This window comes from Herpailurus yagouaroundi, unplaced genomic scaffold (genome assembly GCF_014898765.1).
Source record: "Herpailurus yagouaroundi ecotype Mexico unplaced genomic scaffold, PumYag 29, whole genome shotgun sequence".
In the NCBI taxonomy this organism is placed as follows: Eukaryota; Metazoa; Chordata; class Mammalia; order Carnivora; family Felidae; genus Herpailurus; species Herpailurus yagouaroundi.
In genome coordinates this window covers 113,984,501-114,056,589 of record NW_024412377.1, presented here as the reverse complement: position 1 = coordinate 114,056,589, position 72,089 = coordinate 113,984,501, and positions in this window count along the sequence as shown.

The window sequence follows — 72,089 nt, the reverse complement described above, 5'->3', positions numbered from 1 at the left end:
ACTTCATGCTTACACTTCACACCAAGGTGTATTAGTACATTACACATGTGTCATCTCATATAATCATTTCATCATCCCTGTGGTGTTGGTATTTTATTCTCCATATTTCACAGATAAAGAAACTGTATAATTTGCCCAAGGTCATGTAGCTAGGACATACAAATCAAGAACTTGGGTTGAAATCTGTCAGGAAATTACTAATTGTCCTCAATATTGAGACACAGACTCAGGACTGAGTAAACCATGTGACCAGCACGAGGGTGCCTTGGCTGGTTAAGCAGCTGACTCTTGGTTTTGGCTCAGGTCATGATCTCACGGTTTTATGAGTTCAAGACTTGCATCGAGCTCCATGCTGACAGTGCAGAGCTTACTTGGGATTCTGTTCCCTTCTCTCTCTGCCTCTCCCCACTTGTGCTGTCTCTGTCTCTTTCCAAATATATAAATAAACTTGAAAAAAAACCCAGCCATGTGAATTGCCAGACCAGTCAAATAAATGAAATAAAGTAATACATTTGGCTGAAATTGGACTGTGGGGTAGTGTATTATCTTGGGCAAAGGGAACTGCAACTCCAAAATCAAATCAAAAGGAGCTTTAAGCACCACAGAGTCTATAGCATACAGAAGGCTTCTTGTCTTCTACCTAAATATTCCACAATTTTGAAGGCAAGTCTAACTTTACCACATATTTTTAATAATTAGATTTGCAAAGAGAAGCCCCTTTCATTGCCTTTCCTTTGAAATGTGTCTTTATAAGTATCTCCACTCTTTTTCTTCATGGATGAAGTGACAGCTTACCTATAGAAAATACAAATAAATTTGGTTGTAACCCCCCAGAACACTGGTTCCACTTCTCTGGAGTAGGTAAAGCCAGTATATACTGTGTACTTGGAAGAAAAATGACCACTGTGAATAAAAATTAAACAATGGCTTACCACAGTTCCCATTCAGAAATACCCTCCTGCATATCAAGAGACATTTTGCTTCATGCTTACCTCCTGCTACATTTGCAGCAATTATTAGCCTTTGTGACTACAAGTCTTCTCAGAGTGATGCATCCTCCACTTTTTTGAAACCCAGCTTCTGTTCTGTACTAGGGGAAAGCAGTGGTCTTGACTCCATTTGCGGAAAGGAGAACAGAAGAATCTCCCATTCCGTGGCATTTCCCATCCACTGATGTCAGAACCCCAGTGCCTGAAGCCAGTGTACTACTTCTCACTTCTTCAGGAGTGGGCAGGGTAACTGAATTGTGCCTGAAGTTACTCTCATTACCTACTGGCAAGCCAAACGGCCAGATGGTGTAACTGACAGATCACCCTGGGTTCTCAATGACAGGTTCTCACTGGTGGTCACAGAGCCCCCCCCCCTGCCCCCAAGGTGAAGCCTTGCCCAAAGATGATTCAAAATCATTTTCACTCTTAGAATTCTTAGAAAGTTCCAAGAAAGGGAGAAGTCAGACCCCAAGGCATTTGGTAAGTACATTGAGTTTTGAGCAGAAACACACATACATGTGTATCCATAAATTTAAAACAAAATGTGAGTATAACTTGAAGATGAGAAAGAGGAGACTCACTAATAGCTGAAGTGTGGACCCTGAAGAACAGAAGTGAGAGGTTTTACAGAAGTATGAGGGTGGACTCTCTGTCCTTCTGGCCTCATGTTTCCCATGGACAGCCTTTCACTGGAGTATCTCCCCCACTCCATTGGATTTCCTTCTCCAAATACTTACTCATGCCTTCCCAGGGGGAGGGTGGGTGATTTATCTGATTCACCGTCACGCTTTAGAATCATTGAACTTTACTACTGATGAGAAAATTAATCTGGTGAGCAAAGGATCAGAGTAAAAAAAAAAAATTCATATTTTAATTAGATCAAACCTACAAGGCATCTGGTATTGCCTAAGAAAGATGTGTCAATGGTGACATATTTCAGCCCTATTGCAGAAATTCAGTAGGAGAGCGCCCACAATCCACACACCACTGTGGTTGCCACACCTACCTCATGCTGGGCATCAGAAAATCTAGAGTGACTGAGTCTGAGAAATTAAAGAGAAAGACAAGAATTTCTACTGTTTTCCTTTCTTTTTTTTACAATATTTTTTTCTACTGTTTTCTTATAGAATTCCCCTATTCATAGTTATAAGTGTCCTGAAGGAAAGGTGAATGTGTTTAGTTTGATGACTGTGATAGACATTGCTGCTGAGAGGACAGGGTGGTGATTGCTCACAAAGCAATGCAAATTAAATGCCAATAAGTTGAGTGATAGGGCAAATAGATTAATAAAAATCTATGCGTTTTTGGGGCATCTGGCTGACTTATTCAGTGGAGCATGCGATTCTTGATCTTGGGGACATGAGTTAAAGCCTCATGTTGGGTGTCGAGATTACTTAAATAAAATTTTTTTAACTTTATTTTTTATTTTTTAAAATTTACACCCAAATTAGCTAGTATATAGTGAAGCAATGATTTCAGTAGATTCCTTAATGTCCCTTACCCATTTAGCCCATCCCCCCCTCCCACAACCCCTCCAGCAACCCTCAGTTTGTTTTCCATATTTATGAGTCTCTTGTTTCACCCCCTCCCTGTTTTTATATTATTTTTGTTTCCCTTCCTTTATGTTCATCTGTTTTGTCTCTTAAAGTCCTCATATGAGTGAAGTCATATGATGTTTGTCTTTCTCTGACTAATTTCACTTAGCATAACACCCTCCAGTTCCATCCATGTAGTTGCAAATGGCAAGATTCATTCTTTTTGATTGCTGAGTAATACTCCATTGTGTATGTATGTATATATATACACACACACACACCACATTCTCTTTATCCATTCATCCATTGATGGACATTTGGGCTCTTTCCATACTTTGGCTACTGTTGATAGTTCTGTTATAAACATGGGTTGCATGTGTCCCTTCAAAACAGCACACCTGTATCCCTTGGATAAATACCTAGTAGTGCAATTGCTGGGTTAGAACTAGGGTAGTTCTGGTTTTAATTTTTTTGGGAAACTCCATACTGTTTTCCAGAGTGGCTGCACCAGTTTCCATTCCCACCAGCTGTGCAAAAGAGATCCTCTTTCTCCACATCCTCGCCAACATCTGTTGTTGCCTGAGTTGTTAATGTTAGCCATTCTGACAGGTGTGAGGTGGTATTTCATGGTGGTTTTGATTTGTATTTCCCTGATGATGAGTGATGTTGAGCATTTTCTCATGTGTTGGTTGGCCATCTGGATATCTTCTTTGGAGAAGTATATATTCATGTCTTTTGCCCATTTCTTCACTGGATTTTTTGGTTTTTGGGTGTTGAGTTTGCTAAGTTCTTTATAGATTTTGGATACTAACCCTTTGTCTGATATATCATTTGCAAATATCTTCTCCCATTCTGTCAGTTGCCTTTTAGTTTTGCTAATTGTTTCCTTTGCTGTGCAGAAGATTTTTATTTTGATGAGGCCTCCAATAGTTCATTTTTACTTTTGTTTTCCTTGCCTCCAGAGACGTGTTAAGTAAGAAGTTGCTGTGGCCAAGGTCAAAGAAGTTTTTTCCTGCTATCTCCTCGAGGATTTTGATGGTTACCTGTCTTACATTGAGGTCTTTCATCCACTTTGAGTTTATTTTTGTGTATGGTGTAAAAAAGTGGTCCAGGTTCATTCTTCTGCATGTCGCTGTTCAGTTTTCCCAGCACCACCTGCTGAAGAGACTGTCTTTATTCCATTGTATATTCTTTCCTGCTTTGTCAAAGATTCGTTGCCCATACGTTTGTGGGTCCATTTCTGGGTTCTCTATTCCATTGATCTGAGTGTCTGTTCTTGTGCCAGTACCATACTGTCTTGATGATTACAGCTTTGTAGTATAGCTTGAAGTCTGGGATTGTGATGCTTCCTGCTTTGGTTTTCTTTTTCAAGATTGCTTTAGCTATTCGGGGTATTTCCTGGTTTCATACAAATTTTAGGATTATTTGTTCTAGCTCTGTGAAGAATGCTGGTTACTTTGATAGGGATAGCGTTGAATATGTAGATTGCTTTGGGTAGTGATGACATTTTAACAATATTTGTTCTTCCTATCCAGAAGCATGGAATCTTTTTCCATTTCTTTGCATCTTCTTCAATTTCTTTCATCTGCTTTCTATAGTTTTCAGTGTATTGATTTTTTACCTCTTTGGTTAGATTTATTCCTAGGTATTTTATGGTTTTTTGTGCAACTGTAAATGGGATCGATTCCTTGATTTCTCTTTCTGTTGTTTCATTGTTGGTGTATAGGAATGCAACCGATTTCTGTGCATTGATTTTATATCCTGAAACTTTGCTGAATTCATGGATCAGTTCTAGCAGTTTTTTTGTGGAATCTTTTGGGTTTTCCATATAGAGTATCATGTCGTCTGTGAAGAGTGGAAATTTGACCTCCTCCTGGCCAATTTGGATGTCTTTTATTTCTTTGTGTTGTCTGATTGCAGGGGCTAAGACTTCCCATACTATGTTGAATAACAGTGGCGAGAGTAGACATCCCTGTCTTGTTCCTGACCTTAGGGGGAAAGCTGTTTTTTCCCCATTGAGGATGATATTAGCATTGGGTCGCTCATATATGGCTTTTATCATCTTGAGGTATGATCCTTCTATCCCTATTTTCTTGAGGGTTTTTATCAAGAAAGGATGCTGTATTTTGTCAAATGCTTTCTCTGCATCTATTGAGTGGATCATATGGTTCTTGTCCTTTCTTTTATTGATGTGATGAATCATGTTAATTGTTTTGCGGATGTTGAACCAGCCCTGCATCCCAAGTATAAATCCCACTTGGTCGTGGTGAATAAATTTTTTAATGTATTGTTGATCTGGCTGGTTAATATCTTGTTGAGGATTTTTGCATCCGTGTTCATCAGGGAAATCAGTCTATAGTTCTCCTTTTTAGTGGGGTCTCTGGTTTTGGAATCAGGGTGATGCTGTCTTCATAGAAAGAGTTTGGAAGTTTTCCTTCCATTTCTATTTTTTGGAACAGTTTCAAGAGAATAGGTGTTAACTCTTCCTTAAATGTTTGGTAGAATTCCCCTGGAAAGCCATCTGGCCCTAGATTCTTGTTTTTTTTTGGCAGATTTTTTATTACTAATTCGATTTCCTGACTGGTTATGGGTCTGTTCAAATTTTCTATTTCTTCCTGTTTCAGTTTTGGTAGTGTATATGTTTCTAGGAATTTGCCCATTTCTTCCAGATTACCCATTTTGTTGGTATATAATTGGTCATAATATTCTCTTATTGTTTTTATTTCTGTTGTGTTGGTTGTGATTTCTCCTCTTTCATTCTTAATTTTATTTATTTGGGTCCTTGCCTTTTTCTTTTTGATCAAACTGGCTAATGGTTTATCAATTTTGTTAATTCTTTCAAAGAACCAGCTTCTGGTTTTATTGATTTGTTCTACTGTTTTGTTTTGTTTTTGTTTTTTGTTTTGGTTTTGATAGCATTAATTTCTGCTCTAATCTTTATTATTTCCTGTCTTCTGCTGGTTTTGGGTTTTATTTGCTGTTCTTTTTCCAGCTCCTTAAGGCATAAGTTTAGGTTGTGTATCTGAGATCTTTCTTCCTTCTTTAGGAAGTACTGGATTGCTATATACTTTCCTCTTATGACCGCCTTTGCTGTATCCCAGAGGTTTTGGGCTGTGGTGCTATCATTTCCATTGACTTCCATATACTTTTTAATTTTTTCTTTAACTTCTTGGTTAGCCCATTAATTCTTTAGTAGGATGTTCATCAGTCTCCAAGTATTTGTTACCTCTCCAAATTTTTTCTTGTGGTTGATTTCGAGTTTCATAGCATTGTGGTCTGAAAATATGCACGGTATGATCTCAAACTTTTTGTACTTACTTAGGAATGATTTGTGTCCCAGTATATGGTCTATTCTGGAGAACATTCCATGTGCACTGGAGAAGAATGCATATTCTGGTGCTTTAGGATGAAATGTTCTGAATATATCTGTTAAGTCCATCTGGTCCAATGTGTCATTCAAAGCCATTGTTTCCTTGTTGATTTTTTTGGTTAGATGATCTGTCCATTGCTGTGAGTGGGGTGTTGAAGTCTCCTACTATTTTGGTATTACTATAGATGAGTTTCTTGATGTTTGTGATTAATTGATTTATATATTTGGGTTCTCCCACATTTGGCGCATAAATGTTTACAATTGTTAGGTCTTCTTGGTCTATACACCCCTTGATTATGATCTAATGCCCTTCTGCATCTCTTGATACAGTCTTTATTTTAAGTCTAGATTGTCTGATATCAGTATGGTTACTCCAGCTTTCTTTTGTTGACCATTAGCATGATAGATGGTTCTCCATCCCCTTATTTTCAATCTGTAGGTGTCTTTAGGTCTAAAGTGGGTCTCATGTAAACAGCATATAGATGGATGTTGTTTTCTTATCCATTCTGTTACCCTGTGTCTTTTGATTGGAGCATTGAGTCCATTGACGTTTAGAGTAGGTACTGAAAGATATGAATTTACTGCCATTATGATGCTTGTAGAGTTGGAGTTTCTGGTGGTGTTCTCTGGTCCTTTCTAATTTTTTGTTGCTTTTGGTATATGTTTTTTTTTCTTTTTTTTTTCATCCTTTGTCTCCTCAGAGAGTCCTCCTTAAAATTTCTTGCAGGGCTGGTTTAGTGGTCACAAACTCCTTTAATTTTTGTTTGTCTGGGAAACTTTTTATCTCTCCTTCTATTTTGAATGACAGCCTTGCTGGATAAAGAATTCTTGGCTGCCTATTTTTCTGATTCAGCGCACTGAATATATCCCGCCACTCCTGTCTGGCCTGCCAGGTTTCTATGGATAAGTCTGCTGCAAACCTGATCTGTCTTCCCTTGTAGGTTAGGGACTTTTTTTTCCCTTGTTGCTTTCATGATTCTCTCCTTGCCTGAGTATTTTCTGAATTTGACTATGGTATGCCTTGTTGATGGTTGGTTTTTGTTGAATCTAGTGGGAGTCCTCTGTGCTTCCTGGATTTTGATGTCTGTGTTTTTCTCCAGGGTAGGAAAGTTTTCTTCTATGATTTGCTCACATAACCCTTCTACCCCTATTTCTCTCTCTTCCTCCTCTGGGACCCCTATGATTCTGATGTTGTTCCTTTTTAATGAGTCACTGATTTCTCTAATTCTTAAATCGTGCTCTTTTGCCTTAATCTCCCTCTTTTTCTCTGCTTTGTTACTCTCTATAAAGAGTTTGTCCTCTATATGGCTGATACTCTGTTCTGCCTTGTCCATCCTTGCCGCCACTGCATCCATCCGTGATTGCAGCTCAGTTGTAGCATTTTTAATTTCATTCTGGCTATTTTTTACTTCTTTTATCTCTGCAGAAAGGGATTCTAATCTATTTTCAACTCCAGCTAGTATTCTTGTTATCGTGATTCTAAATTCTTGTTCAGACATCTTGCTTGTATCTGTGTTGGTTAAATCTTGGCTGTCGTTTCTTTGTGCTCTTTCTTTTGGTGTGAATTCCTTCGTTTTTTCATTTTGAAGGGAGAAAAGGAATTAATGAGGTAGAAAAATTGAAATTAAAAAAATTAAAATTAAAAAATATTAAAATTAAAAATAAAAACATACCCACACAAAAATCGAATAGATGATGCTAGATCCTAGGTGTGTTTTGGTCTGGGTGTAGAAAGTGGTTTGACAGATTAGAGAAACAAATGAAAAAAACAAAAGGGGGGTTGGGGGGAGACCAAAAAAAAAGGAAATAATTTGAGAATTTGAAAAAATGAATACACTAAAGTAAATAAAATACAGAAAAGTAGAGAATATAGTAGAAAAAATTATAGAAAAATACCTTTAATAAAAATTAAAAATAAATATGAATTTTTTCATTTTATGTATTTGAGAAAAAAGAAAAGAAATGAAAAATGGAAAAAAGGTCAAAAAAGAAAAAAGGAAAAGACAAAAAAAATCGTTTGAAAATTTGAAAAAGTGAATACACTGTAGTAGACTGAAATAAAATGATGGTAAGATAGAATTTGAAAAAATTTACATAAAAACAAAAAATATAGTAAGAAAAATTAAATAAAAATATTTTTAAAATACATTGAAAGTAAAAATGAAGTTTTTCTTTCTGCATTCAAGAAAAATAAATGAAAAAGAGAAAAAAGAAAAAGAAAAAAAGATTATTTGAAAATTTGAAAAGATGAGTACACTGAAGTAGACTAAAATAAAATGATGGAAGTAAAGTAGAATTTGAAAAAATTTACACAAAAGTAAAAAAATATAGTAATAAAAATTAAAGATAGATATTTTTAATAAAAATTGATAATAAAAATGAGTTTTTTCTCTTTCTGTATTCAAGAAAAAGAAAAGAATTGTAAATGAGAAAAAGGAGAAAGAGAAAGAAAAAAATTGAATAGATGAACCTGCTAACAGATTGAAGTAGGACTGAAATTGCTTTGTTTTCCCCTAGAAGTCAGTCCATGTAGTTCTTTATAGTTCATAGATTAAGCTGGTGGTGAGGTTTGTGTTCTTGAAGAGAGAAGTTGGCCCAGTTGGGCAGGGCTTGGTGTAACAGCTCCACTCTCCCCTAGATGGCGCTGCTAGCCTACTGGGGTTGATTGTTACAGTGGTCATCGGTGCGCATGCGCATGCGCGGGAGTGGTGAAAAATGGCGTCATCCAGCCACTCAGTCTGTTCTCCGGGTTAGCAGTTGCACACCGGTCCTCCATCTTCAGCGCTCATCCACTCCCCGATTTTCCACTTTGTGTGACCAGGCCCCAGGCAGTACCTCTCTCCCAATTTTTGTCTCAGATGCGGCTATTTTTCCAGCCCCTTACTTCTGAAGGACTGCGGCTTTGACCCGCTCCGCTCCTCTGCTGGAGGGTCTCACCGAGCGATGGCCGAATGAGCAATGGCCGAATGTTGGCTGCACCCAGGAATGCCCGCTGGATCCTGCTGTTGCCGGTGCCCTGAGACTGCAGCCATGTGCCAGCCCACCCCCTAAAAAAATTGCAAGACAGTGTAGCCTCAGCGTTTCAGGGAACATGGAAAATTGCAACACACATCTGACACCAGGCTTCACCCTCAACGACCAGAGAATGTGGCTGCCTTCCAGGGTCTGCTGGGACCAGGTGGCTTCAACAGTCTCTACCAAATGTCCTTCCAGCAGTGGAACCGCTTTTCCCCGGGTGGCCGGAGAACCTCCCAGACCCCACTCTGTTCCTGGGGATTCACCTTTCCCACCAGAGCACCGCCAGGTATTGAGCTGCAGAGTTGCAACCTTTGCGCTCTCCTTGTTTACAGTCTTAATGGAATTTAAACTCTCTCCTTTCTCCTTTTCCCTTTTTAGTTTAGTCCCTGCGGCTGTTTCCAATTTTCCGCTTTCTCTCCAGCTGCTTTTGGGGAGGGGTGCTTTTCCCATACGCTCCCCCCTCCGCAGTCTTCGTCCTCTCTCCGCCCACAAAAGCGGTTCCCCACCTTTCGGGGTTTCTTGCTCCCCAAGTTCAGCATATCGTGTCAGGTACCTGCTGAATTCTGTGGTTCAGGCTGTGCAGATTATTGTGTTAATCTTCCAATCGGTTTTCTAGGTGTGTGGGATGGTTTAGTGTTGGTCTGGCTGTATTTCACACAAAAAGCTTCCATGCTGTTCTGCCATCTTGGCTCCTCCCCCTACTTCAATAAAATTTTAAAAATCTATACATTTTTATGGTTCTTATTAGGTATTTGCAGTTAGGTGTATATATGAATATATAAATATTTAGGACATGAATCAAAAGTGTATATTCATATTTATAACACATATACTTATTATATAAACATATATAACAAATACAGTATATATAGAAAATATACAGTGAAAAATTTCAAACATATACAAAAGCTGAGATGATGGTATAAGGAATTCTCCATGTACTCGTAAACTAGTTCACCAGTTATCTATTCATGATCAATTTGTTTCTTTTAGAGCGCCATTCATTTCCCCTTCTCCCTTCCTATTTTGAAACAAATCCCAGATACTATTTCATCTGTAAATATTTCAGTGTTTGTCTCTAAAAGGCAAGACCCCCTCTTTTCAGTATAACCACAATACCATCATCACACTGTGTCCAGTTTGTTAACCATGGGAGGATTTTTATTTAACCTTAATCTTATTTTGTATTACCTTTCTCCCAGGCCACAATCCTGGTTTTCATTAACACCAACATAATCACTTGATTTCTTTCTTTTATATATATATATGATACATATAACAGGCTTAATACTACCACCAACAATGTGATTGCTGAAAACTGGTTTCAGGTTTTTGTTTTTTTGTGTTTTTTTCTCATGGTTCTCTTTGTACTAAGGGTTGTACTTTCCAAGTAATGTGTTTTATAGTCATTTGGAATAGTTCCTGTATCATTTCCACCAACTGCAAACAGATTCATTTTATTTCATTTTGCTTTTGATGTTTAGAGTTTGCTTTTTAAATTTTAATTTTGTTTTGTAATTACATAAAATATTTACATGGTCCTAAAATCAAATCCACAAAACAACTGATATCCATGGATATTTAACTTCTATTTCTGTCTTTTTCATATTCTCTCTCTATTTAGGTAGTTCTATTATTATTATTATTATTATTATTATTATTTTATAACATAATAACATAAGCATATCCTGGCATGGTTCAATAGTAGTATACTATCTATGCTTTTCTTCACTTTGCTTTTTTTTCTTAATAATTTATTCTAGAGAGCATTCTATATTAGTATATAGATATATTTATAATTCCTGTAAAGGGTGCATAGATTTCCATTGTTTTGATGTACCATATTTTATTCAATCCATCCACTATTGTTGAGTTGAATTGTGTCCTCACACACACAAAAAAGATGTGTTCAAGTCCTAACCTCTGCTACCTGTGAACGTGACCTTACTTAGCAAGAGGGCCTCTTCTGATGCAACCAAGTAAGATGAAGTTATGTTCATTTACTGTGTGGACCCTAATCCAATATGGCTGGTATCATTATAGAAGGGGAGAGAGACACACAGGGAGAAGATGGCCATGTGACAACAGAGGCAGGGACTGGAGTGATGTGTCTACAAGCCAGAGAATTATTGGCAAACACCAGAAGCTAGAAGAGGCAAGGAAGAATTCCTTTCTACGGTTTTCAAATTGAGCATGGCCCTGCTAACACCTTGATTTTAGACTTTTGACCTTCAGAAATGTGATGCAGTGAATTTCTGTTGTTTTAAGCCACCCACTTTGTGGTAATTTGTTGCAGTAACCCTAGGAAATGAAGACATCCACTGGCAGATATTCGGGTAATTGCTGATCTTTTGCAATTGCAAACAAAGCTACCATGAAAAGCTTTGTAAATACATCATTTTTTATTTTTGCCATAGTAGTTTGAAAGGATTCTTAAAAATGAGATTGTTGATGAAAAGGGTAAATGAAGGTGTAGTTTTCGAAAACCCTGTCAAATTCCCTTCCATGGTGGTTTTATAATTTTGTATTGCCAGCAGTGATTTTTAAAAGTTCTATTTCTCCACGCTTAAAATTTTGCCAACTGATAGGTAAAAATGGTTTCTCAGTGTTTTAATTTTAATTGTGTCTTATTAGTAAGGTTGACCTTATTCTCATATAGTTAACAGCCATTTGTCTCTTCCTTCCTTCCTTCCTTCCTTCACTATCTGTTCCTTTATCTAGCCCATTTTTCTCCTTTCCCATATCCCGAAGTTATTTTTATATTAGAATTGTTAATCATTTGAGTTATGTGGCAAATGTTTTCTCCAGTTTTCTTTCTTTCTTTCTTTCTTTCTTTCTTTCTTTCTTTCTTTCTTTCTTTCTTTCACTTATTAGGGGTTAATTATTTAATGTCATCCTTAAAGCATTTTAAGGTCTTTGTATCTTGACTTGAACAGTTTTGATCTATAATCATTCCATGGAGAATATAGATAACTTTATGAAGAATAAAAACTAATGCAGAGGACTTTTTAGATTAATATTTTAAAACTTGTACATTATTGGTTCTAGGCATATAATTGATTTTGAGAATGCCTGGCACAGTTCTAAGTTGTATGACTATAGAATTCAAGTTAGTGAAGGGATCTTTGCTTGAATTAAAGCTGTCTCAACAGTGTCTTCTGTATGGATAGAAAGTACTAGATTACCTAATTAGTAAGGAATGAATCCATAGTTAGAGTTTTAAAAGATACATTCAGTTTTTAAAATGCATTCAGTTGACAGTTAAACGTGCCATTCATATACTTAAATAATTTAACTTTTATAAAACATGAAAAATTTATTAAGCCTGGGACATATAAATATATATCTTCTTCCAAGTAAATTTGTCACCTAAAATTTATTCCTTTATCCAGAACCTACAAGTAATTATAACCTTGAGCAAATGTACTTCATTTCCTGTCTCTGTAAGATGGGGTGGTTGGAATAAAATATTTGTTAAGCCCATTCCAACTCTAAAATGTATTAATTGGCTTCTGTGATAAGGATCTGATATGTTTCTTAGAAAACACTTGAACCTATTTTATTTTTTTCTTAGTACCTTCAATTTGTACAGAAATTCAGTTCAGTACCTCTTAATAGTTAAAAAAATGAATTTCACATTGTTCTGTCTCCTCCTATACTGCAGGGTGAATGGGCTGAGTCCTCATTTATAATACAGTGATGTTTCCAGAGTGCAAGTGGTTTCCCAAGTGCAATTTCAGAGGCTTTATGTGTGTGTGTGTATATAGATAGATTTATCGATATCTATAGTAAATCTATATATGTATCTGTTATCTATATCTACATATTTATCTATTCATACATGTATGTATCTTTCTCTGGCAAAAGTTCTTCAGCAGAAGCTATGGAGTGCTTCTTTCCTCTCTCAAAGTAACAAGGAAGAGAGGTAAGAGTGAGAGCAGATTCTCCAGAAGCTTCTCGAGTTAACGTTTTTATTGATAACTTCCTGTGCTCAATTTGGACTCAAAATTTCAGTTACTGCTGACACCCAGGATTAAAGTGTCTGGCCCTATTATTCTCCTTCATGCCTTTTCTTTTTTTAAATTTTTTTAATGTTTACTTATTTTTGGCACAGAGAGAGAGACAGAGCATGAGCAGGGGAGGGACAGACAGAGAGGGAGACCAAGAATCTGAAGCAGGCTCCAGGCTCCGAGCTGTCAGCACAGAGCCTGGCGGGACGCGGACTCACAGACCACAAGATCATGACCTGCTGCCCAAGTCCGACGCCCAACCGACTGAGCCACCCAGGCACCTCATTCATGCCTTATTCTTTTCCTTCAGAGAGTTTCTATTTGAAAATAATATACTTTATGTTTGTTTGTTTACTGTTTACCTTTGGGTCTGGATTGGAAGGCTGTAAGGATAGGAATCAGATTTTGGTTTATTTTAAACTACTGAATATTTAATGAGTTTTTAAATTTTATTTGTATTATATTTTGAATTTGAATATATTATTTGATATAATAATTACAGTAAATTTGGAGGTGCCTGGGTGGCTCAGTCAGTTAAGCATCCCACTTGAGCTCAGGTCATGATCTCATGGTTTGTTGAGTTCCAGCCCTATGCCGGACTGTTGGCTGTCAGCGCGGAGCCCCCTTCGGATCCTCCATGTCTTCTCTCAGTCCCTCCCCTGCTTGCACTCTCTCTCTCTCTCAAAACGAAATAAACATTTAAAAAATAATAATTATAGTAAATTTAATTAGTGGTTAATTACAGTTACTACTCATTATTCATGGGTCCTACATTTGTGAATTTTCCCATTCACACTCCTTACTTGTAACCACCAACCTGGTAGTCCAGGCACCTCGGTAGTCATTTGTGGGGGTGCACATGCGCAGAGCAGTGAAAAAGTTGTGCCACCTGAGGCACATGTTCCCAGCTGTGATCAAACAAGGCAACAGCTTCCTATTTCAGCCCTCATGCTACTAATAAGTGACTTTTTCAGGACCTATTTAATACCATGCATTTTGAGTTTTTCTTCTTTGTGTTAATAGTTTTCCTTTAAAATGATTTGTGGGTGTGGTGCTAAAGTTCTGCCCTATGTTCCTAAGTGCAAGAAGGCTGGGATGTACCTTGCAGAGAAAATACATGTGTTAGATAAAGTTCTTTCAGGTATGACTTATGACGTTGTTGGCTGAGTTCGGTGATAATGAATCAACATTATATATGTTAATAAGGTGTCTTTAAACAGAAACACACATGAGCAAAGCTATGTATTGATTGGTTGATGAAAATGTGAGCAGAGGCTCACAGGTACCTACCTTTATTGCCCCTACAGTACCATGATTCAGTATTTGTTAATTCATTGCTTGTGGAGATTTTTTGGATATAACCACAATAAATAGTTAACCTCAACTGTATTTAAATTTAGCTTACTTTTAAAAAAATGAATATCTAAAAAAATGAATATCTAATGAATATCTATACCTGGCATATATAGTTGGTCAATAATAAATGTTTGTTGAATGAATGACCGAATGACTGAGGATGATTGTGATCACAATCAAGATCCTGATAAAAGGATTAATCAGGTTACTTAGTGATTAAGCCAACAGCTACAAGTTGGTGGATTGTGCTGTGTGGAAAGAACGCATGTCCTAGCTCATCTCTACCATTTACTGGCTGCATGGCCTCCAGTAAATACTTTAACATCCACGCTTCTGTTTCCTCATCCATTAAAACAACGATTATGAAATTCTTACTTCATGATTGCTATGGGGTTCTAGCCCAAGGCTTTTTGTAAATTAATATGAAAGCCCTTGATCATAGGTCTGGAAGTCAGGGGCCTTCAAATCAGACTCAGCTTGAGTTGAACTCACTGTGAGATGCTGACTCACTTCTCTCACCCATTAATTCCTGTCTCAGAGTTGTTCTTTTATAAAATGAACGTGTTAGACTAGATGATTCTCAAGGTCTTTTCTGGCGATAGCCTGTAAGGGCCTATGTTAATAATAGGCTTGAGCTCTAAAGGGATTTCAAGGAGGTTCTGAATAGATCATAGATTAATTTTGTATCCCAGGACAAGGACAATGCCATGGACATGGTCATATTCCCAGTCCTTGGAATGATCTTGATTCTGCTCAGGCCCCTGTAAACTGATTGTCTCCCTAGGAAACCTTCTGTTAAACCTGTTACCATGATATTCCAAGAGCAAAAGTTAATAGCACTGAGGCCTGAGTTCTTACCTGGAAGTATAAAATGATGCCCCTCAGAATTGAAGAGTATTTGAGAGCCCTTAAGACTGGTGCCCAAGAGGATGGTATAATTAGGAAGTTAAAAATACAGATACAGTGAAGCACTAGCTATGTTTATTTATTTGCACAAATAAAACTCCATATATATGTCAGAATATTCACATATGTCAATGAACTGTCTAAATTTTATAAATCTTAAGCCTGAAGGGACACAAACCAGTTATGACCTACAGAACAAATCATATGACTCCTGAGCTTTCATTTCTTCTGCAGTGAAATGGGTGGTGACAATTCCTGCACTAGCTACCTCCTGGTGTTGACCAACAAATAAGACACGTGTTTTATAATCTTATGGTGAATATGAGAAGGTCTTATAAGTATTATTTTTTATAACCTAGTTAAATCTTAGTATTACACAATGACAATGGCATATGACTCTGTCACATACATGTCAAATGCCAAAAGAAAAACCCTTGAAATTTCAGTTGGGTCATTGTTTAAGAAATTAATCGAGGGGAACTTAAGGAGAAGTAGAAGTGTTTAAAATCTTAACCTTCTTTGATGAAAATAAAGCTGTTCTCTTTTGTTTTTCTAGTAAAGCATCTAGTTCTTTTCAGTGGTCCAGAAATAATGACTGCAACAATGGAAATATGATGTGTATGAATTATAATACTGAATATTCCCAAACAAGCTAAATAACAAAATAAATTATCCAGAGACACATCTATTATCAATGCATACCTGTGGTCTGAAATGGACTTGTGGTCCTGAATAATAAACTCATACTTCCGAAGCCAAGTACTATAGGGATTTGTGTCTAAATTTGACATCTGCCTCATTAGGGATGCAATTGGCCAAACAGCCTAGATGCTGGTAGCTATGGGCATATTCATATTAATTAAGATTATTTTGGCAAATCTCTTTCTGAGGAATCAGATAAATAGTATCAGTACGTAACTCTATTGTTAATAGAGATAAACTGGTTGATATTCTGGGAATAAATAGTCTGTGTAGTTAATGAAATGTCCTGGCTCATGATATCTATTCCTTTCTCTGGATTCAAGGCTATTCTTTCCACTTGCATAACTGTCATAGTGAGAAACAGGGCTCTTTCAAATCTCTGTATGGCTTATTCGTAAAGTCATTTTCCAGTAGCAGTGTGATGACTCATCCATAAGCAATGACCTTGTAAAAGTCATCTAAAGGGAGCTGTAGAACTTTTATTTAAATTGATAAAAACATCAAGAAGTCCATGTAAAACTCAAAGCAACCTTGGTTTTCTGCTTACTGCCAAAACTAACTTTTCTTTTCCTTTTTTTAAATAGTGACATTGGCTAAAATGAAGAATAATATGAACAGAAAAATACCTTCAAATACCCATTGAAGGAAAATTATCATATTGTTTCACTAAACAGAGAACCCAAATAATCTGAGATATATATCTGTATTTAATTTTTAGTAAAAGTTTATTTGTTCAGTTATCAGAAATTTAATGAAGAAAAATAATCTAGGGAATATTCTTGGGCTCTTATTACACCAATTTATATTTTTAACTCTGGTTCTTCCCCTAACTAACTGCATGATTTTTAAAGTCACTATTCCAATTTCAACATTTCCAAGGTTCTTTGCAGCCCTAAATCTATGCTTATTCAGTGAAAATAGTACCCAGAATTATGATCAATTTCAATTAGTAAAGAGGTTGGGGAAGAGAAGGAAAGCATTTCTGATGAACAGTAAATAACTTTTAAAACCTTAAAGCATCCTGTTCCCTAAGCATCTGGGCTAATTATGAGATTTTATTAGAGAAGCTAGTTAAAATAATATACCAAACCTGCAACATTTCAGTATTTTAATGACCCTATATGATGGCCCATTGGGTTCTATTTTATGCCATATAACAAAAGTGGGCATCTGATGTAGGTAAGTAACTCCTTTAGCCGGAAAATACAGATGATCTCAGCAATGTGGCCAGTGACCAAGACAGCTGGGCAGATGTGTTCCTTGCAATTATCTTAGCAGAAGATGTAGATTCTTACCTGATGTTTCTGTTTGATTATCAGTCCTAAAGACTGACACAGTGAAACATATGCATACTCACACAGCCTTGGGATATAAATAAATGCCATTATAAATTACAGAAAGATTAAATTTTTACACGAAGTTGGGAATGGTAGTGTTATGAAACATATCTCTATGAGATCCATTCTGTGAGAGTCCCCAGATTTCTTCTATTCCATTTGCTCTGGAGACTTAGCCACTGGCCTAATGGAATGTTAGGCTGCTGGCACCCCTGTCTTGTTTCCTGGCAGCTGTGGCCGTCTCAGTCTCCTGTGAGCCTGTGGAACCCAAGTCCCCCTCTACCACACTGCAGACTGTGGCCATTTTTGCCACTTTAAGATGCAGATGAAGCCTAGCACTCCATTGCAGCTGTGGATTTTGGCTTTCCCATCAGAAAGGAAGGATTCGTTAGAGATTAGGTATAAAAAAAAACTCTGCTTGATAAAATGCTATTCTCCTCTTCTCCCTGTTAGACTGTTGGGAGATACAGAGGTTCCAGTTGCCATGACATGATTTCACTCTCTGAGTCTAGCAAGTCCTTGAACCAGGAATAGCATCTAGTCTATTTTCACATTCTCCATTGTTTAGCAGTGTTTTACACATAGAAGGGACCCAAGAAATGTTGGCTTGCTTGCTGACTGAACACAGAATGTAATATTTTTCCTGTTCCACATTTAGACTCTGATGGCGTGACCAGATTGAAACTATGGTGTGTAAAGTGATCCCATGTTGCTAATGATCCGCATGGTATCTTAACGTGGTAGCATGTGATTCCATGGAAGAAAGTGTGGAGACAAAGCCAGCTCAACTGATGAAGCTAACCTAATGTATTAATAATTTCCTGATTCTGAATGGAACTGTGACGGACCTTATCTTTGTGGAAAGTAATGAGACATTTTAAATGATTTTTAAAGATTATTTTTCTTCCATTTTTCTCTTCTCATTCCTTGATAACATTCTTTCCTGCCTCCTCCGCTCCCCCAGTCACTGTACCTTGATATCTCTTTCACTTTTCAATGTGAAGGGAATTTCTGCCCCCCTCCCTACATATGCTTGGTACCAGGGTGATGGTTCCCCTCTACTCAAGCCAGCCAGCAAATTTAAAATGTATGACAGAGGCAAGAATGCCCGCTGTTCCTCCTGGTTACCATCACCCATGTAAACTTTCAGTTTGCTTCCCCTCTCTCCTCCAGTGTTGCTGTCACTGTTCTGGGGGTGGGGGACCTCACAAAAATGCATTCCTCAGCATCCTGGGCTCTGTGTCCAAACCTCTTCTTGTGCATTTCATTTATGTCTCATCTCAACAATGCATTCCTGTGCTCAAGCCCCACGACTTGTAATTACCAATAACTGTGCCTCCTCCAAAGCCTTGATTTCAACCGTACCTCCCTCTTCACTAACCAGCATTTCTTGTCTTCCCAACTAACTTCTTGTACTTTGTCAACTGAAGCATTTCTTCAAACTCGATGGGCCCTCAATACATGTGTTCATTAGTGACTTTCCTCCCTCGAGGTCATTATTTTCCTTCTCACCCAACCTAGATTTTGTGTGCTTTCCTGTGCTCCTTGCTCTTCTCTATTCTGTTTGCCTATAAAGCTTTCGGCCCTGATGAGATTTAACTTTTCAACTGCTTCCCACTTATGCCTGTATGGATGAACATAGCTAGGGAAAATCATGCAATGACAAATTTATGGTCATAAATACCAAGGAAGCCCCATCATTATCAGACAGCCCTACCCTGTTGTCCTAATTCGTTCACAGTGCCCACCGCCCCAACCCTCCAAATCATTGAGAAAATAATTTCACTTCTCAAAATTCCTGAACTACTTCCTCTTCCTCTTCCTCTTTTTTTTTTTTTAAGACAAATCAACTCATGTTAGCAGTAGACAAAACACAAGTTCAAAGATAAAATTATCAATAATTTCAAGACTGTGACTGCAGAGTATTGTGCCGAAGGTGGGGCCCTCCTGAACCTAGGCCCTGTGTGACTGTAGTCACTATGGCCCGTGAAGCTGCCGAATGGTAGCTTTCTTCCCAAAATATGTTTAAAGGTTAGTTCAAATAAGTTAATATCCTTCCTGTACAGTTTAATTTAGTGGAATCCATAGCATGGTTATAGCCATGAGAATAGAAGCATGAAGGCGCGAAACATAAACAGGGGAAAGAATACAGTTGCATTCAAACACAATAGATTGTTGATTGTCAGATAGGGAAATAACTGTGATCAGTGTGCATCTGTGTGGTTTTGTTAATTAAAAATAATGTACAGCAATCTATGTCTTTATGTAATAAGCTATCCTGGTCATCACAGACCTGTTCCCTGATGATGCCTAGGATAATTTGCATAGGATAGATGCTACTGATGCATCATTTCTGAAGGATTCCTGGCATAGGACAGTGAAAGGTCTTGTGGAACCTGCCTAGAAGAGCAGTGGCTTAGCTGCATGAAACCCTGGGCAGCCTCCATGGTATGTTTCTCAGGTGTAGTCAACGCACAAAGAGCCCCAGGAACCTATACAAGAGCCATCCCCTGCCAGATAAACACAGTGAGGCCAACTCTAGCCAAATGGGCTGGATAAAGAACTCCTTCTGTGAGTGTTTGCTCTACAGTCCAGAATGTCAAGTTTAACAAAAGCAAGTCTTTTTGAAAATAGACCATAATCCCTTTCAATCATAAAGCATCATTTCAAAACCCAAGTTTTTATGCCAAGATTTATCCTAATTATAAAATAATCCCTGTTATTTTGATGCCTTTCTGTCAGTATGCCAGTTCCATAGGTGGAGGCAATCTGGTTACCCCTTAGGAGCCCTGGGCTGGGCAATCATTGCACCCTATAGCTGAGAGAGCAAGTGAATAGGACTTATGACTCCAAGCTAGGAGGAGGGCTTTTGTGTTAGCAGATTTACTGCTCATACTGTGCAATCCTCTTAAGTCCTGGACAATATTAAATAAAGCTACTAGTACACTAGTACAATGAAGTTTTGTGGTAATTTACATGAAAATGGGTACCATGCTTTCAGGACACGCTTGTCTAATTTTTATCTGCATGTAGGTGCCCCTGATTTGTATTTTTAAAACTGTAATTTCTCTTGGAGTTAAAAATGTATCCTGTTAAAGTAACTGAGGCCATTTCTCCTTTGGGAAAATGCAATTATTTTTTAATGTTGTGAGGTATTACTTTAATAATTGTGTTTGTTTTGGCTTTTCCCCTTATGACACTGGGAAGAGGATTAAGTTTAGTTATCATACAGATGCAAATCAGAATGGTGATTATCAATTTTGTTTTGTCTTTCCATCTTTCCTGGAAGGTGATATATTATTTTCCTACATCGTACACATCTTCCCCACATTCTTTTTAAAGAGTTAACATACATGTACTTGTTGTTGTTGTTGTTGTTGTTGTTGTTGTTGTTGTCGTCGTTGTCGCTGCTGCTGCTGCTGCTTCTTGTTTTGGCGGGGAGGGGGTAATGGATAATTGTGGAAATAAACCTATAGGTGATGAAAATCCTTAGATTAGTTTTTCCTGACTGGAGGTCACACAGAGTCCCTGCTGTGGTTCTGCCTAAAGGAATTGAAGTTCTTTTTCTTAATAAATACTTTGTTCTTCTTCAGCTCCCTTCCCCAGCATGTGAGAACTGTAATAGTTGGGATTCACTGAAAGGCAACCAGGAAATTTTCACAAGGCACCTGGTAACCCCATCCTTACTCTAAGGTGGTTTTTCATATTTAGATTTGGTTAAATATAAGACAAGTAGAGTCAGGTTCCAGCTGTCTGTTAATTTCATCCTAAGATTCTTCCTGGCTACTGTGCAAACTGATTTACAAGTAAGCAAGCAACCAATAAGAGAACAAAAACTGCATTTCCAAGCACAGATTGTATTCACATCTGAAGAAGCGATTGAGTTGTGTGAATGGTATTTCAAATCTCAGTATTTCAAATCTAAAAATAACAGAAGAGAATGTGTGGGGCTCAACCCTTCCCTCCCGAGAGCCCTAAGGTTGGTGGTGACTTTGCCCATGGTATAACCAAGGTCCTAGAGCCCTGTTAGCCTGTGCTCTGTCATGGGGTATGATTGTGGGGCTAGAGTTCAGGCAGAGAGAGGATCACAATATTTTTAAACTGGCCCATAGCCCATTTCCTAAGGACACTCAGGTAGGGCATCTGGTGTCTGGAAGAGAACACGGTTTCTGAAGCAACGCTGCAATTTAAACCTCAGATTTCCCATTTATTAGCACTGTGACCTTAGGCCAATTACCTGAGCCTGACCGTCTTCATCTGTGAAATGAGAGTCATAAAGCTTGCCTTAGAGAATCTCAACAATTACATTTTTCTTTTGATGCCTACTACTTGTCTCGTCTACACTTATAGTTGAGTGGGAACAACATGTTTAAAGTGCTAAGCACAGACTCAAGAAGGCAAAAAACATAAGTGGTGGGAAGGGATAGAGTTGCATTCTACCAAGTAAATCCCTATTTAGGGCGTTACCTATTCAGGGTGTTTGGTAAGAGTTGGTGTCTATACAGATAATCTCACTAAACTAACCAACTGAATACAACTTCAACGTAATTACTAGTTGTGGTTGAATCTGTTGAAGTTACTAAAATTTAGGACTGGCATATTTCTTAAAGAAAAACTCATTCAAACTTTGACAGATGGAACAAGGCAAGGGGTGGGCGGGACAAGTGGCTTCCACAGGACTTCCAGCTCCTAAATGGCACCTCCAGCCCTAGATGCCAGATTTCCCGATTCTAAATTCACTCTTTCCCCCATGACACCATGCCTCTGATAACATGGAGAAAAAAGTCTACACTCATTAAATGTTGTTTGTAGAATTACAGCGTTTTATGTTGCTGGCAGTCCTGACGCCGATTTAAGGAAAACATCGAATTATCTATAATCTTCAAATACCTATACCTACGTGGAAAACCCCATGGATTAAACTGTCTAAGTTTCTGACACTAGGCTTTCCAATTCCTGCTGGGGTGGATTTATTCGTTTGTCCCTTTAAGGGCCTAACCCTTCTTTGGCAGTTTATTTCCCTAAATCTTTAAAAAAAAATTTTTTTTTTCAACGTTTATTTATTTTTGGGACAGAGAGAGAGCATGAACGGAGGAGGGGCAGAGAGAGAGGGAATTTCCCTAAATCTTGATTCCCATCTCCAACCTTACCCACTCCTGAATATGAAGAAGGTATACTGTTTTCTTTTCAAATTTGGTAACTTTGGCCACAGGCCTCACAAAGGGCCTCACATTACTTAATAGCTGCTGTGAGCTTCTTAGAGCCAGACTGATCAGTTCAGGTCTGTGGTAATTATGAGTTACTTTTATTTCCACATCAGGCTTTTCCTCCTTCATTTCTCCAGCCCTCCAGCCTCAAACTCCATGGATTTGCCTTAACAACTTCAATCAAACAGCTGCCCTTTACTTTTTGATGTATTTAATTTTTTGACTCAAATGATTAGGCAAAAAACCTTGTAAACGGCCCTCAAAAAAAGCTCCAGCCCAACTTCCTGTGAGCTTCCTTTAATCACACATCCTCTGGACTTGTTAAATCTTATCTGTGACAAAAGACATCACAGAACATTTCCTCTCCAGCTGAGGCTTTGCCCCAAGACCACCCCTAACACTTTTGAGTCAGGGCCAAGCTGCAGCCTCAGCAGCATTCACACCCATGACAAGGGCGAGGAGCTGCTGAGTCCTGGGGTCACACCAGGGCTTTCTCCAGCAGGAAGCTGGTGCTCTTGAGCTGACATGGACACAGAGTCTATAAGGTGGGAGGGCTGAGCCAGAAATGTGTGGAGGACACAGATTGTGTCTTAGGGAGCTGGATCTTGCTTAAGTAGTCTCTGCTGAGATACATATGTGCTTGGAAATTGTTCAAGACATAAGTCAACTCAAGCCAATGAATGTTTGCCAGCTTTACACCTATTCATCTTTCTTCATACACATTGTCATGCTTCCTTCTCAAATGGATTTTGACACACATGTTGGAAACGAACAGATTGAAAAATAGACTCTCAGATTGATTAACCATTGTCCAGACTGCCCAGGGTTTTAATCTTTTCCTTGACCTGCAGCCACCCTGTACACCTATACCTCTGAGACTGGTGCCACAGCATGTGGTGGGTGACTGTTTTTTAACATGAGGCAACTTTATGCTATATAGAGTCTAGTTCACTGTGTGCATGTGTGTGTGGGGGGGGGGGGGCCCGGGAAGTAAAATAGTGATCAGCAAGTATTTTGTTCTAGTGGCAGCATTCTGGCCTGCCTGGTAACTGAATTTAATCTGACTTTATCTGAAATGACTCCAGCAAGAGTTAACAGTTTGGTGTGAGGTAAGTATGTGGCTCTTTCTTCTAAGAGTATAGGACCTACATGGGGGGCACCTGGGTGTCTCAGTCAGTTGTGTCCAACTTCAGCTCAAGTCATGATCTTACAGCTCGTGGGTTGGAGCCCCGTATTGGGGTCTGTGCTGACAGCTCAGATCCTGGAGCCTGCTTCAGATTCCGTGTCTCCATCTCCCTCTGCTCCCCGCCCCCCACCCCCACTTGTTCTCTCTCTCTCTCTTTCTCAAAAATAAATACACATTAAAAAAAAAAAGATCTATGTGGGAGTGGGTCAAAAGTTTCTCTTTCCCTCTCTCTCTGTTAGAGATATACTATTTTACATAAAGATAGTCCAGGTATAGAATGAATTCTCCTGGGTATTATTATACTCCAAGAAATTATAAACCTGTAACTGAAAAGTACAGACTATTAGCTGATTTGGCACTTATGATTTTATTTTAATGGTTACTATTACAGATACCCAAGGATATAATAGCAATAAAGCTATTTTCTCTAAAACAGAAATATTCCAAACAAAACAGAGATGACATCTAATCCTTAAGCCTCAGATAGTGACTTATACGCAAATGTATTTGCCCATTAAAACCCTTTGATCAAAATAGTGCCTTGTAGACAGTGAAAGAGTCTATAGATTTAATAAAATATCATATTATTTCTTTTTTTTAATGTTTATTTTTGAGAGACAGAGACAGAGCATGAGAGGGGGAGGGGCAGAGAGTGAGGGAAACACAGAATTCAAAGCAGGCTCCAGGCTCCGGGCTGTCAGCACAGAGACCTACATGAAGCTCAAACCCACAAATCATGAGATCATGACCTAAGCTGAAATCAAACACTTAACCAACTGAGCCACCCAGGCACTCCAATCATATTATTGCTTATGTGATTTCTTTTTCTCAAGAGGTAGGTGTAGGGGACAACCAGGAAGTAAAAACATTGGCTGAGAATCCTGGAGTCATGCTGATAATTTTTTTCAGAGACACCACAAAGAGGTCTGCCTGCTTGTGGTAAAAAAATCAGAAATGTAAAGGAGAGGAACTGTTGGATCCCATAGCTGGTAAGACAAGCATGTCTGAGCACAGTGGACAGTTTGCTGCCTCTGCCAGCACCAACTTCTTCTTTCCCAGCATCTCTTGGATCCATGTAGCACCAAGGAAGAACTACAGTTCTCCAAGGCAGCATCATCTGATAGACTAAACCAATGAGAGTAAATCTCTTAGATTAGAGTGAGTGAACCAGGGCTGGGCAGGTGACCTCAACTGTCCCAGAGCTTTGCCTTGAAATGCTGAGTCAAGCATAATCTTTCTCCACTGCAGACACAAATAATAAAGAAATAGCTCAGGGAGCTATTGGCAACATTCTCAGGACCATACGATGAGGTCCTGTCTAAATAAAATAATACAGGAGAATTGGAGCTGGGAAAGAGGGGAAAAGCCTGAGTATTTGTTATGTATTTTAAGTTACTAGATTGAGTATCACTTGAAAATAGCCCCATTTGAGACTTTTTAATCAATAAATACCCTTCTTGCTTATGCCAATTTTAGCTAGGTTTTTTGATTTTTGAAACTGAAGGCATGCTAACAAACCATTAAATCTGTACAATTACCCTGAACTGTGTTCCACATCCCTGACTCTGACTTCTTCCTTCATCACTGTCTTGACCTCACCAAAATAGCCAGCTGCGAGAATCCAGAATCCAGTTGGGATCCTTGGAGGTCAGTACTCCATGGAGAGTAGAGTGTCTGGCTGGAGATCATCATGGCTCTATACAGAATCTGCTGCCACAGAGACAGCAGGGATATCAATATTCTCCTGCCCCTGGGGCTGGATAGACTAATGGGCCCATCTGTAGGGCAGGAACAGCCTGAACAGAAAACTGAGTGAGAAGCTAATGAAGAGCTGGAAGAGCACCAGGAAACAGAGGACTTGGAATTAACATGAATTTCCAAAGAGAACAGCAAGTACAGCTACTCAATAAGGGGATAGAGTTTCCTGGAGACTTCATGAAGAGCGATCAAACTTCCCAAACAAAGAATATGTCCATATCTCAAAGATATTCCAAGTGGGGTACCACATCTGTCCAACAGGGACCTCCATCCCCTCCCCCCACCTCCCCACCCCACAGTGTTCTCAGGAATATATAAGAAGTCTGTGGAGAGTTACTTGTACCACCTCTTCAGTTTGCCCCCTCCTGGCATATGGGAGGGAGAGGAAGATCCAGCCAGAGGGGTGTGAGAGCCCCCTAAATGGACTTGCTGAAACTTTGAGCTCTTAGTGCCTTCCTCCTGCACTAGAAGGTATCCAAGATATTTCCCAGTCTCTTCTTCACAACCATAAAATGAAGGCACAGAAGTGACTCAGTTCTGAGTACTATTATCTAGATCAGTATACTGTGACTTTGGGTTTTCAGAAAATTCAACAGTTTGCTCATGTTTATACTTCCAGAGGGAAACTTTCTTTTTATAAAAAAAAAAAAAATCAAAAAACTTTGTTGATCTTAGGACATAAGAAAAATAGTGCCTTTTAAACTGTCTGAAGTATGGATGGGACCACTAAAATAATAGAAATGGGATGTATAAAGAAAACCTTATGGAGAAAGAAAAGAATGACAAAGGAAACCTGATCAGGTTAGTCAAAGGCGGGAAAAAAGAAAAAAGCAAAGAAAACTAAAGGCACAAAAATAAATGGAAATAATCCTATCAGTGATTATAATAATCATGAGTGAATTAAACTCACCAGTTAAACTGATGGTAAAAATTAGGCTTTAATAAATTCAGCCATCAACCACTTATAAAATACACACTTAAAATATAAGAAAAATTCAAAGTAGAGAAATAAATAAAATACATATCAAACAATTACTAATTAATAGTAATATCATCAAGATAGATTTTAAGGAAGGAACATTGTCAAGGATAGAGAGGCTTGTTACATAATCATAAATGAAACAAGTTGCCAAGGAAGCATAATATTCTTGGATGTATGTATACTGAATAACCTATCCTCAAGGTATATAAAGCAAAATTTGAGATTATTGCAAAGAAAAATGAACAAATCTCCACAATGGTGGGTGATTTTAGACATATGGCTGAGAAATGATAGATTTAACAGACGAAAAAAATTATTAAGTTTACAGGAGATTTAAGAAATTCTGTTAACAAACTATCTAATGGACATAATATACTTAATAGAATATTCAATATTTTCAACATACATTAGATAATTATATTCTGAGTGAAGCCTTCATTCTCTGTCCAGTAGTTTCTCAATTGTTGATATTGTTTGATTTATTTACTCTGAAGTAAAAGGATAGAATCCATTTCTGTGACAGCTTCGTAATTTCGGTGCATGAATTGAGGAGCCATGGACTCCTCGTACAGGGCCAGGTTAGAGAGGCCACTGGTCAAGGATCTAGTCTTGTGCAGTTGTTTTGCACAAGAAGAATATATTTTTACTTAGACTATATGTTTCTTTGACTTAGTGGAGATTATTAGGAGCTAATTGAACTCCCTTGCCTAACAAAGCCATTCCTTGGTGCTTCTACTATTCATTGAGACCTTGGGACCAATCTTTTTCATCTGCCTTTTGCTAAAGTTTCAAAGATTCCTGATTTGTAGCTGACATGTACAAGGTAGGGTCTTCTGTTGAAAGGTTTCATGAACAAAATAAGCTTCTGCCTATAGGTTCCCAAATCTAGCTATCCGTTAGAATCATCTGGAAAGTTTTTACAGACTCCTAGGCCCCACAAATGATGTTTTCAATGAAAATCTCTTGGGATTAGCTAAAGAAATCTGATTTTTAAAAGCTCCCAGGTTATTCTGATATAGGCAGTCATCTGTGTAGCATTTGAAAATACTTTTTAACTAAAGGGCCCGACCTTGAAAATAAATAGTTTTCATGCCAACTCTGTAACTACCTGCTGCCCTAACAATTTCCTTAAACTCCTCATATGTTTTCCCATGTGGTACATTTTCTAAATTTGGAAGTTGCTATGTAATTATATCTATAGTTCATCTACCAACCCCACTGAGTTTTTTGAAGGATGAGTTAGGTTAGAACTTTCAACCTAAAACCATAGAAATATCTAATTTTTTATAAAGAAAATTTTCTCTTAAATTAATTTACTTTTCTTGGATTTTTAGAATGATGAAAAGAGGTAAACAAGATGTCTGTGGTTTGTTTCAGGTTTTTACCTAACCACAACTTGCCCATCCTAAAGCAGAAATGCTATGGCTTGTACGGTAAGATGTCTGCCAAGAAAATATGAAGTACCTAAGTAATGGTGTGTGTGTGTGTGTGTGTGTGTGTGTGAAATGCACATACTATATGAAATATATACAATTTGAAAAGACTTGGATGACAGGGGCTGCTTATAATGTGTCTGTTCTGCAGTGGAAAAATTCATAAACTTAATCATCTGCATAAAGATTTCACAACGTGTTAAAATTAGATGTGTCTTTTACATAAGATGTCACTTGGAATGATTGGTTTCCCAAATCTTAACCTTTCAGGTTGCAAAATGATGTAATTCCTGAGGGAGATGATAGCATGATTTCTCACCTGTCAATGTTACCTTATATCCACTTTGTTCACAGTTCTGCTCAAGAAAGGATAAGGGAATGCAAAAATCAAGTTTAGTAAGGTAAAGAATAGCATCACTACCTGGTGGTAAGGAAAAGAACAAATAAGGAGATGTTTGGGAAGAGATGGATCATTCTGAGTTATGACCTTATGCAAAATGGAGGCTAGCATTACAAAGACTGCAATTACCGGAGGGGGAATTGTCTCAAACAGCAAAGAATTACAGGGTTCTGGCTGGGGTGTTGTTCACACACTAGCAGGCAGTAACACATTTCAGAGTGACATCTTTCAAAAAGCAGATATAGGTAGGAAGCTCATCACCAGTTTTAGGGTTCAATTCATGAGCACAGATGTCAGGCCCAGACGGAGTTCTGTGCACAAGCTTACAGCTTTGCCATTTATAAAACTGAGCCATAAGATGCAAATAAGATCTGAATGTTGTTTTTCTTCCAAGTCAAATTCAAGACTTGAGAAATTAATCTCTCGTTTTTTGCTTTGAAGCTAAAGTCTGTAGACTGCAAAAGTTGAGACCGGTAGCCTCTCTTCATTTCTTTCTTTATATACTTATATAACATAGCAAGCTTTCCCAGAAATAGATGATAAAATTTTCACATCAAAGGTATAGAGCTAAATTCCTGCAGATTTTAAAGAAGTCTCTTCATTTGAGGAGGAATAATGTTGTCACTTGGCTCTTCTCCAAACAATGGTATTTCTGCTAGGGTCCTTGGTGATAAGAACGGATACAACAAGTAAAATATTAAAAGGCAAAAAAATGCCTAAAGAAAACATAAATTCACAGCCTATTTTTTCTTCCAATAATATGCTATTACAGTTCTTTACAAAAATTAAAGAAAAATGAATAATCATTCAGTTATTCATTTGTTTGACAAAAGTTCTTGCGTAACTACTTTGTGTCAGACATATTGTTAGAACCTGAGAATGCAAAAGTATGACCAATTTTCTCCTTGCACAGGAATCCATTCTTGAGAGAGCTTGACATAATATGATCACAGGTTATTATTACTATTACTATTGTTCTGAAATATAGTAATTAAATGCTCTAATCAAGGTGTACAGAATTTTTGGGAAAGCAGAAAGGAGAATGCATTTAAGTGCACTGAATAGATGGTGGTAGGATTAATAGGCATGGATGAAGAAGACATTGTAACTGGAGAAATTACACTGGGGAGAGCAGAGGGGCACATGCTTCTGAGGTCAATTATCACAACCTTTGTTCTCGATTGAGGAAATTTTTACTATCTCCTCTATGGACCTTAAGACAGTAGAGCTGAAAATGGTGAACTGAATTTTATCGTCATCCTTGTTACAAGCTAAATGATCTGTAGTACCAGATCTCTCATCATAAATTTTAAAGTCTTTCATTGGAAAATCACCCTTAAATAGATTGCCATGTTTGAAACTTGTACTGTTGGGAGTATTGTAAAAATCAAAGCCTTAGTGGTATGAAACCAAGATGTTCTGATAAAATTGATTAATATTTAGGTCAACTCATTGGATAGTTACCTTAAAAAGTCCGTTGCAAGTTGGAGAAGAGGATCCTTTGACAGGGCCAACCTGGTTTGGCTCTGATTTTGATCACTTACCAGTTGACCATCTCCCTGTCTCTAGGACAAAATCTGATCTAGAGCTAGAGATATTTACAGAGTTCCAGTGTGGAGTTCAGAGACCTAGTTATGACCTTGAACACTTGTTCTGTAAACTGGAATTCTGCCTTTTACTATGATTGAGACATCACGTTTGATCTCAATTGTTATAAGAACATTCTCTTCTTGTTCCTATGTTTGTGTATTAGTTTTGAAAATGTGCCCACTGCAGAAATATCTTTAACATCTGAAGCATGCTCCTGAAAATTTATTATGGTCAGGGTCTTGCTCCCTCAAGAGCGATGTCCTCGATAGTTATAGCCTACAACTCTGATTACAGCTAGATCCTAAAGTCTTTGTCATGAATCCACAGCTGCATTTTGGAAAATTCCTCTGCTCTTGTTTACAAATCCTTGATATACATGGTGGTTCTGGAACTACCTGTCAGCTTCATTGTTTTAGATATCATGGCTCTAGATATTATGAAATTCCTACCAGACTGAAATTCCTTCCAATAGTAGGACTGAGACTTTTCCTTGTAAGCTTCTACCCTTTATTAGTTTGATTTACATTTTTTAAGAATGCAAACTTAGCCCAACAAAGGAGAACAAACCAAATATTATTAACACCATGTTAAGATTCTGACACAGATGTTCTATACCTTCTTGCATTGGCCATTCCTCAACTTATCCCCCAATGACTTAATGAACTGCTGGATTGATTCTCTCAGTGCTCCACCTGGGTGATAATTGGTCTTCGGGATTATTGTGTATCTTTTTTATCTCTTTGGAATCTTCAACTAGTGTAAATTGCCCTTTCTTCCATCCCCATCCAGATATAATCCAGACAACCTTGCTGTAAAGGCTCTGGCTCAACTGCAATGTAAGTGATAGGGTGTCTAGTTCTAGGTCCTGCATGTCCTAACTCCTCACAGCTGATACTTTGTCACCAAGTGATGGGGCACAGAAAGTCATTCCTTAGTGTTCTGTGGCTTGGAAAGGAAGTTGTAGAGAAAGCAGAAGGGGAAAATAAACTGTAAAGTTTGACTCGATGGTCCATGATTTCTCTCCCACAATTTTTGTGGAGCCAGTTCTAGACCCATTTCTTGTAGGAGATCCTCTCTCACCTCCACTGCCCCTCTAAGCTCATCCTCTCCCCTTCCTGGGAATTCAGACTTCACTGCCTGTCCCAGCCCATTTGTTCTAGGTTTAGCACAGAGACTCAATGCAATGAAGGTTGTGCCCATCCTCTATTCTCTCTGCCCAGGCTCCTCTCTTAAAAACAAGCTCCATCACTAGATAAACCTGATCATACTCTAGTGGCCCCACAGGCCATGCCTACTTCCTTCATGTGACCAACACATTGATCATGAATACTTACAGTTTGCAGAAAAGAATCATAAGCAGCACTTATTAAAAATGCATATTTTCAGGCCCCTTACCAGATTTGTGAGTCAGAGCTTCTAAGACTAAGACAAAAAGAGACTTTTTTAAAGAAACATCCCTGGTGATTCATAGGCATATAAAGTTCTGAGAAGTATTTTCTTGGAGATTCACATTCTTTACTGGGATTGCATTCAGGACTGGCCTTCAGATTTGTAATTAAGCCAAAACCAGAAAGTAGAAGAGGGAGATGATTTTTTCCCTTTCATTCTCAACTCTTACCTTCTGAAGGTATAGAGTCAAAGTCTCTACCTATTCTTGACAAGTCCTTCTCCCCACAGAGAGATTATTCTGGTGTATAATCTGACCCAAGCAGTTACTAGAGGAGCCTAGATATTTGATTAACAGGAAATGGATTGGACTGACACTGGATTAACAAGAAACTCTGCTGTCCAGTTTCTGAGAAGAAAGTCAGGAAAACAAAGTACCTGACCCTTAAGAGATATTTAATTAGTGTTGAGTAAATGGAATGTGAAAAAATCCTCTAGTCTCTCAAGGTCAATATTATGATTTTTAATTATAATTGTTCTCTAAATATACAGGGATATAAGTGAATTAAGAAATATTATTTGACAAAATGGAGAATCAACTAGGTTTTACTTCAATCATTTACTATATTGTAGAAGCTACTTTCAGTTTTTTCTCTTATATTCTGTGACAACAAATTATGTAATTTACTCTCTTATGCTTCATTTTTTTTATCTCTCAAAACTTAGAGTCTGTGGTCATAAAATGAATTAAACTTATTAGTGGATATACATATAGATATAACATACCTATATATACACATGCATACATATATAAACATATGCATTTGGGAGGAAAGTTTTGTTTTAATATTTATTAAAAAAACATTGTCTTTATGGCTCCTCTCAAAATTGGAAAAGAATATAAATCTCTTAAGACTATTTCAAAAGTTCTTACGTAATCTGGTATACATCAGCCTTTCTTTGAGTGTCTTCTCCATCCTCACTCTTGCTTATTTTAGCATTGACTGTCTGCATGTGATCTTTGGGGCATCAGAGGTCAAAAGAATAGAGTTGCTTAGGATCAGTCACAGAAAGCCTTTGAGTCTTATTGCCTCATGCATTTTTGACAGGGCTACAACTTGCGCCCTTTCTTCTTTTTTTTTTTTTTAATTTTTAATGTTTATTTATTTTTGAGAGATGGAGCGTGAGCAGGGGAAGGGCAGAGAGAGAGAGGGAGACACACAGTCCAAAGCAGGCTCCAAGCTCTCAGCTGTCAGCACAGAACCTGATGTGGGGCTCAAACCCACCGACCATGAAATCATGACCTGAGCCCAAGTCACATGCTTAACCACCTGAGCCACCCAGGTGCCCCTAGCACCCATTTTTCTAAAGTAGCTCTGTACTTAGTCTTAGACATTTGGAGTTAATGAAAATTAATTTCTATTTCTAGTTAATAATAATTCTAAATTGCTGATTATCAGAGTTCAAAGACCAAAGTTTCCTGACAGTGAAAACCTGAGAAAAAATTGACAAGCTACTTTTAAAGTGTATATGAAAATACAAATGACATAAGCCAGGCAAGGCAAACTTGAAGGATAAAATTGGAGGATTTACACTCCCAGATTTTAAGATTCATTCTAATCTGCAGTAATTAAAGATGAGCTTAAAATGGCATAAGGATACATAAGTAGATCAAAGGAGCAGAATAGAGGATGCAGCATGTACTATTATTTGCTTTTCAAGAAAGGAACCAATGTAATTCAATGAGGGAAGGAAAGTCTTTTTAATAAATGGTGTTGGAGCAACTTGGTAAATATGTTAAAAAAAATAAACCTTGACTCCTTTCTCACAACATACACAGAATTATTTTGACATGGATCATAGACCTTAATTTATAAGTGAAACCAGCAAGCTTCTAGTATTTTCCTGTCTAATACTACAGCCACTAAGCACATGTAGCTACTGAACACTTGAAATGTGGCTAGTCCAAATTGAGATGTGCTATAAGTATAAAACACACTGATTTCAAAGACGTAGTAAAAAAAAAATATAAATGAGCTCTTTAATGAAGTTTATACTGGTTAGATTTTGAAATAATATTTTGATATTTGGGTTAAAAAATTAAAATTAGTTCACCTGTTTCTTTCTATTTTTGTTTAATGTGGATACTAGAAAGTTTCAAATTATATATGTGGCTCATGTTTGTGACTCACACTGAATTTTCTTTTCACATTGCATTTTTATTGCGCAATACTGCTATAGAAGAAAAGATAAGAAAATAGCTTCAAGTTCTTGAGGAAGGCAAGCATTTTGTAAAAAGGACACTCACAGAAAATACTAATCATATGGGGAAAAAATAAGCTAGATTTCATCAAATCCTTCTGCTCATCAAATGACATCATTAAGAAAGTAAAAGGGTAAGCCACAGAATAGAATAAAATGTTTCATTGTGCATACCTAATGAGGATTTATATACAAAATAAATTTTAAGTTCCCATACATCAATAAGAAAAAGGCAAACAACCATCAGGAATAAAAATGAAAAAAAAAAAAAGACTTAAAAAGACATTGCACAAAAGAAGATATCTGAATGGCCAACAAGCAAATGAAAATTTGTTTTAATTTTATTGATATGAAGAAAGGGTAAATTAAAATCATAGTGAGTTCATGAAAATATGGTCAGCTGTTTTTGACAAAGGCACAACAATTCAGTGAAGGAAAAATTCAACAAATGGTTCTGGAACGCTCACAAGTTGTGGTAAGTAGAATAACGACCCCTAAAAATGTTAGTGTCCTAACCGTGGAACCTGTGAATATGTTACTTTACAAGGCAAAGTTCAATTAATGTTAAAGATGGAATTAAAGTTGCTAATCAGCTGATGGGATTACCGCCAGAGAGTAGCCTGTGTTTCCCAGGTGGACCCAATGTAGTTAGTCACAAGCCTCCTTAAAGATAGATGGTGGAGGGAGGCAAGAGAGAACCAGGAAGAAGCTGGCAGAGGAATGTTCAGTTTTATATTGCTGCCTTTGAAGATAGAAGAATATAATAAGCACAAGAATATGGACAGGATCCTAGAAGATAGAAAAGATAAGGAAATGGATTCTACCCTAGAACCTACAGAAAAAACACAGCCCTATTAACACCTTGATTGTTACCTAGTAAAACCCAATTTAGATGTCTGACCTCCAGTGCTGTAATAAAAGTTTGCGTTGTTTTAAGCTGCTAAATTTCTGGTATTGTTACAAGAGCAACAGGAAACCAGTGCAGATGTCCCTATGGAAAAAGATAAACTTAGAAGTTCTAGTCCTCAAGAAAATAAGACCTATGTTCTCAAAAAGATCTACACAAAACATTTCAAAGCAGCTTTATTCACACAACTGAAATAACACAAATGTCTGGCACAGAAAAATGGAGGAAAAATTGTGGTATAAATCTACAATGAATTTTTGAAAACAGCAGTAATAGAATGAAATTCAGATATATGCAACAACCTGGATTAATCTGAAAAACATTAGATTGAGCAAATGAAGCGTCTTGATCTGGATATTGGCTACAGGTGTGTACATATACATAAAAGTTCAGAAAGGCTTAAAGATACAGATATTTTACTTCATGTACATTTCATTTTTTAAAAATCTTTATTTTGGGGGCACCTGGGTGGCTCAGTCAGTTAAGTGGCTGACTTCGGCTCAGATCATGATCTCGCGGTCTGTGAGTTCGAGCCCCGCATCGGGCTCTGTGCTGACAGCTCGGAGCCTGGAGCCTGTTTCGGATTCTGTGTCCCCTCCTCTCTCTGACCCTCCCCCGTTCATGCTCTGTCTCTCTCTGTCTCAAAAATAAATAAACGTTAATAAAATTAAAAATATTTATTTTGGGAGAGAGAGAGAGGGAGCATGCTAGTGGGGGAGGGACAGAGAGAAAGGGAGAGAAAATCCCAAGCAGGCTGTGCACTGTTAGTGTGGAGCCCAACTCAGGGCTCAATCTCATGAATCATGAGATCATGACTTGAGACTAAATCAAGAGTTGGACACTTAACCGACTGAGCCTCCCCACGTGCCCCTGCAAATTTCTTCTTAATATAAAAACCCACTAAATTTTAAAAATGCAACATTATTTTTTCTAGATGGAACTTTATCCTTCCAGTCTGGTGTTTGAGGTGGGTAGTGGCGGAAAGGGAAGAATGAGATGATAGATACACTGGGGAAAGCTCAGTCAGTCAGATGTGATGTGGTCAAAGGGGAGAAAAGCAAAAAGATTAAGTTGTTTTAGGGAAAGTCTAGAGGAAAGGCCCAGCAAGACTCACCCACCGAAGTCTGCTGTTTACTCCCCAACCCAAGTAAGGATGAGAACTAAGACAATAGTTGATAGCCTCTCTTTCCAGTTATCATCTAGGTCTTTTGGACACATGCTTTTGCAACTGGCAGAAAGTGACATTTTCATCTCTTGTTAATAATTTTTCTCAGTTGCAAGATCAAACTTTTAATGTCTGTTAAAATCAAAACATACCCAACCTACATATTCTCCAAAAAGTCTCTAAATGACATCTCTTGGCTTTACTAAACATTTATTTTTTTAGCCATTGCTTAATCAAATCCATGATACATGATAACAAAGTGGTTCATTTAGGTGCTAATTTCTACTCTTGTATCAATAGTACACCTAAGAGTAGTTAGATAATTGTATCTTCAAAATTTTCTTTCAGTTGCCAGCAATCAACAAGAGCATAACCCCAGCTGTATCTGTTTAATGGAAAAATCTGAGACAGACTTTCCTTTCCTTTGTTATTTTTTAAAATTCCGTGTAGTCTAATTATATTCTGCAAAATAAGAAAACATTTTGTAATAGTTAAATGCCATTGATATATCCTAACAAATCAAGGCAGCTTGAGTTATTAATGTTGAAAATTGCTTACCTACTTGCAAATAGATTACTCGTTTCTCAGTATTTATGCTTCTGTGTGGTAATCTATTCTTCCGTAGACTGGGGGTGTTTGTAGCTCCTTTTCATCCTAGTTGGCCCCAAGCAAGTAAACTGAATGTGACCACCATCCCTCCAGTGACCACATAAAGAACATGAAAACACCTTTGGTTTCTTCTTGGCTTTATCCCTCACATTGAATTAATCACCAACTCTAATGACACCAATTTTTGTCACTCGAGTTTGATTCTGTTTTATGACAGGATATCTTAAGACTGTTGATTTATTTATTTTTTGGAACAATTCTGCGAGTAACCCTATTTTCTTGACTTTTAATTTTTACCCGCTCTTCCTATTTAAACAGCCATTCTATTTTTAACAATGCAGTTTCTTACAAAGGGGAGGCATGAGCATGTTTGGCATATTTGAGAAACAATAAGCCACCCAAAATGACTGAATCTCAATATTGGCAGCTTCTGCTCAGGGGGGAAGACAAGGTTTTGATAATACAGGGCATTGTACGCTGTGGTAAGAATGGGGTTTTATTTTTGCTGTGTGAAGAAGAAACACGAGGAGTGAGAGAAAGACCTAGAATAAAAGACCGCTCTTTTCCAAAGGAGAGAGGATAGTGGCAGAGCCTAGGTTGATAATGGTGAGAGGTCCTACTACTTATGAACTGCTCGGCACTACTTGAAGCACACCTGACTTTAAATTCAGAACCAACAGTCTCAGATTATGCCTGTCACTTGGCCAGGTTAACCATACAGAGGAAAAACTTGGGAGGAGCTCTGGACTGGCACTGGGAATACCTGGGTTCTAGTGTGCTCTCTTCCCACTAACAAGCTGTGGAGTATTGGTAAGTCCTTCTACCTCTCAAGGCCTCAGTTTCTCACAAGTAAAATGAGAGAGCTGGAAAAGATTTTATTTAAGCGTGTTTGTAGTAACTCAAGCAGATGGGTTTGGCCTTTTAAAAGAGAAGCTTAGTGGATGCCAGGGTGGCTTCTTTCTCTCTGTCTCTCTCTCTCTCTCTCCTTCTCTCTCACATGTGCCCTGTCTCTCTCTCACTATCTCTCTCTCAAAAAAAAAATATAAAAGAGAAGCTTAGAAAAAAATGTCACTTGATGATATGCATTGGGGAGATGAGACCCCTTAGGGTCCTCGGAACCACAGGGACGGTCCCTTCTTCTCTCTTCATCCGATCAAGTTTGTGATGCACAAGGAATCTGCATCCCAGGATCCTCTCACTCTCTCCTTTCCCACAAAGGCCTCCTCCCATGCACACACGATCTTCATCACATAGGTGTGTGTATTCCTCCCCAAGGAATGAAACCCTGAAAGCCTGGCTGGAGTAGAAACACCACTGTCAATCCTGGCAACTGGAAAAGGTTCCTTGTGCTTAACAGGACACATGAACACTGCACAGATGGCCTTTCTGTGCATGCATGTGGTTACCATAGTAAGAAAGAAAGAAGTATAAAATGAGGATTCAATTCTTAGTGTGCCATGAAGTGGGAAATTAACAAAATCCAGAAACTTAGTTATAGGTTACATCAAATCAACATAATGGTTTTTTTCTGGGACTTCAAGGAGACCTAACTTAATGGCTTAGTTATTAATTTCTATTAAACTAAAGGGAAAATAAATAAATGAGTTGCCTATGGTCAAACCACAGGAATCTGGGTGGACTTCAACTCCTTCCCTTCATGAGCTGCTGGCATGCATCTTGTCTTGCTTGTTAGGAAAGGAAAAGCCCAGCATGGAGGTAAGTCATCTGATTGGCCACCTTCTGTGTGCTGGTTCCTGTTTTAGATGCTTTAAGCCTGTGAACTTATTTGATGCTAATAACTTTCTTCTTCGTATTGTACAGATGAGAGAGGTACCTTACCTGTAACTTTTCAGAGATTGTATTGCGAAGGGCAGATTAACTTCATCTCTCCTTGAACCATCTACTTCACAACCAACTCAAGTTGGTTCTCTTTCAGGAAAGCTGTACGTGTCCTCTCTGAGGCTTTTACCACATCCCACTGAAAGTGCTGGAAAGCCCTTCTGTGCATCTCTTCCTTCTTTCCTTCAGTAAATACTTGCTATATGCCATAATGCCTGAATTCCTCTCTCCTGTGATTATAACCATCTTTGTTGATTTTTTTTTTTTTTTGGTATTCCACTGCAATCTCAAGGAAAAGAATATTAAATTTTCCAACAATTCATGTCAAAAGGTAGTTGAATAATTCTGCAAAAGGGAGCAAGGCATAAATATGTTTGTTTTTAAAAAGGGAAACAAGGGGCACCTGGGTGGCGCAGTCGGTTAAAAGTCGGACTTCAGCCAGGTCACGATCTCACGGTCCGTGAGTTCGAGCCCCGCTTCAGGCTCTGGGCTGATGGCTCGGAGCCTGGAGCCTGTTTCCGATTCTGTGTCTCCCTCTCTCTCTGCCCCTTCCCCGTTCATGCTCTGTCTCTCTCTGTCCCAAAAATAAATAAAAAACGTTGAAAAAAAAATTTAAGAAAAAAAATAAAAAAATAAAAAGGGAAACAAGCATTAACTTAGGGAAGGATAATTGAAAATGTATGGCTTCTGTCCCTTAAAAAAAGGGCCTCTTTGCATGCAAACCACTGGTTTCACTGTCCTTAAGTCTTGTTTACAGTACGTTTTTTAAGATTGGTGATTTAAGAATAATGAACATTTTCATGGAATTGTATAAAACCCCATACTACATATTCCAAAATACACCAAATGGCTACTTGGATGAGTGATCTCAAAAACCATACATAATGCATGAATAGTAGTAGAATATATCTTAGGTATTTTGATTTATGCTGTTCAAGCTGGGAACAGTGATAGAGTGGTTCTGTATTGTGTCACTGCGTGTTACCTAGCTTCCTGAGCTTTAGACTGTAAGAGCCCACTGTAGGGGGTTTTGTCTGGAGTACATGCTGCAGTTTAGAGCATCAAGGTAGGTTTTCAGTAACTGTTTGAAAAGTTGTAGTGAATTGGTGTTTTATCACCCTTGAAATGCAGAGTGTACTTCTCTCCAGGAAAGTAACTGTGAGCCAGAAGAATATAAGTGATGACCTTTGAAGGTGTTCACTTGGGGAAGTGGGTGTGGTGGTGTGGGCTGCCAACTGCAGACAGGAAATGTAGGTGTAGACTGTTTGGATTCCATGATGCCGAATCATTTAGCCACAGAATAACCAAATGTTCCCAGTAAAGTCTGCATTTTTACATAGGAGCCCACACTGGGATGTTTCTTTAAAGCACGTATATATTAGATATGTTCATTGAATCAAAAAGCAAAACCAAGCATGATCAGAATATTTCTAGAAGGTTCCAAGGCAAGCTTACTTTGGATGAGGCAAGAAGTAACAATTCAAGGCATGACTTGGTTTCCTGTCAGTCATTTTCTTCATAAGAATAGAGGGAGAGAGAACAGACAGAAGCATTTCTATCCCTGAAAGAGATGTTAGGCTCCATCCTCAAGATGGAAGGTACCACTAGCCCTACATGAAAGTTCTTAAGACCTTGCTCCAAAATTGAGATTGTTCTAAAATAGCAGCACCATCAAAAGCAAAAAGCCAACTTCCTTGTTTCCTACAATGCACAAATGCAGTTGTTTGAATGACTTCATCCCTCAGGAAGTTGTGCTGATGGGGAATGCCAGTCACTATTCTCACCGGCATCTTTTGGGGAGTTTTTATTTTATGGCACTTTGATTGTAAAACTTTATTATCTTGTTGCTACTATTGGGGAATAAATGTGTTCTTTGGATTGTAAAATCTAACTTGGTGTTTCCTAAGCATTTTATATTATTTATATGGCATCCAAGAATGGGAATTCAATTTTCATTTCATTTTGCCTGACAGAATAAACACTATTTCTTAGTTTATCCATTAGACCAAGAGACATCATTTGTGTTGAAAGAACACTAAAGAAAGGGTTCAGAAGAAACTTCATCTGCCTTTTGTTTTTTTCCTCAGGCATTTAGAAAACTGAACTCTGTATTTTCCACATTCCTCTCCTTTTCCTGAAATCTCTTTCCTGTAGCAAAGAAGAGGCAGCATAGCCCAGTGGTTAAGTGCATAGAGACTTGAGTCAGACTGAGAGAATATATATATTTTTTTAATTTTTAATGCTTATTTATTTTTGATAGAGAAAGAGAATGAGGGTGAGTTGAGGAGGAGCAGAGAGAGAGGGAGATAGAGGATCTGAAGTGGGCTCTACACTGACAGTAAAGAGCCAGATGTAGGGCTCAAACCCTCAAACCGTGGGATCATGACCTGAGCTTAAATCAAGAGTCTGACGATTAACCCACTGAGCCACCAGGCACTTCCAGACTGAGAGGATTTTAATCCAGCTCCACTGTAGGCTGGACATGTTATTAAAACTCTCCATGCTTCAGTTTATCCATCTGTTGGGGAAAAAAAGGGGTAGGTTTATAGGATTGTTGTATAGATTATATAAATTAATGTATGTAAAGCATGTGGAGCTGTGCCTAGAACAGAACAAGCACTCTTACATGTAGTAGCTATTAGGTCACCATAGCCTCCCGACCTCTGTTCACGTCCGGTCACCTCCGCAGCCTTCTCCCAGCTGTGTTGTTAGCCCTGCTCCTCATGTCCTCTGACTTTGCTACAACTTTGTTATTGCCACTCTGTCTTACCTCCAACTTCATAGTTCTTCAAAATCTAAGTGGAATCTCCATAAGCAATGCATTCCTCTGAAAAGAGGCAAAGCTTGTCCCTGAATCATGACATTATTTGTCACGAAATAAACATAGGAGACGGAACCAAAGAGAAGAGATTTGAGTAAAGACATGGGTGTGGTGCAGTGTGTTCTACTTTTGAGTTCACATCCCTTTTTTAGTTTAGTTTCACATTCTTCTTTTTTGAAAGTTTTATTTATTTATTTTGAGACAGAAGGAGAGAAGAGGGGTCAGGGAGGGATGGAGGGCAGAGGGAGGGGGGGGAGAGAGAAAATCCCAAGCAGGCTCAGGGTTGTCAGTAAGGAACTTACTTTTAAAAGTTGAATAGTCATTTGTCCAGTCTTCAGTTTTTTCATGAGCATCTCATGTATAAGCAGGAGGCTAATTTAAAAGATTATTATTAAGAAATAAGAGGGAGGCAAACCACAAGAGACACTTAAATACAGAGAACAAACTGAGGGGGAAGGGAGGAGGGGGAGGGGGGAATGGGTGATGGGCATTGAGGAGGGCACTTGTTGGGATGAGCACTGGGTGTTGCACATAAGCCAATTTGACAATAAATTATATTAAATTTTTTTAATCCAAAAAATGAAAGTAAACATTAAAAAGTATACTTAAAAATAAATATGAGAATGTCTATATTGAGAATGTTTATAATGTTCTCCAAATCAATTGGTGGTGCAAGGGGAAAAAAGATAAAGTAATGGGCTTAAAAAATTAGTAAAATGATGAATTACATGTTTGCCTTTGGTTTTCCAGTCCTAGAGAATATCCTCCTTTGAGTTAGGAACAAAAGATAGACTTCTGGGTTTCTTGTTGTTGTTGTATTAGAGCTGTTGAATCCATTTTACAAAATTAATGTACTGAAAATAAGTAGCACTTAGACTTTTTGCAAAGTTAAGGTTGACTTATTTCTGAACTTGTTGAAGATGTCCTTTTCTAAAACAGCTCTGAGATCTCTGAGTTTTCAAACTTCCTCTTAGAAAGATTGCCATTGTCCAATAAAATCACAGCATTCACCGAGACATCTCTGTATTAAAAATAAACAAATAGTGCAATGTAATGGTGGGCTGGAAAATAAGACCTCTTGAGGTCTTTAACTGCAAGACTGTAAGGAGACACTGTATCACCTTTTAAAAATCTGTTTGAAGCTTTTGAGTTGTATTTCAAATTAAACTAGAAGCTTTGGAGATCTGGTTTGTTTTTATTCCTTGTAAAGTATTCCAGCCTTATTCAAAGGGGAAAGAAAAAAAAAAAAAAAAGAAAGAAAACTTAATATCCTCCATAAAAGCCAAAGCTTCTGGAACTTCTAATAGCTCATATGAAACATCACAACAAACAAAATGTAAATGAATTAGAAACAGATGTATTACTCTGCTGTTGAAATATCTATGAATTTTAAAATTAGGAAAGTTGGAAGAAAAAAGAGCTGGTGAGAGATAATAAATTGATCATGACTGTACTACATTATCTTATAATCAAAACATGCTTTTCCAGTCAAACACAGAAGATCAATTTTTAATGGCTTCTGAAGTTTGAGTTTGCTCTAGGATCCTTAATGTTAAAACACTCTTAAGTTACTTATATATAAAAAAATACTTTGGTGATGTTTTCTAAGACAGTATGTATTCTTAGAGCAGTGATTTACTTTTTTGTTCTAGTTGACTACACATTCAGTGTTAATTATGCATTGGCTTTTAATACACCTAATTGTTTACATAAAATTACCTAAACTTTACATGGACACTCAACTACATAGAATTATGCGTGCATTATTTTCTGCCACTGCGTCCATAAGAGGGGAAGATAGTATATTTTAACTTTTTCTGTGTTTCTGCCACCTATTTATTTTTAATGCTGTGAACAATTTATGAAAAATTGAGCTCAGAATATAGTTAATTTTACAAGGCCATAGATTAATAGAGGGAACACTTGTGACTGTCCCATTGCTCATGGAGAAGTTGGAGACAGGGAAGAGTTGATGCAGTTGTAAGGTCCGCTGTATTTGCTCAAATCCAGATACATAGAGATAACAAAGTATGCTATTCAGTTGGTGGTTTCTGTGCTCTTGTGCTAGAGGAGATTAGCTGCTGCTTTGTTATGAACATGTACATTAACCATAAATAGCAAGTCATAAGTGTAGACAATATGGTAGTATAAACACCATGGGTTGTCAACTGGACTAGGAAGGAATTTAATTCTCATTGGAGTCTTGAGTGCAGTTTCCCTGGCCTTTATCCCCATGTAGCATCTCTTTTGCTGAAATTCAGGTTTGTTGCAGAGTAACATGCACTGTCTTAACCAGTCTGGTCCAAAGCAGAACATGACAGGTAGAATATACCACCCCCAAAAATGCCACTTTGGCAAATGGATTATTTTGAGCTGTAGGTACTTGGAAAATAGCAAATGCAGTAAAAAGCTTATTCTAAACTCTGTCATCTGCCTAAAGACAAATCCTCCAAAAAGACATCACTTGTCATGAATCTCCTCCCTCATAATTTCATCAACCAGGGAGGATGGACTCTTGTCATGGGAGAGGAGAAATCAAGTCCACATCACATCTAGACAAGTGTCACAAACTATCACACCTTCCATCTACTAAGGAGCTATTCATCGTTTCTAAAAATTGTTTACTGTCCCCGAAGATCCCTCCACCCCTATTAAGATGATCCTTAAGCCTGCATTCTAAGTCACTTGGGGAGGTATACAGATGAATAAACTTCTGTTTATTTTTCTTCCATTAATCTTTTATTGCAAGGGTCTCAGCTAAGACTTCAAAAGTCTGGAGGGAAAAGTATTCAAATGTATAACTAATCTTGCTCAGAGGAGCTGTGGACATCAGTGCTTAATGTGGTGTTGAGGACCACCCTCAAGAATAATTCTTGATATTCTCACTTTATGTCCATCCTCTCTCTTTTCAGCTCACTTTATGGTCAATCATGTCTACAGGCACTGCATTTGGGTCTCTGAGCCTCCACTCATTACAAATAAGAAGCACTCTGGTGTGCCTCGGTGGCTCAGTCAATTAAGCATCCAACTCTAGATTTTGACTCAGGTCATGGTCTCATGGTTCATGAGATTGAGCCCTGCTTCAGGCTCAGCACAGACAGTGCAGAGCTTATTTGGGATTCTTTCTCTTTCTTGGTCTCTGCCTCTACCCTCACATGTTCTTTTCTTTGCAAACCTTATATCCTTAGGACTCAGATGTCTGGACTTAGAACCTTCTTCCCTGCATTCTTTCTAACATGGTACTCTCCATATTTCTTTAGTTCATTGCCCGATAATAAGATGATCCCTTGTGATAAAACTGGGTCCAGTATCTACTCAGAAGCATTTTCGTCTGTTCTGCCCATCCCTGTGCTTAGCTTTGTTTTGATAAACACTTTGCCTGCTCCTGAACAGTTAAATACAGGTATTTTAATTCCTAATCTAGTTATTACACTTGATCAAATTCTCCCTACTTAGTGTGTCTGCCACTTAAAATCTCTTTTTTTTTATCTTTGCCATATTTCACCAGGTTTTAACTTTTTCATATTATCAGTAGTTAGGGGTTACATGGGCTTCAGAATCACATTACTTAGTCATCTTTGGACTGCAAAATTTTGTTAGTCAAATTGTAGGCGTGGGGAAGAAAGCTTTCTGTACTATTGAGATAGCTGGCTACCTTTTGGTTTTTTTACTCTGTGTATAGATGGGGTATGTGTACTCACTCGGTAGCTACTGTGAACTTCCACAGAGCCCTCCCAGCATTGCCAGTCCAATTAAAATCTCAATAATTTCTCCTCTGCTCTTTCCTTTTGGCACACATCATACTCTTTATATGATTCTCAAATCCTGCTTGTTAATGCATATTTTTATGTACAGCAGAGTTTTAGAGATTTTTTTAACTGTAGTATTCACCTGGTGCCAAGATTATGACAGGACCTATAAAACCTTAGCATCCAGACATCTGAGCCTTCTAATATCTCTCAAAAGGAACCAGCTTGACTTATTTTGTTGGCAACATATTATCATTCTTTTCCACCGCCACCTTAATTAAGAGTCTAATTGTATAACACATTTATGTAGACAGTAAAGTCTTCTAACAATGTGAAGAAATCCACGAGACCCTCTCTTTACAAAATTTAAAGGGTATATATAGAGGTAACACTTTGCATACAATTTCCAGGGGAATGCTAGCTTGGGATAAGGGAGTGGGCACAATGGATGTCGGTGGATTATTTCTCCTTTATAAGACTAAACACATTTTGAGAGGTGTGGGCACCACTGTCATCACCTCCAGCCACACAGGAAGCTGGCAGAAGAAATAATGGCATGTGGTGAGGGTGGGGAGGTATAAGATGTAAACTTCAGCTAGAAATTCTCATTCTGCACTTATATTCCATTCCCTCAAGGGTCGGTTGCTATATTCACAGCCAAAGCTCCTGATGGCATTTGGTTTCCTGGTAAAGTCAGAAAGATGTACTTGGCATTTGCTGAGCACAAACAGCATACCAGTGTCTGCTGGCCAGATCAATAGATCCATAACCATGTGAGAAACGTGAATGCATTTTTGTAGAGGGTGCAGCTGTGGGCCTGGAAATTTTCCAGTGTCAGCAATAAGAAAGCAAAAGAAAGCGGTTAGAGAAGGACCAGCCTGGCTCGATCATCACCCAAGCTTATCAAAGAGATTCCTTTCACTTTCAAGGAAATTTCAGGTCTGTAATTCCTTATCTATGGGTCATTCCTTTTGTAGGAGTTGACATGGTATATAATTCTTTTCTAGGAAGTTCCCCAGAGGTGTTTTCTGAGTATACTTTTGAATTCTGTTAAAGAAATGTCTGTCCGTGCAAATAGAAGTGGCCTCTCTCTTGTCTTAATTTCTAGAGAGATCAACTGTAGGGTAAAATCATGTTTTTCATTGATTTATTCATTCAACAAACATATTGACTAAATATAGGATAGGCCATGAAGAATGCAACATATTCCCTGCTGTAAGGGAGCTTGCAGTCTGGTGATCACGACCCTTATAATCTCTTGTAGAAACCTTAAGGTTGGCTACTTATCCCACAGATATAGCTCATATGAAACCCAATACCCCAATCATATCTCTCATTACAATTACTAATAAATTCTTATAAGTATCTATAATACATACTTCTGCGTGCAGAGTTTTGGTATATTTGAAACACTCATTTCTTCCGAAAGTTCCAAGAGTTTTGACAATGTAAAAAGTGTTTGTAAATTGAACTTCAATGTTAAAAACTAGGTAAACTTGAGTGGAATGTATACACGTAATGTAATAATGCATAGAAATATCCATTCATTTGAAACAAGTCAAAGGTTGACTACTGTCTACGTAAAGACAAACATCTCCCATTCTAAACAGGCTGGCCCTTTATCACTAAGTGCTATCTGGGCAGGAGGTTGACATGGAAGAAAGTCATACCATTCCTTTGTAAATCAGACATTTTTCATCTATTTCTGATGAGTAGATGGAATAAGGATGAGAGAAACACACACATACACACTCACAAACACAGAATAATGAAAATTTCAAGATAACAGAAGTTGGGTAAAAAGAAAGGTTAGAGGCACCTGGGTGACTTAGTCGGTTAAGGGTTTGCCTCTTAATATTGGCTTAGGTCATGATCTCAACATTCCTGAGATCTAGCCCTGTGTCTGGCTCAGCACCAACAGCACAGAGCCTGCTTGGGATTCTCCATCTCGCTCTCTCTCTGCTCCTCCCTGCCCTCATGATAAATAAGTACATTTAAAAAAGGGTTATATGAAATATTCAGTAGAAGTCAAATGCGTACCCTATTGATGCCTTATTATAATTCTCAATATAAATATTGTCAGTATTCACACATTACCAAAAATCCAGTGAAAGTTTTTCTGAATTTCAAGATTTTTTTCCTTTCTCTTTATTTATTTATTAAATTGATATCCATGTTAGCAAGCATATTGTGCAACAATGATTTCAGGAGTAGATTCCTTAATGTCCCTTACCCATTTAGCCCATCCTCCCTCCCACAACCCTTCCAGTAAACCTCTGTTTGTTCTCCATATTTAAGAGTCTCTTATGTTTTGTCCCCTTCCCTGTTTTTATATTATTTTTGCTTCCCTTCAGTTCATCTGTTTTTGTATCTTAAAGTCCTCATATGAGTGATCATTGTCTTTCCCTGAGTAATATTGCTTAGCATAATACCCTCTAGTTCCATCCATGTAGTTACGAATGGCAAGATTTCATCCTTTTGATTGCCGAGTAATACTCCATTGGTTGCCAAGTGATACCACAGTTGTCTGTGTGTGTGTGTGTGTGTGTGTGTGTGTGTGTGTGTGTGTGTACCACATCTTCTTTATCCATTCATCCATCGGTGGAAATTTGAGCTCTTTCCATACTTTGGCTATTGTTGATAGCACTGCTATAAACATTGGGTGTATGTGCCCCTTTGGGTTTTTTTTTAATTTTTTGTTTTTTTTTTTTATATGAAATTTATTGTCAAATTGGTTTCCATACAACACCCAGTGCTCATCCCAAAAGGTGCCCTCCTCAATACCCATCACCTACCCTCCCCATCAACCATCAGTTTGTTCTCAGTTTTTAAAAGTCTCTTATGCTTTGGCTCTCTCCCTCTCTAACCTCTTTTTATTTTCCTTCCCCTCCCCCACAGACTTCTGTTAAGTTTCTCAGGATCCACGTAAAAGTGAAAACATACGGTATCTGTCTGTATCTGTATGAGTTATTTCACTTAACATAACACTCTCCAATTCCATCCACGTTGCTACAAAGGGCCATATTTCATTCTTTCCCATTGCCATGTAGTATTCCATTGTGTATATAAACCATAATTTCTTTACCCATTTGTCAGTTGATTGACATTTAGGCTCTTTCTGTAATTTGGCTATTGTTGAAAGTGCTGCTATAAACATTGGGGTACAAGTGCCCTTATGCATCAGCACTCCTGTATCCCTTGGGTAAATTCCTAGCAGTGCTATTGCTGGGTCATAGGGTAGGTCTATTTTTAATTTTTTGAGGAACCTCTACACTGTTTTCCAGAGTGGCTGACCAGTTTGCATTCCCACCAACAGTGCAAGAGGGTTCCCATTTCTCCACATCCTCTTTAGCATCTATAGTCTCCTGATTTGTTCATTTTGGCCCCTCTGACTGGCGTGAGGTGATATCTGAGTGTGGTTTTGATTTGTATTTCCCTGATGAGGAGCGACGTTGAGCATCTTTTCATGTGCTTGTTGGCCATCAAGATGTCCTTCTTGAGAGAAGTGTCTATTCATGTTTTCTGCCCATTTCTTCACTGGATTATTTGTTTCTTGGATGTGGAGTTTGGTGAGTTCTTTATAGATTTTGGATACTAGAGCCCTTTGTCCGATATGTCATTTGCAGATATCTTTTCCCATTCCGTTGGTTGCCTTTTAGTTTTGTTGATTATTTCCTTTGTTGTGCAGAAGCTTTTTATCTTCATGAGGTCCCAATAGTTCATTTTTGCTTTTAATTCCCTTGCCTTTGGGGATGTGTCAAGTAAGAAATTGCTGCAGCTGAGGTCAGAGAGGTTTTTCCTGCTTTCTCCTCTAGGGTTTTGATGGTTTCCTGTCTCACATTCAGGTCCTTTATCCATTTTGAGTTTATTTTTGTGAATGGTGTAAGAAAGTGGTCTAGTTTCCTCCATCTGCATATTGCCGTCCAGTTCTCCCAGACCATTTGTTAAAGAGACTGTCTTTTTTCCATTGGATATTCTTTCCTGCTTTGTCAAAGACTAGTTGGCCATACTTTTGTGGGTCTAGTTCTGGGGTTTCTATTCTATTCCATTGGTCTATGTGTCTGTTTTTGTGCCAATACCATGCTGTCTTGATGATGACAGCTTTGTAGTAGAGGCTAAAGTCTGGGATTGTGATGCCTCCTGCTTTGGTCTTTTTCTTCAAAATTACTTTGGCTATTCGGGGTCTTTTATGGTTCCATACAAATTTTATGATTGCTTGTTGTAGCTTTGAGAAGAATGCTGGTGCAATTTTGATTGGGATTGCATTGAATGTGTAGATAGCTTTGGGTAGTATTGATATTTTAACAATATTTATTCTTCCAATCCATGAGCACAGAATGTTTTTCCATTTCTTTATATCATCTTCAATTTCCTTCATAAGCTTTCTATACTTTTCAGCATACAGATCTTTTACATTTTTGGTTAGGTGTATTCCTAGGTATTTTATGCTTCTTGGTGCAATTGTGGATTGGATCAGTTTATTTGTCTTTCTGTTGCTTCATTATTGGTGTATAAGAATGCAACTGGTTTCTGTAGATTGATTTTGTATCCTGCGACATTGCTGAATTCATGTATCAGTTCTGGCATACTTTTGGTGGAGTCTGTCGGATTTTCCATGTATAATATCATGTCATCTGCAAAAAATGAAAGCTTAACTTCATCTTTGCCAATTTTGATGCCTTAACTTCATCTTTGCCAATTTTGATGCCTTTGATTTCCTTTTGTTGTCTGATTGCTGATGCTAGAACTTCTAACACTATGTTAAACAACAGCGGTGAGAGTGGATATCCCTGTCACGTTCCTGATCTCAGGGAGAAAGCTCTCAGTTTTTCCCCATTGAGAATGATATTAGTTGTGGGCTTTTCATAAATTGCTTTTATGAGGTTTAAGTATGTTCCTGTTAGATTTTGTATTTGGGATTTTTCTTGTTTCTTGAGACAGGCCTGGATTGCAATGTATTTTCCTCTCAGGACTGCCTTTGCTGCATCCCAAAGCATTTGGATTGTTTTATTTTCATTTTCATTTTTTTCCATATATTTCTTAATTTCTTCTCTAATTGCCTGGTTGACCCATTCATTCTTTAGTAGAGTGTTCTTCAACCTCCATGCTTTTGGAGGTTTTCCAGACTTTTTCCTGTGGTTGATTTCAAGCTTCCTAGCATTGTGGTCTGAAAGTATGCATGGTATGATTTCAATTCTTGTATACTTATGAAGGGCTGTTTTGTGACCCAGTATGTGATCTATCTTGGAGAATGTTCCATGTGCACTCAAGAAGAAAGTATATTCTGTTGCTTTGGGATGCAGAGTTCTAAATATATCTGTCAAGTCCATCTGATCCAATGTATCATTCAGGGCCCCTGTTTCTTTATTGATCCTGTGTGTAGATCATCTATCCATTGTTGTAAGTGGATTGTTAAAGTCCCCTGCAATTACCACATTCTTATCAATAAGGTTGCTTATGTTTGTGATTAATATTTTTATATATTTGTGGGCTCCCATATTTGGCACATAGACATGTATAATTGTTAGCTCTTCCTGATGGATAGACCCTGTAATGATTATATAATGCCCTTCTTCATCTCTTGTTACAGCCTTTAATTTAAAGTCTAGTTTGTCTGATAGAAGTATGGCTACTCCAGCTTTCTTTTGACTTCCAGTAGCATGATAGATAGTTCTCCATCCCCTTATTTTCAGTCTGAAGGTGTACTCACTTCTAAAATGTGTGTCTTGTAGACAGAAAATAGATGGGTCTTGTTTTTTTATCCATTCTGATACCCTATGTCTTTTGGTTGGAGCATTTAGTTCATTTACATTCAACGTTATTATAGATAGATGTGGGTTTAGTGTCATTGTGATGTTTGTAGGTTTCATGCTTGTAGTGATGTCTCTGGTACCTTGTCTCACAGGATCCTCCTTAGGATCTCTTTTAGGGCTGGTTTAGTGGTGAGGAATTCTTTCAGTTTTTGTTTGTTTGGGAAAACCTTTATCTCTCCTTCTATTCTAAATGACAGACTTGCTGGATAAAGGATTCTTGGCTTCATGGTTTTTCTGTTCATCACATTGAAGATTTCCTGCCATTCCTTTCCGGCCTGCCAGGTTTCAGTAGATAAATCCGTCACTAGTCTTATTGGTCTCCCTTTATATGTTAGAGCATGTTTACCTCTAGCTGCTTTCAGAATTCTCTATCCTTGTATTTTGCCAGTTTGACTATGATATGTCGTGCAGAAGATCGATTCAAGTTAGGTCTGAAGGGAGTTCTCTGTGCCTCTTGGATTTCAATGCCTTTTTCCTTCCCCAGATCAGGGAAGTTCTCAGCTATGATTTCTTCAAGTACACCTTCAGCACCTTTCCCTCTCTCTGCCTCCTCTGGAATCCCAATTATGTGTACGTTACCGTGTTTAATTGTGTCACTTAGTTCTCTAATTCTCCCCTCATATTCCTAGATATTTTCATATCTCTTTTTGTCAGCTTCATCTTTTTCCATAATTTCATCTTCTAATTCACCTATTCTCTCCTCTGCCTCTTCAATCCTAGCTGTGGTCGCCTCCATTTTATTTTGCAGCTCATTTATAGCATTTTTTAGCTCCTTCTGACTGTTTCTTAGTCCCTTGATCTCTGTAGTAATAGATTCTCTGCTGTCCTCTATACTTTTTTGAAGCCCAGTGATTATTTTTTTGACTATTATTTTAAATTCATTTTCTGTTACATTGCTTAAAACATTTTTGATCAGTTCGTTAGCTGTCGCCACTTCCTGGAGTTTATTTTGAGGAGAATTCTTCCATTTCGTCATTTTGGTTAGTCCCTGGAGTGGCACAGAACTTCAGGGCTCTTCCCCTGTGCTGTCTGGAGTAACTTGCTTTGGTGGGCGGGGCCGCAGTCAGTCCTGATGTCTGCCACCAGCCCACCACTGGGGCCACAGTCAGACTGGTGTGTACCTTATCTTCCCCTCTTCCAGGGGCAGGACTCACTGTGGAATGGTGTGGCTCCTGTCTGGGCTACTTGCACACTGCCAGGCTTGTGGTGCTGCTTCTATTGGAGCTGGCGTATTAGCCAGCATGGATCTGCGAGGTGCACAGGGGCGGAAGGGGCAGACTCAGCTTGCTTTGCCTTCAGTGACCCGCTTCCGGAGGGGCCCTATGGCACTGGGAGGGAGGCAGACGCGTCAGAGGGATGGATCCACAGAAGCACAGCGTTGGGTATTTGCATGGTGCTAGTAAGTTCCCTAATGGAACTGGTTCCCTTTGGGATTTTGGCTAGGGGGTGGGTGAGGGAGACAGCACTGGCGAGCACCTATGTTCCATGCCAAGCTGAGCTCTGTCCTCTGGGGCTCAACATCTCTCCCTCCCATTGTCCTCTAGCCCTCCCACTCTCAGAGCAGAGCTGTTGACTTATAACATTTCAGATGTTAAGTCCCACTGGCTGTCAAAACACACTCCATCTGGCCCCTCTGCTTTTGCAAGCCAGACTTGGGGGCCCTGCCTTGCCAGGCGGGCTGCTCCTCTGCTGCCCCAGCTCCCTCCCACCAGTCTGTGTAGTGCCCACTGCCTCTCCACCCTTCCTACCCTCTTCTGTGGGCCTCTTGTCTATGCTTGGCTCCGGAGAGTCTGTTCTGCTCTGTATATGCCCCTTTGAAACAGCACACCTGTATCCTTTGGATAGATACCCAGTAGTGCAATTGTTGGGTTGTAGGGTAGTTGTATTAATTTTTTGAGAAACCTCCATACTGTTTTCCAGAGTGGCTGCACCAGTTTGCATTCCCACCAGCTGTGCAAAAGAGATCCTCTTTCTCCACATCCTCACCAACATCTGTTGTGGCCTGAGTTGTTAATGTTAGCCATTCTGACAGGTGTGAGGTGGTATCTCATTGTAGTTTTGATTTGTATTTCCCTGATTATGAGTGATGTTGAGCATTTTCTCATGTGTTGGCTGGCCATCTGGATGTCTTCTTTGGAGAAGTGTCTATTCATGTCTTTTGCCCATTCCTTCACTGGATTATTGCTTTTTGGGTGTTGATTTTGGTAAGTTCTTTATAGATTTTGGATACTAACCTTTTATCTGATATGTCATTTGCAAGTATCTTCTCCCATTCCATCACTTGTGTTTTAGATTTGCTAATTGTTTCCTTCTCTGTGCAGAAGATTTTTATTTTCATGAGGTCCCAATGGTTCATTTTTGCTTTTGTTTCCCTTGCTTCTGGAGACGTGTTGAGTAAGAAGTTTCTGCGGCCAAGGTCAAAGAGGTTTTTGCCTGCTTTCTCCTTGAGGATTTGGATGACATCCTGTCTTATGTTTAGACCATTCATCCATATTGAGTTTATTTTAGTGTATGGTGTAAGAAAGTCATCCAGATTAGGGGTGCATGGGTGGCTCAGTTGGTAAGCGTCCAACTTTGGCTCAGGTCATGATCTCATGGTTTGTCAGTTTGAGCCCCACATCGGGCTCTGTGCTGACAGCTCAGAGCCTGGAGCCTGCTTCAGATTCTGTCTCCCCCCTCTCTCTGCTCCTCCCCCACTCACACTCCGTCTCTCTGTCAAAAATAAACATTAAAAAAAAAGTGGTCCAGTTTTATTTTTCTGCACGTCATTGACCAGTTTCCCCAGCACCACTTGCTGAAGCCACTGTCTTTATTCTATTGGATATTCTTAACTGATTTGTCAAATACTAGTTAGCCATACATTTCTGGGTCCATTTCTGGGTTCTTTATTCTGTTCCATTGACTGAGTGTCTGTTTTTGTGCCATTACCATACTGTCTTGATGATTACAGCTTTGTAATACAGCTTAAAATCTGGGATTGTGATGCCTCATGCTTTGGTTTTCTTTTTCCAGATTGCTTTGATTATTTGGGGTCTTTTCTGGTTCCATACAGATTTTAGGATTAGTTGTTCTAGCTCTGTGAAGAATGCTTGTGTTACTCTGATAGGGATTGCATTGAATATGTAGATTGCTTTTGGTAGTATTGACATTTTAACAATATTTTTTCTTCCCTATCCTGGAGCATGGAATATTTTTTTCATTTTTTGTGTCTTCGTCAGTTTCTTTCATAAGCTTTCTATAGTTTCCAGTGTATAGATTTTTCACCTTTTGGTTAGGTTTATTCCTAGGTATTTTATGAGTTTTGGTGCAATTGTAAATGGGACTGATTCCTTGGTTTCTCTTTCTGTTGCTTCATTATTGGTATATAGGAATACAAACAATTTCTGTGCATTGATTTTATATCCTGCCACTTTGCTGAATTCATAGATCAGTTCTAGCAGTTTTTTTGGTGGAATCTTTCGGGCTTTCCATATAGAGTATCTTGTCATCTGTGAAGAGTGAAAGTTTGACGTTCTCCTGGCCAATTTGGATGCCTTTTATTTCTTTGTGTTGTCTGATTGCTGAGGCTAAGACTTCCAATACTATGTTGAATAACGGTGGCGAGAGTGGACATCCCTATCTTCTTCCTGACCTTAGGGGGAAAGATCTCAGGTTTTCCCCATGGAGGATGATATTAGTGTTGGGTCTTTCATATACGGCTTTTATGATCTCGAGGTATGCTCCTTCTGTCCCTACTTTCTTGAGAGTTTTTATCAAGAAAGGATGCTGTATTTTGTCAAATGATTTCTCTGCATCTATTGAGAGGATCATGTGGTTCTTGTCCTTTCTTTTATTATTGTGATGAATCACATTGATTGTTTTGTGGTTGTTGAACCAGCCCTGCATCCCAGGTATAAATCCCACTTTGTCATGGTGAATGATTTTTTTAATGTGTTGTTGGATCCAGTTGGCTAATATCTTGTTGAAGATTTTTGCATCCATGTTCATCAGGGAAATTGGTCTATAGTGTTATCCTTTTTAGTGGGGTCTTTGGTTTTGGAATCAAGGTAATGCTGGCTTCATAGAGTTTGGAAGTTTTCCTTCCATTTCTACTTTTTGGAACAGCTTCAAGAGAATAGGCATTAAGTCTTCCTTAAATGTTTGGTAGAATTCCCCTGGAAAGCCATCTGTCCCTGGACTCTTGTTCTTTGGGAGATTTTTGATTACTGATTTGATTTCTTTACTGGTTATGGTTCTGTTCAAATTTCCTCTTTCTTCCTGTGTCAGTTTTGGTAGTGTATATGTTTCTACCAATTTGTCCATTTCTTCCAGATTGTCCATTTTATTGGCATATAATTGCTGGTAATATTTTCTTATTATTGTTAGTATTTCTGTTACATTAGTTGTGATCTCTCCTCTTTCATTCTTGATTTTATTTATTTAGGTTCTTTTTCTTTTTGATCAAACTGGCTAATGGTTTATCAATTTTGTTAATTCTTTCAATGAACCAGCTCCTGGTGTCATTGATCTGTTCTGTGGTTTTGGTTTTGGTAACATTGATTTCTGCTCTAATCTTTATTATTTCCTGTGTTCTGCTGTTTTGGGTTTTATTTGCTGTTCTTTTTCCAAATCTTTAAGACATAGGGTTATGTTGTGTATTTGAGATCTTTCTTCCTTCTTTAGGAAGGCCTGGATTGCTCTAATCTTCCCTCCGATGACCACCTTTGTGCATACCAGAGGTTTTGGGCTGTGGTGTTATCATTTTCATGGACTTACGTGTACTTTTTAATTTCCTTTTTAACTTCTTGGTTAGCCCATTCAATCTTTAGTAGGATGTTGTTTAGTCTCCAAGTATTTGTTACCTTTCCAAATCTTTTTTGTGGTGGATTTCGAGTTTCATAGTGTTGTGGTCTGAAAATATGCATAGTATGATCTCGATCTTTTTGTACTTGGGCTGATTTGTGTCCCAGTATGTGATCTATTCTGGATAAAGTTTCATGTGCACTGGAGAAGAATGTATATTCTGGTGCTTGAAGATGAAATGTTTTGAATATATCTGTTACGTCCATCTGGTCCACTGTATCATTCAAAGCCATTGTTTTCTTGTTGATTTTCTGTTTAGATGATCTGTGCATTGCTATAAATGGGGTGTTCAAGTCCTCTATCATTATGGTATTATTATCACTGAGTTTTTTTACGTTTGTGATTAATTGATTTATATACTGGGGTGCTTACACATTTGGAACATAGATGTTTACAATTGTTAGGTAGATAGACCCCTTGGTGGATAGACCCCTTAATTATGATATAATGCCTTTCTTTATCTCTTCTTACTGTCTTTATTTTTACATCTAGATTGTCAGATATAAGTATAACTGCACTGGCTTTCTTTTGTCCACAATTAGCATAATAGATGGTTTTCCATCCCCTTATTTCCAATGTGAAGGTGTCTTTAGGTCTAAAGTGGGTCTTTTGTAAACAGCATATAGTTGGATCTTGTTTTCTTATCCATTCTGTTACCCTATGTCTGTTGATTGGAGCATTTAGTCCATTGACATGTAAGTCCTGAAAGATTTGAATTTATTATCACTATGTTGCCTGTAGAGTTTGAGTTTCCACTGGTGTTCTCTGGTGCTTTCTAGCCTTTGTTGCTTTTGGTCTTTTTTTTTTTTTTTTCTTTTGTCTTCTCTTCCCTCAGAGAGTCCCCTTTAAAATTTCTTGCAGGGCTGGTTTAGTGGTCACAAACTTCTTTAATTTTTGTTTGTCTGGGACACTTTTAATCTCTCCTTCTATTTTGAATGGCAGCCTTGCTGGATAAAGAATTCTTGGCTGTGTATTTTTCTGACTGAGCTCATTGAATATATCCTGCCACTTCTTTATGGCCTTCCAAGTTTCTGTGGATAGGTCTGCCTCAAGCCTGAGGTTGTAGGTTAAGGACTTCCCTTCCCTTGTAGGTTAAGGAATGTTTTTTCCTTGCTGTTTTCATGATTCTTCCCTTGCATGAGTATTTTGTGAAATTGACTATGATATACCTTGTTGATGGTTGTTGTTGTTGAATCTAATGGGAGTTTTCTGTGCTTCCTGGATTTTGATGTCTGTGTCTTTCCCCAGGTTAGGAAAGTTTTCTGCTATGATTTGCTCACAACCCTTCTACCCTTTTTTCTCTCTCTTCCTCCTCTGGGACCCCTATAAGTCTGATGTTGTTCCTTTTTAATTAGCCACTGATTTCTCTAATTCTTAAACCATGCTCTTTGTCTAGTCTCCCTCTTTTTTTCTGTTTCATTTTTCTCCATGTTTGTCCTCTATATCGCTGACTCTATGCTCTGCCTCATCTATCCTTGCCGCTGTGGCATCCATTCGAGATTGTTCCTCAGTTACAACATTTTTTATTTCATCCTGAGTATCATTTTTCATCTTTTATCTCTGCAGAAAGGGACTCTAATCTATTTTCAATCCCAGCTAGTATTCTTATTATCGTGATTCTAAATTCTGGTTCAGGCATCTTGCTTGTATCTGTGTTAATTAAGTCCATGGCTGTCGTTTCTTCCTGCTCTTTCTTTTGGGGTGAATTCCTTCATTTTGTCATTTTGAAAGAAGAGAAGGAATTAATAATGTAAAAAAAATAAAATTAGAAAATTAAAAACAACACACAAAACAATCAAATAAATGATGCTAGATCCTAGATGTATTTTGGTCTGCTTGTTGAAAGGAGCTTGATAGATTAGAGAAAAAAGGGAAAGACAAAAAAAGGAAAAAAAAGATGTTTGAAAATTTGAAAAGATGAATACAATGAAATAGAATAAAATGAAATGATTGAAGTAAAGTAGAATTTTAAAAATTTACAAAAAATTAAAAATAGTGGAAAAAATTAAAGAAAATCATTTTTAATATTGAAAATAAAAGTAAATTTTTTCTCTATGTATTCAAGAAAAATAAAAGAAAAGATAAGAAAAAATTGAATAGATGGATCAGTAAACAGACTGAAATACGATTGGAATTACATCGTTTTCCCCTAGAAATCAAACTATGAAGCACTTTATAGTCTATAAACTAAGCAGGCAGAGAGACTTGTGGTGTTCATGAAGAGAGAAGTTGACCTGGTTGGGTGAGGCTTAGTGTAATGGCTCCGTTTTCCACTAGATGGCACTGCTTAACTAACTGGGGTGGATTGTTGTGGCACTTGTAGGTGTGTATGTGCATGCCTGGGAGGGGTGAAAATGGCGTCACCCAGCTACCCAGTCTCTAGTATTGAACTCTGTCATCCCAGTCAGCAATCGCACACCTGTCCTTTGTCTCCAGCTTCCATCCACTCCCTGCTTTTGCACTGTCCATGACCAAGCCATCAGGTTGCCAGATGACACCTCCCTCCTGAGTTTTATCTCAGATGCAGCTGTGTTTCCCATTCTCTCACTTCTGAAGGACTGTGGCTTTCACCCGTTCAGACCTTCTCGGGGAGGGTCTCACTGAGCAGTGGCCCAGTAGTGGCCACACTCAGGAACATTCACAGGACCATGCTGTTGCTGATGCCCAGAGACTGCGGCTAGGTGCCAGTCTGCTCCAGAAAAAGTTCATGCAATTGGGTAGCAGTGTTTCAGGGATAAGGAAAATCACAACACATACCTGGCACCAGGCTTCAACCTTAACGACCTTGTTCCAGCCCCAGTGAATGTGGTTGTTCTCTGGGGTCTGCTGGAACCTTGCCTGCTGAGTTCTGTGGTTCAGGTTGTGCAGATTATTGTGTTAATACTCAAATCAGCTTTCTAGGTGTGCAAGATGGTTTAGTGTTGATCTGGCTGCATTTCATGGATGCAAGATGCAGAAAAGACTTCCATGCTGTTCCACCATCCTGGCCCTTCCCTGAATTTCAAGATTTTTTATAAATACACAAAAGGGTAACTATGACAAGATCAAGTTCTAAATATGTAAAAGTTATTAATAAGCACAATGTCCTTTACAGAATCACTTACAAAACCTATGACGTGTGTTGAGGGATTCCTCTTCGAGCATGATAGAGTAGCCCTCTTTTTCCCTTTATGTACAACTAAAATCTCTTGACATTATATATATAAAACAAACATACATAGACTCTGGAAGCTGGAGATAAGAAGGCAAATCAGCTAGAAACCTGAGAACTTGAAGCATGATAGAGTAGTAAAGTTGTTGGGTATTCCTTTTGCCTCACAAAACAAATGAGTTCCCACAAAAACAAAACAGAATGGGGGTGCAGCCTTTCTCTCTAGCCATATGACTAGGAAAGAGCATCCTTGCAAGACAGAGAACTTTAAATAAATCTGTAACTCACCTAAATACCATAGAAAAAAAAACCTGACTCCATCTTCATCCAAGCCAGCAAAGTCTGAGTGTTGAGCCTAGACACATCCTCATGAGGTCATACCAGGTGCTCCAGCACCTATCAGAATGGTATCAGAGAAGGCCAAGTGGGGCATCTGGGACTTTCATTCCTGCTGGCCAGTAATGAGCCCTTTCTTACCCACTGTGTCAGTGGGGACCACCCAAGGATCTGAAACATGTATACATGATTGGCAGTAACAAGGAGCTCTCCCTACCTTGGGTGAAAGTGGAGACTAAGTGAGGAAGCTTGTCCTCAACTTTCACTTGGCAAAAATGAAAAAAAAAGAACTCAGTTAGAAAATAGGAAGAAGACAGAGGTATTTTACTAACAAGAATATACAAATGGACAAAAATAAATAAATACATGAAAAGATATCCAGCATTAGCCATTGGAGAAATATGCATTGAAACCACTATGAGATATCATTACATACCTCTCAGAATGGCTGAAGTAGAACACAGTGACAAAACTAATGCTGACAAAGATAGAGATTAGTCATATGTCATTGGTGGGAATGCTAAGCCACTTTGGAAAAAAGTATGGTAGTTTCTTAAATCAAGCATGTGCTTGCCATATGACCTAGCACTCCTGAGTGTTTATCTCTGAGAAATGATGATACATGGTCATGTAAAGCAATACACCAATTCTTATAGCAGCAAATGTCTATGGGCAATAACTGAAAGCTGGAAACAGCCCATATGCTCTTCAATAGATGAGAGGTCAAACATATTGAAGTATGGTCTGCCCATACAATGGATATTACCTAGCAATAAAAAGGAATGAGCTCCTGATACATGGAACAGCCTTGACCACTGTCCATGATCAGTCTCCTTTTTTTCCAAGTGGGGGAAAAAATCTCAAAGGATTCTAAATTTGATGATTCTATTTATATCATAATCTTGAAATGATGACAGGATAGAAAGGGAGAACAGATGAGTGGTTGCTAGGTTTAAGGAGGGAGTGTGAGTGTCCCTCTAAAGGGCAGTATTGTATGGGTGATTCTTGTGGCAAGGAAAATACTCTGTATCTTGATTGAAACCTTGTATAATATGCTGATTGTGTTATTGTATCATATTTTACAAGTTTTGCCACTGGGGGAAACTTGGTGAAGGATATACAGGTTCTCTCTGAATGATTTCTTACAAGTGTAGGTAACTCCACAGTTTTCTCCAAATAAAAAGCTTAATTTAAAAACTTGAGGTTTCCAGTTCTACAGATCAAAATGGTATAGGGTGTTTCTTTGGTGAATTTGGATCTAATTCATTAAATTCAGGGCTTAAAATATAACTAGTGATAAATATAGAATCCCCATATATGATCATTTATGATAATTAGTCATTAATTTGCAAATACCTAGTATAGGAATTACCTATTCCATAGGCTGGATCAGGAAAGATTTCATCCTTCCTCCCACTCTAAATTGAAAATTCTCTTTTCCTGTGGGATATGAACTGCTCCCAGATAACTGACAATGAGGCTTACTCATCAAGGCCTCTGCTAACACTTGGCAGCGCTGCCTTTTTGTTCTTGAAAAGGATACCCTCTTCAAACAGAAAAATTGCCAAAAAGTCTCTTTCTGGGCATACCATTTTGACAAAGGCTTCCTCCAGACTGTCTACAGTCCTGAGCCAAGACACTGGGTTTGGAAAGCAAAGCTAATGCCTGTTTTTTTAACCCCCATTTCTCTTCCTTGGCGCTTACCTTCACATAGGTCTCTCTGCACAATCCTCTGAAGCAGCATTGAGTTTCCCCCCCACAGACCCAGAGCCTTTCCTTTTCCGGCTTTTGGCAGAGGGAAGAGCACCTGGACCCTCCTAGGGAAACAGGTCTCTTAGGACCTCTTTCCTGTAGTAGTATTTCCTGTCTGGGTGTCTGCTTTCTCCATTCTGGGGGGTTCCACAGTAGAGGTACAGAAAGAAGCAAGAGAGGAAAACTAACACTTATTAAACACCTTCCATCTATGTGCTTATAACTTTTCATGGTGTTTTAGAAGAACTATGTGGCGTTTTAAGATCCTTCCTTAGCAGATGAGACCACTGAGGCCCAGAGAAGTGAAATGATTTCTTAAGGCTACCCAGTAAGGAGAAAACACTTGGATTAAAGTCTAGGGCCACCTGACTCCAAATAAAAAAATGACTCCACTGTGTCACTCGAGGTCCATTTTGGATTCTTGGCCAACTACAGTGAGAGAAACTCTGCCTTCTAGGCAGTTATTAGCCTTGATCTTAATGGGGTGAGGCCAAGGAGTCTAAGAACACAAGTATCAACTAGAAGGCCTTCCTGGAGGGAGAAAACTTACAGTTGGCCTGACACAGATTGGTGTGATTTCTAACTCTACTTGGCTATAGTATGAACTCAAGCTGAGAACTTGAAAAAGGAATGCTGGAAGTCAAATAAATAAATAAATAAATAAATAAATAAATAAATAAATAAATAAGCAAGCAAGCAAGCAAGCAAGCAAGCAAGCAAGGAAGCACACATGTACGCACACCCCAGGGCAGAACAAACCATGTGACTATAAAAAATCCAAGATAGCTAAGAAATTTTGCCTTAGCAATTGAATACATTCTATATGTTTCTAAGAACAAACATTTAAAAACATTTTTTAAATATTAATTTACTTTGAGAGAGAGCATGCGTGGGGGGGGGGTGGGGAAATACAAGGAGAGAGTAAGAGAATCCCAAGCAAGCTCTATGCATCAGTGTGCAGGGCCCCTTGTGGGGCTTGAATTCACAAAACTATGAGATCATGGCCTGAGCTGAAATCAAGAGTCAGACACTCAACTGACTGAGCCCCCCAGGTGCTCCTAAGTGCAAACCTTTTAAAATAGAGTACGTGAAGTCCATTTAGGAATTAAAAAAATTATATAGCTAATGGACAAGAAATTAATATGTGTGGTTGAGATACTTTGACCAAAAAAAAGACAACTTCTCAGAGGCAAAATAAGGCACAATCAAAATATAGTGTCTTAGCCTCTTCAGTCCTTGGAAATGACCAAAGTCCCAAACAAAATCTCCTCTGGACTCTATCTACAACCACAACTCAATCAGTGTGTCAGTGATTTTATTTACTTTTTAATTTATATTACATTTTATATCTACATTTAAAGATTTTTAGCTTCTGGAGATGTTTGAACACTTAGTATATTTTAAAGAAATACTTATTCCTGGCATTCATTTATCTCATTCACAATTACTTACATTATGAGTTAAATAAGCTTTGGTGGACTCCTTGGGAATCTAGCCAGCGTTTGTGAGATTGTTTCTAAGATAACATGCATTCCCAGTTCCCAATACCCTAGTTACAATAAAACACTGAACACAATGAGTATTGTCAAGGCAACTATTCAATGAACAATAGGGGAAATATTATTAATTCAGTCTGTTCTTCAAGTCTTGTTTTTCCTTCTCAAATTATAATTTTTCTTTTCTCAACTTGGTCTACACTCCTTAGGTTGAGTTTTGTGTTCTAGTACATAGAAAAACTAGCAAGTAGGAATATGAAATCTTTGGTTCAAATAGTGGGTAAAAAATGTTAGTGGTAAGTGTGCCTCTTATTTGAATGGCCTTCGGAAGGTTTTCTGCCTTCAATAAAGTAGTCTTCCTTGCACATGCACTTGCAAAAACATACCAGTAGCTTGTAGGAAATAATCCACATTTTAGAGTGACTCACTAGAGTGATTAACCAGCAAAGACATTTTCAAAGTTTGCATTTGGATAACTGCTTTGTATGACTTAAAATGTAAGGTTAACTTAATTTTTTAGCTGTCACTCACTTGATGACAGAGCTCAGAACACTCTGAAGTACCTTTCTCTGAATGTACCTTGATAGGCACATCACCTGGAACAGGGACAGCTCCTACCTCAGAATCAGTCCAGGAGCAGGTAACAAAATGCAAATTCTAATGTGGAATTCAACCCACAAGTGAGTGAAGTTGCTTTTGTTGATAATTTATGTTCAAAAGCCAAGGGAGACAGACTGTGAAGAAGAGATACTATTATTGATAAAAATGAGGGGAATCATAGAAATCCTGCTGGCCAAAAGAAAGCTCAAACATTCAAGAAATACACTTTGAGGGCACACTATCATTATGTTAATGGCTCAGTACATCACATTTGAATAGAACTTTACAGTATCTCACCACCAATTTAGAACTATTCTATTAGATGTACCTGACCGGAACATGATTCTTACTTTACAGAGAATTTTTATGGCTGATTAAAACATTTGACTGACAAAATTTTTAAGTGTTATCTTAAAGTGAAGCTGTTGTCCTATTAGAATAGATAACAACTGTGTCGTATCACCAAAATAGTACCTGATCCATAGTAAAAACTTGAAAACATTTATGAAAGAAATCTAATTACCTCCATCCAGTGATTAGATTATTGATTTGCAAATTCAAGGTTTGAGTTTCCAGTTCAAAACCCCTAACTCTAAACTAGATAGTCTTGTAGAAGTCACTAACTTGTCATTGCCTCAATTTTTTCATCTCTAAAATGAAAATAATGAAAACATATCCCATATATTATATAAGTTATTGCTTATTCAAATTTCATTCAAGAGATATTTCTGGAATACCCACCACACCTGAGACACTGTTTTCTGCATCGACGATTCATTAGTACAAAATGCCAAAGACTGTGCCCTGGAGCTTAAATTCTTGAGGAAGAGAATCGGTTAGAAGATAAATATCTTTGTAAATGGTGATGAACAAATATGGATAAAAGGTAGGGAAAGAGGGCAGAGAGACAGTGTGGAATAGGGGTATTTAAATAATAGGGTGGTCAGGAAGCCTTTACCAACGAGGTAATATTTTAGCTGAATCCTAACAAAAATATGGGAACAAGCCTAGTGGATATCTTAGAGAATATCATTTCATACGGAGGAAATGGCAAGTGTAAAGGCCCTGAGGCCAGTGTGGTGTAAGTGAGCAAGGAGGACAATAGCAGGAAATGGTAGCAGTCCAGGGTGTCACGGTCTTACAGACCATTATAAGTATTTCAGACCTCATTCTGAGTGAGATGAGAAGCCATTGGAGAGTTTTAAGTAGAAGAGTGATAGTTCAGTGTTTCAAGGATTACTGTCACTACTGTATTTTCATGTTATAATAACCTACGTAACTTGAGATTTTCTGTTGTACTAAAAAAGTAAAAATTGCAGGTAAAATTCATTTTAATAATATATTTTGCTTAAACCAGTATATCAAAATATTATACTTTCAATGTGTAAAAAAACACAAACTTTGATTAATGGCATATTTTACATTGCTTTTTTCATACTAAGTCTTGGAAATTCATCATGTATTTTTCATTGAAAACATGTCCCAATTAGGACTACACACATTTCAAATGCTCAATAGCCATACATGGCTCATGGCAACCTTATTAGGTACCACATCTCTAGTTGCTGTGTTCAGAATTTAACAGTCACCTCATACACTGCTGGTGGGAATGTGAAATAGTGCACTCATTTGGGAAAATTGTTCACTTCCTAAAAAAAGTTAAATTTAGAGTTTAAGGTAGGACTCAGAAATTCTACTCATAGGTCTGTACCCAAGAGGAATGAGGTTGAGACGAGAAATCAAGTGGTTGTAGATGCCCCAGATGGAAAATGGAAACAATTCAGAATTCATAAATGTGCTGGTTGTCAGGATGGAGATCGAAAGACATTCTGTTAGTGAACTCAGCTGCAGTCTCATGGCAAGTCTGAGGTTTCATGAGACATTCTTCAAAAAAATTATCAGGTTATTCCTGAGGATACTGGAAACTGCTCATAAAATATTTCCCTAATGATTATAAAATGGCAAGTCCTTTCTAAGACTCAAAATAAACCAATGGCTTATGTCAGGAAATAGTTGTAAATTTTCTTGGGTCATCTATTTCCATTTTTCTCTTTATCCGTGAAGTTGAATTGAGTCAGTCTTTGATTTCAGCTGAAGGCATTGCATTCCTGAACTCAAATAAAAGACAGCTAGTTCCAGTAAAAGCCATGGGAATGTTCAAGGTACATCTCAGATCCCAGCATCTCTGCCACCATTCCCCCAAAGGACTTTAATTCTGTAAGCTCAATAGCAACCTTCTGCAATAAAACAGAATTAAGATGCTCAAAAAGGAAAAGATTCCTGACCTGATTCTTGTCTCTAATTATCCATGTTTCCCCTTAGAGATGAGCTTTGAGAGAGAGGGGTTATTGATCCTTACTTAGCAACCTGTCCTAGGTATCATTTTTCTTAACATTCCTTACTATAATTGTAACCAGCGTGAATGTTCAAACCAGACTCTACTGATAGCAGGATATAACCCAAAGGAAGTAAATGTAAATAAAGAGAAGTAACCCAGACAATATGAATTAGAAGACAAGGTTTTTAAATTTTCAACTTCAGGTCCATGAAGTGATTGATGCCCCCTTCCTTAACCTCGAGGCTTCCTCCTTGAAACACACCTAAGATTTTTGAAGTCTAGTCTTAGAAGGTCAAGATCTGGAAAGCTACAGGGGTTCCCTCCCCTACTTGGCTAAGATTTACTTCTTGGATACCACCTGTGTAACTACCAACATCATGTTATTTTAATTTGTCTGTCTCTGGAGAAAAAAGGAATTTGTAAAAGAATAAGAAAGCCTTCAGGTGCCTATTTTGAATTCTCATGCCAGCTCCATAAAATAAAAACTTCATTCTCTGTTCATTGCCTGCTACCCAGCCCCTAAAACAAACTAACAAAATTAGAACTAGTGGGGCAGTGAAAGTTCTGAACAACTGATTGCTCTCTGGGTGTTTATGTACTCCTTGACTGGTTGTAGATTTCTATTTGTTCATCAGCCATGCCATGGTGGGTATCTCATTCTAGATATTCAGAAAAGGAATAGGTTTTCCTGTATGCCCTGCTGAGTGCTTTCTTTTCTTCTTACCCTGGGGAGCTGAATGGGAGTTTTAGATGGTGGCCATAAAGGATAATAAGGACTCTAGCTTGGAATCAGACCTATGACTTGTGTCTTCAAACATGACAAAAGAATAGTGACATTATTATGCATTACTGAGTTGATTTTTCTCTGACCCTAGAACAAGTTGTTAACACTTCTTTGAGTATAGACAACCATGCCTTGAGGACTTCATTTGGGGAAACAAATGGAAACAGTGGCTTGGTGGTGCTCTTTGGGTTCCAGGAGATGGAAGGGGCTTATAATATCCAGAAGACATGGTGGTATTAGAAGTTGGCTAGAGCAGAAGAAAGGCATGGTTCTTTCTACACACAGTAGATTCCAGAGGTTGACTGGACTTCTTCATTAGCCCAGGTGGAACATCCCTGAAATGTTCTGAGAGCTACTCTGAGGAAACACATATAGGAAGTTAGAGTTCTAAATAGCATACAAAGAGAGTAACCAGAAAAACACAGGTCATGCTCAGAAATATCTCTGCAATGGATTTGAGGAAGCAGAGGGACTCATTAGGTGGTTGATGTAGTAATTAACATTAGAGAGATGTCAACCTCAATTAGGGCAATTACAAAAGGATTGAGTTAATAGGATATTTGTTAGTGCTACTATTGAGTTAGAATGGACAGAAGTTGGTGATTGATTTGATATGGGGTGTGACTGAACAGATATGCTGAGGGAGAAGGCCTTCTGCTGTATGATTCCCAACATCCAGCTGAGATGTGATAGAGGAACACTGCCTTCCTCCCATGTTTAGCACCCTTGCAAGCCACATGCATCCTTGCTAGATTCTGAAACAGCATTCTCTGTATCCTTAAAACTCCTGGAGGTGGGGCTGCTTTTCTTCCACAAGCAAATGAGCTCTGCCTTAGGGATGGCATGGATTTTGTTTCTTGGGCAGAATATAAGATCTTCAAGAGCCAGTTTTACTGCCAGTTTAAACTGAACTTCATATATCCATTCATTTTCATGACTTTTGTCTTTTCTCTCAAACATTAGCAACTAGATACCTGACTTCAAAAACTAAATTCTATAATACCTTGTGGATCAGGGGCAAGTAATCCTCCTTACCTATACCAGAGTCTTGCTCTGGTTACCTAATTCCAATCTCCCTAAGTCAACCATCTGCCTTTCTGGTTGTTTACCCATTTTCTGCCAATAGAGTCCCCACCTTGATTATCCACCCAGCTTCTGGGAGGTCTCCTGTAGCTTTTTATTTCACTCTTGCTGTTGCTAATCAACTGTATAATAGTGTTTAATTTTGTCATAGTCTCCTGATGCCATGCCATCTGTCACTTCTCTGTTTTTTAAGCCAATGCTTTGGTATTGGTGTCTCCTCAAGTATCTTCCCATCAGAAGGCTTTCTGATGTCGAGTGGGTCTTTCTTTATCCAATTTGATGTGATTAACCATCACTGATACTTCAGGAGGTCCTCAGGAACTCTCTTAAAGAATTGGCCATCTCAACTTCATCAGTTTCTATTTGAGACACGACATCCTAAATCTGTATTTTCAGATATTGAGATGTCTTTAAAAATATATAAGCTAAACAGAATAAAATCTGATATTTTAAAATTATATTAAATACTGATCCTGAAAAAAATCAGCCACTTTGATTTGTAGCAGGATTTAGTAAACTACTTTTAAGACATCTGGGAAAAAATTATTTAAATCTGAGGATTAAATCTCACCTAATTGTGATTAGGTGACATCTCTTGACTCTTTAAGGAACTGAATTTAAATACATTAGAATTACACCAGAGGTTCTTAACTGAGGCTGTAAGGTGGAATTTCCTGGGGAGCTTTAAAAAAATACCAATGCTTGTGTCTTGCCATTTGAGATTCTGTTAATTACTCCAGGGTACATCCCAGGCATTGCAATTTTTAAAAGCTCTCCTGATGATTCTAGTTTGCAGCCAAATTTAAAAATCCCTGAATTAAATTAATGGCATTTAATGGTAATGTTGAAAATATTAGATATTAATTTTATATTGGAGTTTGAAAAACACAGAAAAACAAAAGAAAACTTCATCTACCACTCAGATAGCAACTTTTAATTTTTTGGTTTATCAAACACACACACACACACACACACACACACACACACACACACACACAGGTGCATATATGGTATTTGAGATTACAAACACTAACAATGTTAAATCACATGAAAGTAATAAAAAGTGAGCTCAGCTGGTTGCTAGGCAGGTGGACTACTAAGGAAAATTTTAATGGAAATGAAAACCTAATATGTAGAAGAATTTTATATGCCTGTTTGATTATTCCTCTGACCTTTTTCACTGAGTATAATCTCCAGTTGCAAGAGAGGCCCTGGCATTCAAAGAGGTTGAATCACTTCCGCATAGTGGTGCAGCTGTCATTCAGACAGTGGACATTCACTTTCCATACCACCTCACTTTGTCAGGTGTGGGTAGGAGGGAAGTACATGGATGGGATCATCCTGGTGTAGAACTTAATAGTCTATCTTTGAAGGACCAAAAACTTGATTGTTACCTGCTCAATGCACATGAGACTCACAGGGAACAGACTCTTGTTAAGCATATTCACAAGTCAGCAATGTGTTAAAATGTCTATGTATTGCATACAAACTGTTAAATAGACTAGGGTGTTGGTATTGACTTTTTCTCCCTTGTAAAGAGTTGTAACAGATAGCCAAACTATTATAAAAATTTGGTGAATAAACTAGATAGTTTTGTGGATACTGTCATTAAGCCCCAGAGACCTTGATGCATTTGTCTCCATTGTAAAGAAATAACCACCATGAAATCATGATTGCCAATGTTGAGGTACTATAGTCTCTCTCTGAACACTGTGGGGTTACAAATTCCTGTGCATTTATTATCCCTCCTATGAGCTCCATGCAAAGCCCCTTCTGTTTATCTTTACACTTTTCTCGTTAGTTCTGTTAACGTCATTGTTTAGGCTATAGGTCCATTCACTTCTGTCAAATCTTGGTGAGATTTCTGGGAGCTACTCTTCCTGCTTTGTCTAATGGGACATCCTGTTCCTTGATCTGGTGTTGCTCAAATTGTGTCACTTGTGACACCAGCATCACACTCATTTAAGGTGCTTGTTAAGAGCTGTAGAATCATGGGGTCTACCCCAGAAATACTAAATCAGAATCTCTGATTTGGGGGCCGAGAACCTAGATTTTAAAGAAATACATAGTTGATAGGCACACAAACCATAAAGGGACTTCTGTGGAGAGCTCATCTCACCTATCATGCTTTAGTTGTACTGGTTTCATTCTCAAGCAGTCATCTTATTTTCACAATCTTCGGTCCCTTTTAAAGTGGCATTAAAAACAGAGTAGAGTAAGAAGTTAGTTCAAGTTAAAAATGAGATAAAATCTCATTTTTCAAGTATCAGTATACTTGAAGCAATGGATAAAATGAATCCATATTCTTCAGATAATTTCAGAAAATCATCTCATAACAAAATAAAATAGAGTAGTATAATGCTTTACTGAGTTCTGAAAATAAAGGCCCAAAGAAAATAGAAAAATAAGGAGTTTGGGGCTGTATCTTTAACATGAAAAATAGAAGATTAAAAAAAAAGATCACTTGGGGTTTGAGTGGTTTTAACATCTGGTTTGTGTCACAGCATGGTTGATTTGATTATCTCTGATATTTAATAGGGCTGCAAAAGCACAAAGGATCAAAAAATCATCATCTCTGAGGCCCTACAAAGACGAGAGAGACAGCTCTATTCGAGGAAAGGGAATTAAGAGGGAAGACAGAGGCCATCTCCTTCATGTTTGTGTAGGGCTATCTAGATGACCTAGACAGATGGTAAAATGACTCTGTGATTCTTCTCAGTCATAGGCTTAATGTACTTAGTCCCTAAAATCTTGTCTTGGAAGATGATAATGGCACTACAGGTTGACCATCTCGAGAAACTAGCAAATAGCAAGTGGTATGTATTAGCTTGGATAAGAAAGAGTTGAGCTTTTCATTAACCTGAGCCTGGGATTACCTAAAAGATGTCTGCACACAGGCTAATAGGCAGCTCTTTTCCATTGCCCTGGAGAAGAATTGAAGAAGTCTTTATGTTACAGCAGGGCCTTGCTCTGCCTCCAAGAAAGTGTCTCCAGCTGGAGTGGGGAGTGAGAAGTTGCTAATAAGGAAACATTTCTCTGTGTCTCTCTAGAGATCTTTAGAAAGAGATCTGAAATCCCAGAAGAATAAACAAGTCATAGTTGATTTCCGTGTCTCTTTCTCCTTCTGCCTCATTCCCAGGTAACACAGGTGGGGAATGTCCTAGATCTCTCTGATTCCAAAAGCTTTTTTCTTTATTCTCCTCAACTTCCAGCTTGGTATGGCATTTCTCTTGGAACCTGTCACAGTACTGTCAACAAAACCAGTCAACACCCAGTGTGGTTCTACCAATGGTGATAGATGCATTATTTTATCATAAATTAGCAGAGAACAAAAGGCTCAAGTCTACAAGAAAGTAGGAGAATTTTAATTTTTTATTCTTAAGTTTTCCTCCTAATTCTAATTATTGTGAATTGAAAGCAAAACAGAAAATTCAGGTTCATTCTTGAATTGTAACATTTCAGGTACTTATGGAGGCTCTGAGTTGTTGGGATATACTAAAAAGTAGTAAGCTGTGGTGAGAAATAGATGTAGATGGTTAAGAGTTTTTCTTTTTTTAAAGCATAGCAGAATATAGGCTAAGTGACTCCCTGTGTTTGCTTTTATATATCAATTTCTCAACCTTCTCTTACAATATAAATGATTTGGGTTTTAAAGTATCTTAGCAGTTATTCAGGGGACTCTTAGAAAATATTTCTGCTGCAGTCCCTGGACAAATTGAGACAGGGATGGGGGAATTTTTTGTGCTAAGGTAGGATGTTTAGGTCTAAGGTAATTTCTTAACCCCCAGATAGGCAATAACATCTTCAGTCTTTGTAATATCCCCTCTTCCCAAGTGGACAAATAAACCATCAGTTGGATGCTTCTCTGCAGCGCCCTTCGTCTTCAGTCTAGGTGACTGGAAGTACCCCTGGGATGGGTACATCAGTATTCTAGAATGCGAACTGAAACCGCCTGATGTTTACCCTATAGTTTCTACACTGTCACTATCACCTGCTACATGAGAACCTCTCTAGAATTTCTAAATAAATACCACCTATTTTACATCATCTTAAAAGTGAGGGTTGTTAATTCCTTGATTTATAGGAATATGTTAGGAGTCACTGCACCAGACCTGAGACCAGGTGCCTGAGTACTCAAATAGAGGAGTTAATTGCACTCTATTTAAAATAAAATGCAGTATGCTAGGTGACATTGCCCCTCTTCATTCCTATGTATCTCAAACTTTCCTGGCCTACATTAACGCCTCCAGATGAACAACCCCAAGACTGCACCCAAATTTCAGGATATGTTGATGATTAAAGAATGTTACCAAAAGCCAAATGGTAGCACAGTTCTTCTAGATGCTGTAAAGTAGGAAGATCTTTAGTTGAGCTTTGGAAATGGATGCTAATGGATACTTTCTGCTTTGTTGGAGTAAGAAGCTCTTTAGTTGGTCCATTTTGTTATTGACCTGTCAATTTAATCCATTGATAATTGTATTTAGTCATATAGGCAGTTGATACTGATTTAAATGAATTGACAGGTGGTTTTGAGGTCTTCAATATCTTACCTCTGAGGCTATTTACTCTGCATGTGTGTATAGATATGTCTATGTTCCTTACCTCTGAGGCTATTTACTCTGCATGTGTGTATAGATATGTCTATGTTCTGTACCCACAAATGTGGCCCAGGGGAGAAACAGAGTGTTCACTGGAAGAGAAAGAATATGGCTTTGGGTAAATAAAGCTAGGGCCAGTGCAAACACAGCAGGTCAAATGCAATCCTATGTGACTTTTTTTTTTTCAAGTTTAAAAGTCACCAGACTTGTTTTCAAATGAAAAGACTGATTCTTACTTAAATAACCAGATAGATATTTGAATTTCCTGTCTATATTCCTAAGAGCACCTGTTTGTAACAATATTAAAAGCATTGCTTTAAATGACAGCATGTCCTCAAACATTTCCTATGTTGGGCAGGTGAAGATATATTCAAGTATATCTGTAACTAAGACATATTCACATTCTTACCTTCACCAGAAACTGCGTAAAAAAATAAGTTGTTAACATTTAGTACCATGGAGGACATTACAGTGCTTATGTAGTGGTTTGGCTTCAAAGAAATTTCAAAGTAATGCCCAGTGGTTGTGTCTGCAAAGAGGGAGGGAAATACACTCAGAGAGAGGGACAGAGGGGAGCAATAATGATGGTAATGTTTCATCCCTTATCTGAATTTCACAGTAGTGAAATATTTACAGTAGTTCATTATATTACTTGACATTACTTTGTATATCTAGAATGGTTAATGACAATGGGTGAAGTATTTCACAGCCTGCTAACAATTTATGCCCTTATGTATAGAGAGAAACAAGTCCAAGATATACTGTATTTGAGCTCTTTT